General features: G+C 40.0%; 5 protein-coding genes across 8 annotated transcripts; 3 read left to right on the top strand and 2 right to left on the bottom strand.

The window, feature by feature from the left end:
• Positions 1-2,701: 2,701 nt before the first annotated feature.
• On the top strand, positions 2,702-6,160 carry LOC130999619 (probable glycosyltransferase At5g03795). Of its 2 annotated transcripts, XM_057925206.1 has the most exons (4): positions 2,702-3,415; positions 4,051-4,606; positions 4,955-5,330; positions 6,000-6,160. In XM_057925206.1, the coding sequence occupies exons 1-4, from the start codon at positions 3,073-3,075 to the stop codon at positions 6,021-6,023; spliced, it is 1,299 nt and encodes a 432-aa protein (XP_057781189.1). In that variant the 5' UTR covers positions 2,702-3,072; the 3' UTR covers positions 6,024-6,160. The 2 variants fall into 2 exon arrangements, with proteins under 2 accessions (XP_057781189.1, XP_057781188.1); XM_057925205.1 differs by lacking the exon at positions 6,000-6,160 and having other exon boundaries at positions 2,703-3,415; positions 4,955-5,666.
• LOC130999620 (syntaxin-132-like) lies at positions 5,902-9,770 on the bottom strand. Its single transcript, XM_057925208.1, has 13 exons — positions 9,467-9,770; positions 8,507-8,608; positions 8,299-8,355; positions 7,887-7,935; positions 7,621-7,709; positions 7,458-7,531; positions 7,199-7,241; positions 7,041-7,101; positions 6,903-6,928; positions 6,742-6,819; positions 6,553-6,633; positions 6,421-6,486; positions 5,902-6,320 (listed from the first exon to the last, which is right to left on the bottom strand). Exons 1-13 carry the CDS (start codon positions 9,479-9,481, stop codon positions 6,147-6,149), a joined length of 915 nt encoding a protein of 304 aa, XP_057781191.1. The 5' UTR covers positions 9,482-9,770; the 3' UTR covers positions 5,902-6,146.
• An 8,858-nt stretch (positions 9,771-18,628) lies between these two features.
• Positions 18,629-19,487, top strand: LOC130998518 (uncharacterized). The gene is made up of 2 exons (XM_057923934.1): positions 18,629-18,720; positions 18,833-19,487. Exons 1-2 carry the CDS (start codon positions 18,629-18,631, stop codon positions 19,485-19,487), a joined length of 747 nt encoding a protein of 248 aa, XP_057779917.1.
• A 25,224-nt stretch (positions 19,488-44,711) lies between these two features.
• On the top strand, positions 44,712-47,131 carry LOC130997152 (uncharacterized). 3 transcript variants are annotated; one of them, XM_057922411.1, is made up of 2 exons: positions 44,712-44,997; positions 45,728-47,131. In XM_057922411.1, the coding sequence occupies exon 2, from the start codon at positions 45,771-45,773 to the stop codon at positions 46,695-46,697; it is 927 nt and encodes a 308-aa protein (XP_057778394.1). In that variant the 5' UTR covers positions 44,712-44,997; positions 45,728-45,770; the 3' UTR covers positions 46,698-47,131. The 3 variants fall into 3 exon arrangements, with proteins under 3 accessions (XP_057778394.1, XP_057778393.1, XP_057778395.1); XM_057922410.1 differs by having other exon boundaries at positions 44,843-45,051; XM_057922412.1 differs by lacking the exon at positions 44,712-44,997 and adding an exon at positions 45,022-45,445.
• A 9,353-nt stretch (positions 47,132-56,484) lies between these two features.
• On the bottom strand, positions 56,485-60,332 carry LOC130997154 (uncharacterized). The gene is made up of 8 exons (XM_057922413.1): positions 60,183-60,332; positions 59,505-60,014; positions 59,284-59,429; positions 57,880-58,123; positions 57,698-57,802; positions 57,443-57,625; positions 57,158-57,359; positions 56,485-57,075 (listed from the first exon to the last, which is right to left on the bottom strand). The coding sequence occupies exons 2-8, from the start codon at positions 60,006-60,008 to the stop codon at positions 56,588-56,590; spliced, it is 1,872 nt and encodes a 623-aa protein (XP_057778396.1). The 5' UTR covers positions 60,009-60,014; positions 60,183-60,332; the 3' UTR covers positions 56,485-56,587.
• Between the last annotated feature and the right edge of the window lie 10,876 nt (positions 60,333-71,208).

Genomic DNA, 71,208 nt, shown 5'->3' on the forward strand with positions numbered 1-71,208 from the left:
AACCATGTTGGATGAATTCGTAACCCTGTTGGATAAAATTCGTACATTAAAAAACGTTTATATTTATATTTTAAGAAGTGTTTTTTAATATACGAATTTTATCCAACATGGTTACGAATTCATCCAACAGGGTTACGAATCAACCGTAGATCTTGATGATCTAATGGCTGAAAATCATTTATATTTTATACACTTAAGTGTGTTTTTATTCTAGCCCTCCCATATATATATATATATACTCCCTCCGTCTCCCAAATAACTTTCTAAATTTTCTTTTTGGGACGTCCCTCAAATAACTTCCTATCTATTTTGGGACATTACCCACCATTAATAATACTTTATTTATTCTTACTTTTCAACATTTAATCAATCCCAATATTATAACACCTTTTCTCCATTATCAATACACATAACAACTTTTTCTTAAAACTCGTGCCGTCTCATACTAGGAAATTATTTGGGAAACGAAGGAAGTATATTTTTTCATCTTTTTTATCCATCATTTTTCAATAAAAATTTTACAACTAAATTAAACACACCCTTAGTTGTAGACTATACGAACACCAAAAACTTGTTCGCTATTATTTTTAACTATGCCACAAGTAGTTGTAATAAGTGGAAGTAAGGTCGTATCCCACAAGGATTAAAGTTAATTCTAGTGATTTACCCTAATTCATTAAGCTTTGACTATTTAGACTAAATAGAGAAGTGGGTGTTGTGATTATCTAATTGATTACCTAATAAATTCAAAGACAATTAAAAAAAATAAGTAAAGTGAATTACTCAAGTGACAAATGTGATTTGGGGACTAGGCATCGAAGGATTAGCTATTGACTTTAACTTAACTCAATATTAATCTTGATATTACTTAATTATCTAGAGTGATCTTCCATCTAGTTCTAGCCCTCTCCCGGACGACTAAAACGGTGGATTACGGGTCATAATTGTCGTCTCCGATCAATTTCTAACCTATAACTCTCATAGCACAAATGATCGATAAACTATCACCCAACTCTCAACCTCCTAGTTTATTGAGTCGATATATTTCAAGCTCGTAATCTATTGTAATCATCATTTTCCGATTCAAATTACAAATGAGAAATGCATAAAAAGTGGACAACAATTCATGCAAGAGATAAAACTAGAGCTTAAAAAGATAATAATGATAGGAACAATCAAGATATATGTTGAGCAAAACAATAAATTCATTACATAATCTTTCTATCCCAATCCCCAAATCAATGGGGATTTTAGCCTAACATGCTTACAAACAAAAATACTCAAATCAAAATAAAACATACAATAAAAAAGGAAGAAATATAAATGATAAATCTTATTTAGGTCTTGCACTCTTCAATCCTCTTCTCACACTCCTCTTTGATGCTCTTCAATTGGTAGATGGGTGCATTAATGGAGGGTATGGTTAGGTTTTGGAGGATTGGGGGTGTTGGAATTGGGTGTGTGTGTTGAATGATATGTGAAATGAAGGTGAAAGAAGTGTTTTTGACTAAAAATAGCGACTGGGGCCCACATGGGAGAAATCCAGCTTTATCTCCACGGTCACGTAGTGGTTGCGATAGGGACTCTATGCAAAAATGGGGAAGGCCCGCCGCCCAAACTGCGGTGGCTTTCTGATCGGCGAGCTTGTGAACTGCGGCCGCGGTTAGGACCACGATTTGCTGCCTCTTTGTCGCGGTTGTGGGGCCTTGGGCAGCCGGCTTTGTCGACTCCGTTCTCCTTCGTCGGAGCTCCGATTCCATCGCCGTTTGTGCTTATGGATTCTTCTCGAGGTGTACTTCAGTTTCATGTCCTCACAATCCTCCAATTGATCCTTGATTTTCTTTGAAATCAATCCAAAACTACAACAATGCATCAAATCTAAATAAAGCATGACAATGAGATACAAACAATTATTCACAAACAAATCATGGGGGAAAATGACAATAATTCATGCGAAAGTGAGGTACGAAAACCATGTTTGTCAGCACTACTTGTAATTGGACGTCAATGTGTAAATGGGTTGTTCTGCTACGTTCAAATTCCTTGTCCATAATCTTGTGTTTTATCATCTTCGATTATTTAATTTTATTATTTTAATATTATACTCCCTCCATCCTCATAAAATTTATTCAATTTGTCATTTTCGTCCGTCCTCATAAAATGTATTCAGTCTACTTTTGATAAAATTTTCACTCATAATAAAGTGGAATCCATACTCCATTCACGATACGTTCAACTATTTTATAAAACCCGTGTCATTTAAAAATGAATATTTTATAAGGACGAAGATAGTATATTATAAAAGTAAAAATTATTGTTACACAATGAACATTTATTATACTAAAATCGAATTTAAAAAAATAAATAAATAAGTATACCCTATTATTATATAATCAACCCCCAAGATTCAATTGTTAACTAGATTTTATCAAAATAAAGAGATGAAACATTTAGTAATTTTCTATATCACATTTTGTAATTTTGTTAAAACATACTCTATACATGCTTCCAAGTAATTCTACTATTTACATTACCCAAATCATTGACCAGTTTAAATGTGGTAAAAATCTGTCGAAAGATTCGAGAATCTGCCCCATCGAGCCAAGTAGTTTGAATCTATACTTCATAAGTTTCTTCTCTCTTTTTTTGTTTTCAATATTTAAATCCTGAGATCGTCAATTTGCAGTTTTATGTAAAACTCCGTCGAAAAGTTGTCAATTTCTGGACTGTTTATTTGTAATAAAACGTTAATATCAATAAGCTGCATCCAAAATTGCCATTCTTTGGGGAGTCATAACTTGGTTAATTATCCATCAAATCTAAAGTTTCTAATCTTGATTTCCTATTACAGAAGGAGTTTCACAAAATTTAGTAATTAGTCGGCAAGAAAACATTTAATTTATTTAGATATTAAAGTAAAATCGCAGGAGATATTTTTAATAAGGTATAAAGTAATTGAGAAAAGAAATCAATCATCATATTCATGTATTGTGTTTGTGTCCTCACTCATTTAATGCTCCAACTTCCAATTCTCTCACAGTTAGTTTCTGCGCATCGTCGCCACCACCACCTATGGCGGCGGCGTCTTCACTCTACGTGCTCCACAGTCTCCTCACGCGCCGCCGCGACTCGGCCCATCCAGTCCCCGCTCTCAAATCCTTCTTCTTTTACATGCCCACAACCTTAGCTCTCGCCACCTCTCTGCTCATTCTGCTCTACATCTCCTCCACTTCTAATCTCTTCTTCATTCACCCCCACCATATCCCCTTAGCCCACCCCAAAATTGGGGCTTCACTTAATTTTTCCCAATTTCCTCCTCTCAAATTTGCTGATTTTGCCGAAATTCAGACACCGGATGGAGCTATTCGAGAGGCTGAGGATCGGATTGATTTCAGACTCCAAATGGGCCTTCATGGTTAGTGTAAATTTCCAATCTTTAGCTCATGAGCTATATTTTTTAATCTTTTGCTGAATTCTTGAGTTTGCTTACTTCAAATTTTAGTTCTCGGTTGTGCAGCCGAATTGCTATATTCTTCAAACCTTTTTATATCCTCTTAATTTGGGAACATTTATAATGGAATTGGAATTGGAATTGGAAGAAAGTTTCCATTTTTCATATTGTCTGTCCTTGAGATATTATATTTCAAGAATTTCATCTGCTTATGATGACTTTAATGGAGCCAGAGTTTCATCTGCAAATATGTGGGAGACTTATTCCTGGTGTTTAATTGAGCCCTTGGCATATTTTTCATCTGTCAAGGTTTCATTGTGTGTTTAAGCTTGTAATTGTGTGCATCACTTTACAGTTTAGACAATCTTATGAAGTGATTAAGAGGAGAATTGCTAATTAGATATATTAGGTTGGAACAAAGGAAATAGTATTTTTTTTGGTTTTACTGAGGTTATGTTGTTCAAAATTCAAGAATATGAGCTGCTGCCTTGAAACTGGAATTCCTGTTGGATGGTGACAATCTAAATCCGATGCATTTAACACGAATTCCTCTGAATTTTCATGCATTTACATTTGAACTCTTAAATGATTGGTTATAGGTAATGACAAAGAGCTGTTCCATGACAGAGATGTCTTCCTTGCAAACTACAAGGAGATGAATAGAAGCTTTAAGATTTATATCTATCCACACAGGCAAGAAGATCCATTCGCTAATGTGCTCTTGCCCGTGGGTTCCGAACCTGGTGGTAACTATGCCAGTGAAAGCTACTTCAAGAAGGCTCTTTTGAGTAGCCATTTCATCACGGAGGACCCTTCTGAAGCAGATTTGTTCTTTTTACCCTTTTCTATTGCGAGGTTGAGGCACGATCCGCGTGTGGGTATTAATGGAATTCAAGACTTCATCAGAGATTATGTTTTCAACATTAGTCATGAGTATTCTTATTGGAATCATAGTGGGGGTGCCGATCATTTTTATGTTGCTTGCCACTCGATTGGTCGTTCTGCCATGGAAAAAGCTGAAGCGGTCAAGTTTAATGCCATCCAAATTGTGTGCTCGTCAAGCTACTATGTGTTTTCCTATGTTGCTCACAAAGATGCATCACTGCCACAAATTTGGCCTAGACAAGGCGATCCTCCAAATCTTACACGTGAAAGGTGTGCTGTTAGGTCTACGTTGTTTGATCTTGCTATTACTAACATAAATTTCTTTAGTCGAAATGCATTGAACTATTTGCATGTCTATAGATCTATATATGGGAATGAACTCATGAACCCGATATGTTTTATGGCCCTTTTTGAGATAGACATTGTCATACAATACAGGCATAGATTTTACTTTTGTTGGAGCTATAAAATTTCATCAACAAATAGTCTGATTTGACGAGAAACTTTAGATTAAGGATGAAGCAATTTCTTGTTTTAGCAAAAATTGATTGCATTGGATCTGCCTTACTTGATTTGCTTGAGATCTTCACATATTTATCTTAATTTGGATAATTTCAGGTCAAAATTAGCATTTTTCGCTGGATCAATAAACTCGCCAGTGCGCGAGAAGCTGCTTCAAGTGTGGCAAAATGATTCGGATATATTAGTCCACTTTGGTCGGCTCAACACGTCCTACTCAGACGAGCTTCTAGGAAGCAAATTTTGCCTTCATGTGAAAGGATTCGAGGTCAACACAGCGCGCATTGGTGATGCACTATACTACGGTTGCGTCCCTGTAATAATCGCCAATCACTATGATCTACCTTTTCAGGATATACTCAACTGGAAAAGTTTTTCAATCATTGTTGCAACGTTAGATATCCCTCTTTTGAAGAAAATCCTCAAAGCTGTAAGCGTCCAAGAGTATTCGATTCTACGAAACAATGTGTTGAAGGTAAGGAAACAATTTCAGTGGAATGTTTCTCCTGTTGATTGTGATGCTTTTTACTTGGTTATGTATGAATTATGGCTTCGGCGAAGTTCCTTAAGAGTTAAATCCTAGTTGTTTTTTTTTTTTTTTTTTGTAGATTAAGTTCCACATGCATGTAGTATAGTTGCCATTTATAGAAAGTTTTATGCTATGTATAGCTTTTCAATTTACCATTACAGTAGCTTTAAGCTGCGTCTGAATCCTATTTAAAGGAAAATCCATAATTAGGAATTTCTACTTGTAGAAAGTGTTTATGGATCGTTCGAATTTCATCAAGTTATAATTATGTTTGACCTTTCACGAGTTGACTTGATGCTCATTGATTGATGGTATGTTGGACCGTTAAGATTGTTTTCAAAATTACTAATTTCTCCCCAGATCTTCTTTGAGATTATGGTAAAAATTCTGGTTAATTAATATGTTCATTATTAATTAATACTAATAAAGATTTAGTAGTTACATAGGATTTTTAATTTCATAATAAATCATTATTGGAATTAACGAGTGCGCCCTGACATAGTTTCTTTCAAGACTGTTAAAAAGAAATTGATATGATTTTTTCTTTTTCTGAGTCTTATAAATAACTTGGTTAGCTTACAAGACCTAACAACTAAGAGTATTCTGATATGGTAGATTACAAGACGTCGTGCAGACTAAAATGCACGAAGAAAAAGAAAAATGATGGAAAGAATGTTAGAAGAAGCTAAGGCAGAAGCATTGTGCAGACTACAAAAACTGCTTTGCCTTCCTACACTGTGTAATCACTCTAGCCTAGAGCTGCTATGCACCGTTCTTGATACGAAAGGGCTTCAGCACGCTAATGAGGATGATCGCCACCACCATCAAAAAAATCAAGATTGCAATGCACGTCCATTTTCTAGAGCTCTTCTTCAAACTCTTCGCCCTCTGCAGGGCTGTATTTCCTGACTGCACGTGGTCTACAGCGCAATGAACCTGCCAAATCCCAACGATGAGGATGACATTATGTCATCTGTCGCGTTTGATGAGGAAACCTTAGCCAATAAAATGAGTATAGTGAAGTTGAGTTGGGTACCTGTGATTCTATGTTGTTAAGCATGTCCCCTTGAGCATCCACAAGTACTGCCATATCCAAGAATATCTGTACACAAGCTTCGTGTTCAAATGAGAGAGAGAGAGAGAGAGAGATAATTGGTCTATATTATACCTGATGCAAATCCATAAGCTTTTTTTCTATATCTCTAACGGCATCCTGCCGTTCTTGAATTTCTGCTAGAGTGTCCACTATCTGAAATGAGAAAATGAAGATCATTTTCCAAATTAAATTCGATGACGAAAAATGCAGCCAAGGGCCAAGAGGAGGAAAAGAAGACAAGCAGTTGAAATTAGACTATACCTGGCCTCGGCCTTGTTCACAGATTGCTTTTTGAAAGATCTGCTCACTGTCCCCGGTCTCTATTAATTTATCAATTATCTGAAATGAAATGGTTTATACTTAGTTGGAGGATATGTAAAAAAAAAATATCAAGTTTTAAACAACTAGTAAAGAACATCTACCTCATTGCTAGGTCTTGTACCCGTGACTAGGAAAACATGCGAAATAGAAAACCATTAAATGATCTGAAGAAAGAGAGAGAGAGAGTTCTGTTGTAAAAGTAACCAGAAGTGTTCACATCTCAGAACAAGTATTCTCACCTGTGAATATTCGTCTCTCAACAACTTCGCGATGCTCTTGGTGTATATTCTCCTTCAAAATCTACAGAAGTACATTTCAAGAGATATTTTAAGAAAAGAAAGTAAATTGGAAGAAATCAAACCCACTTCCATTTTTTAAGCATGCATTTACCCTATACCTGAAATTCAAGCATCCTATCTTTGAACTTCTTCTTCAAAGCCCTGTATGCAGATAATGTTGAGATGGGAATTTAAGTGTTTTATCATCAAAGAATCATCTGGTCCCATGCTTTCATTAGAGCATGTCAATGATGAAGTTCAATTTTCAACCAGCTAAATGATCAAACATTGATGGCAAAAGGCTACTTACGAATATCGTGCTAATATCAAAACATGCAAATGTAACATCAGGATATAAGAAAGAAAGTTCGATTTTACACTGTTGTCACTGTTCTTGTTCTGTCTACTCCTGATCCTTGTCCACATCCAGGCTTTTTTCTAATGGCCAAGTTCTGTTCAATAGAAAAACAAAAGAAATGTCACTCTAAGAGGAATCTGAAAATGCTTAGACTTCAATATGACATGTGGTATGTTGTCTCACATCTCTGTCAAGCTCCTCGATTTTTGATTTAATAAAACGGGCAGTTCTTCCAACTTCATCAACATCCTTCGCCATTCGATGCTTGATTGCTGCAGATCGCATAAAATGAGGTGAGAAAAACATAATTAGATAATCATGATTCAGTGAGACGGAAAATCACTTGCTGATCAACTAGCTTCAATTGCTTATTTTTGTGAATAATTTCTTGTGTTTTGTCTCCCTTGCAAAAAGATAGACAATACAGCTTTGTATCATGCGTATGATACCTTTCATATCCGAAGCCCTTGTAACAACCTTCGACTCTTCATGAGCATCCTGCAGAAAATTGAGACAGAGTTAGATGCTACCTAGAGAATCTTTTTATTTACAACTTAAGAAATTAAGTAATCACAAAATAATTCCAAAACAGAGTTACTGATGCCATAAACATTTACGAGGTGCTTAATGAAGGAAAAAAGGAGCTCCCACAAATCGGTCTTAAGTGATAAATGCCACATGTTCATCTAAAATATAGATTATCATGTAAATAATTAAATAAAAAATTGAGAATGGATTGGGAGAACAGTGCTAAATACAATTGCCAACAACGGTAACAGAAGGAATGACTCCAAACTCCAGAGAAACATATTAATTTAAGAAGGAATAGATAACTGGAGTACAAGAGACCAAATTTCATACCTGAAGATTTTTCAGCAGTGTAGAGAGTTTTTCATATGGCTCATCGATCTCTTTAACCTGGAAAATGCAGAATATGATGCAAATCGAAGCCTCGACTTGAGTAACACAAGATAAGCATTAACTCTTTGGAAAGCTTTAGGAGCCAATGAAGTAACTATTCTTGTTCATAATCGCTACAGAGACACATGTTATGCTGTGTCATATTCACCTTTTCAAAGAAGAATTTCAACCCTAATTCTCCCGATCTCTGAGGTCCTTTTTCAATGTCGTCCTGTCTCCTTGACAGACCCCGAGGGAGCGAAAGAGAATCCTGCACAAAGAGAGAGGGAGAGAAATAGCAGGTATGAGTTCTTGCTAGCAGCAAACTAATAATATTAGCAAAACCTTTGGAAAATCCTTATAAAGTTATACCCAACATCTTCAAAATTTGGGAAATTAGACAGAGTATTTGATAAACCTTATTACTTCTACAGATGCTAGAATCAAATCTGAGGATTGTACTGTGATCACTAAGCAACGCAAGCGCATAAATCTCATAGTGTCTCATAGTTTATTGAGGAGTTCCCTCACAGTGACCCCCAAATTTTGAAGACCATCACCAAAACAGGAAAAAAAGTGTGAACATATGCTTTACATCAGGGGTGAAAAGATCAATATAAATGTTATCTAACCAATTACAACCTAAGGCATCGACAGAATTCATACCAACTTTTTAAATGTTTCATTACATAAGTCACCAAAATATTGAGCTCATATGGAATGGATTGTCAAGCAAAAAAGTAGATAAAACAAAAATGAAATTCCAGATTTTAAAGCACAAAATCCCCCAGCCATCGACGTGTCAATGCTTCATGCTTCACATTCAACGTTAAGTTCTTGTGCACCAATCCAAATTCATCATCAACAACAGAGAGATTCCCGCCAAATTGAAACAGACATATAACAGACCATTGATAGCCCTCTCAAAACATAATTTCAAAACATTCTCGTTCAATTTATGGTCATGCATTTATTCCAAGGAGCAAAATATATCTGGTACAATTTATTTAGCGGTTGAAACTCCATTTGCATGCGAGAATCTCCGAAACAAAACACGAACGAAAATGATGCCGCCATATTCCTAAAACATAAAATCAAAATACAAAACAAAATTGAAGAAGAAATTTACCCAAAGATCGTTCATCTTGGAAGCTCGGGGCAGCTTCCGAGAGATGAGACTAGATTGAGGAAGAGATCTTTCCTTTGGGGAAAAGATTACCCTCTCCTCTCTCTTTCTCTCTTCCTCTTCTGCCTCTCTCTATCTCTCTTCTCTTGTCTTCTTTATATATGGAAAACTATATGCACGCAGCATCATTTAGAGAGAGACAAATAAATGGAGAGGGAGGAGAGAGAAGAGAGATTGCAGAGGGCACAAGATTTGAACGCCTCTCTCTTTCGTTACTTTGATCTGCCAAACCTCTTCACTCAATATTTTCTGCTCAACTTGTGACATCTAATCTATTTCAAATACTAATATTTTATATACTACTGTTTAACCCATCGAAATTCGGTGAGCAATTATTTTAATTGTATTTATAATAATAAATAAAAAGATTAAATAATAAATACATTTCTAACATTTATAACAAATAAATAAATAAATTTTTAACATTATATTTTCTGCAACTAGATCCTTAACGTGCACAAATTATCACAGATATGTCCTTAACTAAACGTTTACAAATAAGTTCACGTTTGGTTGGGTGTTTTTAGATATTAGAAAGGGATTCAATTAATTGAATCTATTACTTGTTGTTTGGTTTGGATAATGACTTAACCATTACCCTTACTTGAGGGTAACTCAATCACTTAATTTGTTACCCTTCAAAATAGAGGGGAAACAAAAGAAAGATGATCACTTATCAATGATTCATTTCCATTGTTAAACCAAACACTCAATAAAAGTAATGTTTATTGTTACCATTCCATTCTTTTATTTGATTTCATTCCCTTTTCATTCCTCTACTTGAACCAAACGAACACTAAGTTACTCTCAACAGTGAATGTTAGGGACCTATTTGATTTTCAATGTAAATATTAGGGGTTTGTTTTTGTTAACTAATCATTTTTTTTCTAAATTCTTAATTTATGTCTTTTAATTCAATATATATAATATTACATAAAGAAATTTGTTATATGTATTTGTATCGATTTAAATAAATACTGAAATTATACAATTTTCCTAATCAATATTTTGATTTAAATATAAAAATATAAAGAGATTAAATTGAGAATTTAGATAAATAAGAATATAAAAAATATGGGGACATTTGATAACACTTACTTTTCTATTGTTTTTAATGTTTTTGTGATGTCAATTTTATAGGAAATTGGGTGTTTGATGATTGTTTTGTTCTTAAATTACTTTATCTTGTAAATATGATACTTGCTCGTATTTTGATGAATTTTACAGAAATATTGAGTTTGAATTTGGACGAGTGGTCTTAACAAAAGTTGTAGATCATCTCGATACGAGTTCGTGGGCGTAAACGGATCGCAAATTATAGCTCGTACGAAAGAGTTATGGCCGAAACAAGGAGGTCGCGCGCAACAGCAGAATGGCGACGACCCAGACATCAACGTGTAAATTTGATTAACAAAATTATATCCCTAGGGTCAGTATTTTATTTATCTGAGTTATTTATTTATTTTATTATTTTATTTGAGCATAGTTTTTTTATTCTCCATCTTAGATTTTTTATTTTGCCTGAATATTACTTGAGAATTATTAGGATTATTTAGAGTATTTTTGTCTATCAGTATCTGTAGATACGATACTCGATCGTTATATATATGCTACAATTGCAGCGTGTTAGTTGCGGCCAGGTCTCCAGATACGATGTTTTGTTCTCGTTTTTGTGAATTTTTATCAGTGTTTTCGAGTTTTGTACTGTATTTATCCCATGTGTCTATATATAGGTCATTTTCTTGACCTATTAGAAATCTCTCTTCACCTCTATACACCTCTCTTCACCTCTTTTCATATTTTTTTAGTTTTAGATTAGAATTTATAGCTTTCATAGATTAAATTTCTTTTTTTTGCAAGATTTTAAGATTCAAGCTGTCATTCAGATTTCTTTTCGGATTTTATCTATTTCAATTATTTTTATTGCTTTCTTCTTTATTATGTTTTTGATTTATTTCCTGATTTCTAGTAAAAATTATCGGCAAAACCGTGATGTATCATAACACGCTGCCACAACATTTGAAATAATTAACAAAAGTAAAAACTATCGATAAAACAATCGATGGTGATTCTAGGGCATCCCTGCCTTCGACACGATCTATGCACACAATGTTTATAATCGTGGGGAGCTATTGTACTCACAATTCTTGACATGATATGCCCACGATTCATGCCCACAGTGTTGCCATTCGTGTGCAATAAAACATGATCGTATTTAAAAAAAAATCAGTGTAAAAAAGATTTTTAGAGGTTAAAATTCAGCTACATACCTTTTATATTAACCCATAAACATGAACGCATTTCAACTTCAACCCTTACTATTTCAAATTCTCGTGGGATTTTTGAAGACCCATTTGAGTTTTGAGATTTTACAATCTCAGATTCTTTTCTCTTATGTTTGTTACAAGGTGTAGTTAATTTTAGTTGTTGTAGGATATTAATGAGAGCAAACAACTTGTTTTACAAAAACTTGAATAAAGTAGCTTGACACAAAAGAATAAAATAAAAAATTGAATGCATGAGATTTGATTTTGATTTCAAATCTTTACCATTTAATTTATTTATTTTCTGTACTTTCAAAAAAAAATTATTTATTTTCTGTTGTTTATTTTGGACGAAAAAAAAAAGAAATGAGTTAACATCACCAACTTTATAGGGTATTTTAATATTTTATATCAAAACGGTACCGAAAACAATTTTTTTTTTATTTTTTTTTAATAAAGAGACTATATAACTTATGTATTTTATGATTTGGTATTTAAAAATTGATTCTCATATGATTTTTCGCAACCATAATGAAAGTTTGTTGCTTTCACAAACTCAGATATGTTGGATAAATTGATAGAACAATTTACCCAACAATATGTAGAAAAGCATAAATGCAGCGAAAATGTAAAGTACGCACAATGAATTAATTTTATGCTACAATGTTAATTAATTGCAGTTGTGTGTTTAGATAAAAATCCCAGATACGTGTATCCACTCAATAGAATCTATCTTATATTGAATGGAATTGATAACAAAAAAAAAATCCCTTCTAATCCTATCAACAATGTTAGCAACAACTAGACTTGTAACGAAGCTAATCTATGAATCACAAACATACAAACCTACTAACTCTAACATACGAGTATACCACTCAAGTTATGTTAGACACACGAGTCTCCCACTCAACGTGTGATTAAACTAGATGTCGAGGTAAATGTTGAAACAATAGCTTTGATCTCCTGCACTTGTGTTTCTTCGTGATTGAACTGTGCCCAATGTAGAATGCTTAACTCCTATTTATAGATACAATCTATGCTCGGTGGACAAGTCATTAGATATGGACCGGCATCTAGGTTTTACTTGGAACCAAAGTTTGTTTGTTGGTTAAATAAATGTGTCAATAAGGGAATCTACCCACCCTTATAATGTGTCTATGAAAAATACTCACCCTCTTGTAAAAGTACCGGAAATCAATATTGATGGTGATGGCTTGCTTGGTTTTTTGTGTAAAAGTTGATGGTGATCATGGCAATTGTGTAAGATGGGTAGTTAAAATTGGTACAAAATGTGAGAAAGAGACAATAAATGCCAACTCACGTCACTTTCCTGCATTATAAGGGTGGGTAGGTTTGAAAATTTTGAATAAATTAGAGAACGTTTGTGTGTTAAAAACATTAATACGAAGGCCACAAAATTCACGATTATGTGTACTATTAAGCAATTTGTTTTTGAAACAAATGACCCACGTAGCCGCCAGAAATTCCTAGCCGGCAGCAGTAGCCGCTTACATTTTTGACCGGCGGCTACTGTTCGCCGGCTACGAATTTCTAGCGGCTACTAGGGTTATTCGCTCCTTAATTATTTTTTTGTTCATAATTAACATAATTGTGAATTTGTATCCTTCGTGAATTTTTATTATAACATATGTACCGTATTTTTAGATTTCTATTTAATTTTAAATTTAATTTTTTTACAGTACAAGAAGTACACATGGATGAGAAATATGAGAGATAGTGAATCTGGCAAATGTGGATTATAGTGGGGGGGGGGGTAATAACACTCACTTTATGCATGATTTGATTGCACATAAAATAATAGACTTGCACATAAAATAATAAGAAATTATCGATTAACAATTTGGAAATTCATATATTCGGAAATGAAATAATATTCTATAGCTAAAAAGTAAAGTAGCCGCCAGAAAACTGTTTTTCGGCATCAGTAGCCGCGTGAAAAAAAAAAGAGGGCGGCTAGTGGATCGTTGAACGTTTTTCTGGCGGCTATTGGGTCTGTTAGGCAGGAAATATTGTTTTGTGTCAAAATATGTATAATTTTTTAATTTTTCGGCTTGTTATGAATGTTTCAATGTAACATACACATCCTTATTTTGTATTTGTTATTTTTTTGTTAATTTTTTAGTAAAAAAAGTACATACTGAGAAGGTGACTCTGCAAAAATTTTGGTTATACTGAGGCATTAATACTCATTTTATGCATGCATTCATTACACATGAAATAATGGATTGAATTGAATTGTACTGAATGAACAATACACTTCACGTGAACTTGTACTAAGGAATCAAGTTTAGTCCTTATAAGGCTGCATTTGTGAATGAGCAAAACACAAATTGAAATACTCAGCCTGAATTTCAGAAAAGAAATTTAAGAATAGATACCCTAAAGATTTGAGTGGTTTTGTGCGAGAGCATGCAATTTGTGTTGAATTTCAGTCTGAAAAGGTGATTCTCCTGTATTCTTCGTATAAATTATAGTTTGCATGTTTAATCGTATGTTGTTTTTAACATTGAGAGCATGTTTTACGTTATTTTAATGAATTTAGTTATTATCTGAAATTTACAAGCATTTTAGGAAGATATTAGACTTGTTTCTAATCGAATTGAATGTTTTGAACACAAAAAATGAAGTAGCCGTCAGAATCTCGTTAGCCGACGACACTAGCCGCCGACCCCACAAGGTCAGCGGCTAATGCCAACGGCTAACGAGATTCTGGCGGCTACTTCATTTTTCGTGCTTATTGTGATGTTTTTACTTTTTTAAGCGTATTTTAATACTATATTTTATGTGGTTTTACAGATGGAATTCGTGAGATACATATATGTGAGATACAACGGAGTCGTCGATGGTATATACTATGTTGGCGGGGCTACGGAGGTCCTTCCCCTCGCCAATGAAACTGTTGCGAGCTTGATATACAACATCAACAATATTATGGCGACCAATCGATTTGGAAGGGAGACGAAATGTGGCTTGACTGACGACGATGATGTACAAGGCTTGTTGGCAACTGCCGAATATCCTATGGTGTACATTGAGCACAACAACGACCCGGTCGAAGAAGCGTACATCCCTACTTTTGATTTTGCCCAGGCTTCGGGATACGGAGATAAAGTACAATCTAGTCAGTATGAGACGACGTATCATGGTCGCGAGAGCGCGCCTCCAACACAATACTTTTCATGGGATGGGCAACCGTTGGACGAATCCGCATGGAATCAAACGGAAAGCCTGAATGAAATATGCGGGAGATTCAACCAGGTGCGGACGAATGAAGCCTGTACAACCTGAAGACGAGCTGAAGAACCTGATGACGATTCTGATAAAGAAGACGAATAATACGATCCAACGAACGAGTCGGGTACAGATTCTGTCGTCTCTGAGGATTTATTAGACGATAATCTGATAGAGTTCACGGCGACCGAGCGAGCAGGTTGGATCCGACAAAGTAGAACCCGTCACGGAAATCCGACAGACTCGACCGCTGATCTATCTAATTGGATAGTTCAGTTGATTCCAGTGGATGCCACGGCTTCGCTCGTTGCTCGCGAGAGTGACCTGTCCAGAGTTGCTGATCCGGGGAAGAATTATTTTTACAACAGTAAAGAAGAATTGGTCCTTGCTGTTGGCTTGTGGAATATGAAGCAAGGGCTGAGGCAAAAGTTGGTCGCTCAGATCAGGGACACCACTATTACAAGTGCAAGTACTCTGATAAGTGCAAGTTCGATGTGCGTGCATCTTGTCACGGCAGAGGGATGTGGGGAGTGCATAAGTTTAAAGAGCATTCTTGCGAAGGGAAATTAGGGCATTTTGAAACGAATAAAGGTACACACGAATGTGGTTGCAGCTTATGTGGAAAAAAGAATACGCGATGATGGAGAGGTCATTAAGCCGAAATCTATTATGGCGGAGTTGTTACGTGTTGGTGTCAGAATCAAATATGATGTCAGCGCTGCGTGTAAGAAATCTCATCTTAGAGAAGATATACGATCGAATTGATGATTCGTTCATTCTTCTGCCAAAATATTTGTATGCCCTAAGGGACGCCTCTATTACAAGTGCAAGCATTCTGATAAGTGCAATGTTCGATGTGCGTGCATCTTGTCACGGCGGAGGGATGTGGGGAGTGCATAAGTTTAAAGAGCATTCTTGCGAAGAGGGAATTGGGCATTTTGAAACGAATAAAGGTACACACGAATGTGGTTGCAGCTTATGTGGAAAAAAGAATACGCGATGATGGAGAGGTCATTAAGCCGAAATCTATTATGGCGGAGTTGTTACGTGTTGGTGTCAGAATCAAATATGATGTCGCGCTGCGTGTAAGAAATCTCAGCTTAGAGAATATATACGGTCGAATTGATGATTCGTTCCTTCTTCTGCCAAAATATTTGTATGCCCTAAGGCAAGCGAATCCAGGCACCTTGATGGGTTTGGAAGTAGACGAAAACAACCGGTTCAAACATCTATTTGTTGCTTTTGCGGCTTCCATCTCACCTTTCTACTTTTCTCTTCGACCAGTGATTGTGGTCGACGGTACACACTTGAAGGGGAAGAACAATGGTATTTTGTTCGTCGCCGTGATAAAAGACGGAAACGAGCAAGTTTTTCTGTTGGCATTTGGTGTCGGGCCTATCGAGAATGATGAGTCATGGAAGTGGTTTCTGTCACATGTGAGACAAGCTGTCGGTCAGCCCGCCAACTTACTAGTTGTCTCTGATGCGCATGTTTCCATTGCAAATGCTGTGAAGAGCGAGTTACCAAATGCTACTCACGGTCTTTGCTGCTACCACTTGGAGAACAAAATTAAGGGTCTGCGGGCAAGCTTGTTGCTGAGCTTTTTCGCTAGGCTGCATACGGCCTACGAGCACTCAGAATTTTCACGTGCAATGTCGGCTATGGCTCAATTGAAGCCAGCGGCGTACGGGAAGTTGATGCGCGTTGGCCCTGAGAAGTGGGCACGATCACAATGTCCGGTGACCCGTTATAGTTTTCTTACATCTAATGCTACTGAGGCTTTGAATGCCCGTTTGTTGTGGGCCAGACGCCTTCCTATATGCTCCATGCTGGAGGCAATCAGGATTGATGAGGAGTAATATATGCAGAGCAGAGGAATGACCTTTATCAAGGAAACGGACATCACCAGAGGAACGGATGCCGTCAGAGAAACGGTCTTGGTCAGAGGAACGGGCCTTGTCAGAGGAACAGTCTTCACCAGAGAAATGGTTTATGTCAGAGAAATCACCAAAAGAGCGGAGAAGTCTCTCGCTTGGGGGCAAATTTACTACTATGCCCTCGACCATGCGAGACGCATGTTTTAGCATTGAATTTACTATTTTGCCCTTAGCGTGTAATCTATAAATAGCCATGAGCATGTACCCTGTAGACTTACGCTTACTTCACTTGCACTACAACAGCAACCGGATTCTAGTGCTCTCAACTTTGCTTTTCTCTCTCGTTTTTCCAAACAACACTAGGTATAATTCGAAATCCAACAATAAATCATCCGATTAAATCCATATCCGTTCGAATCTAATTCACCAGCTGGCGCCGTCTATGGGAAAATCTAGGGCTAGGACGTGAGTTTCGACCGCCTGCGCATGCAGATCCGTAATTATGACCGAATTTGCGTGCGCAGGCCCCTAATTGAGCCAATAATTCAAATACCCAAGTGAATTTGAACTGATAATCGTGGTGTTCATGTTGATCTATCTACGAATATTTAAGATCTGCGATTTTTTACATTTTTCCTTACTTCTGCATGTCGGAAAGGTGGCGAAATTAAGGATTGGGTGTTCATTTGTGATTATCTTACTGTAATCATGATATTTGCGTATGGTGATAATGTTTTCTCGCATAATTTACATTTTTCTTACGAATCTAATGTATTTCTCTAACGATCTGTTGATTGGTGCTCTGTTTTTGTGTTTTTTGGGCTTTCACGATTATTTTGCCGGATAATGCGTTCCCTCTCACGAGTTTGACTCCGAATCTATGGGAAATCTCCATCGTTCTCTCTGCTTACGTTTTAAACCGTGTCCTGGGTTTATTTCCCAGTACACGGGGGTGTTTCTCATGGGATCTTCTTATGGCTTTCGTGCCAGTGATCAGGGCATTCTATATTCCGTGTTTCTCTCATAACGAACGGTCTGATCTGTTTCTCTTTCTCGAAATATTTTCTCACATTTTTTCTGTGTAGGTACTATGGGTTCTTCGGATGCTCACCGCACTCTTGAGAAGGAGTTTGACAACGTTATCCTTAGCTCCGCTGCTCATACCACTGAGGTTCCTACCTCGCTGTTTAACGGTCTGCAAGCTAGCACCGTCTTCACCGCGCCGTCGAGTTTTCACGCCGTCTCCGCTACCCCGCTGACGAGTCAGAATGTTAACACCGAGAAATCTGCTCTGGTGACCCCGGGTTCCGACATGCCAAGCTTGGTCCCCACATCTGGTGGTGTACCGCTGAACTTCGTATTGATAGAGCAGATGATGGCTCTGCTCAACTACGCTGCTGTGCGATAGGCGATGGGGACTCCCCTGTTGTCCACCGTTCCCGCTACAACTCCCCCAATAGGTATGATCAACCCACAGGGCACTGAAGCCCCGCCTCCCACTGCTCTGGAGGTGAACGATCCACTCGTCAACAAGCAGGCTATGCTGCCTAAAGAAACACCAAAGGGCCCCGCTGAGAGGGAACTGGAGAGAAGGCCAGAGGAGAGCCGAGTCCAGCTCAATAGCATCGTCAGAAGGGAGAGGGGTCGATGAATCTGACAGCCACTCTATCACTCCTATGTTTGAGGAGGAAAGACCAAGGGAGACCGCAAAAATGAAGAATCAAGTGTCACAGCTGAAACATCAACTCAGAAATCTGGAGGACAGTTTGAGGGAGAAATCTCAGAGGAATGACAGGGTACAGAGGTCAGAGAGATCGCACCGGTCAGAGAAGTCGCACCGGTCAGAGAAGTCGCTTCAAACCCGAAAGGCCAGAGGGACGAGACTAGGAGTACTCCTCTGAGAGGCAAGACCACAGGGTCCACAAGCGCCACGCTCATGACTCACCAAAGGACAGAAGGGAGCATGGAAGGAACAAGGACGATAAGCGGGCCAGAACGTCGAAGGTCCCCACTACTGTCAGCCGGAGCCCCTTTTCCGCGGACATTTTAGCGGATACTCTGTCAAGGAGTTACAAACCTATCTCTTTGGATTACGATGGTACCACCGACGCAGAGGTACACCTCAACCGGTTTGAGGGATTGGTTACTCTCCACATGTACTCGGAGGGCATCAAATGCCGAATATTTTCCACCACATTAACTGGACCTGCCCAGCTGTGGTTTGGGACACTCGCCCCAAATACTATTCACTCTTTTGAGGATTTACAGACGCGTTTCTTAAGGCAGTTCGCGAGCTCGCGGAGGGTTGGGAAGTCAGCTCTTTCTTTGATGGACATAAAGCAAGATCAAAATGAAACATTACGGGAGTATACTGCCAGGTTCAACCTCGCTGCTCTGGAAGTGTCAGAGGCGGAGTCACAGATTAAAAATTGTGCTTATGTTAGAGGGTTAAAACCGGGACTCTTCTTTGATGAGTTACAAATCAGACCGGCAAGGGATTTTGACGATATCATGGCTAGACTGCCGGGATATTTGCAGTTGGAGGATGCCAGGATGGACACGAAAAGCTGAAAATGACAAGCATAAGGCCAAGAGGACCGAGGAAGCACCAGAGCGGAACAACGGGCACCAAGACCGGGCGCCCTTCAGAGGATTGCCTCCAAGGGTACCTCCTCCCCAAGCAGAGGGACCACCGCGCCAATAGCGCACTGTGAATGAGGTCAACCGTTTTGACGAGTATACCCCATTGAACAAACTGCAAGAAGAGATCTTTCACCTTATCAAAAATCAGCCATTCTTTAGAGCGCCGGGGACTTACAAGGGATGGGCAGCCACAGTAGGGCCCTAATAATAAATTGTGTGAGTACCACAATTCTTATGGACACTTCACTAAGCACTATGGACACCTTAAGCATCAACTGGAGCTCTTGGTACGCCAGGGGAATCTGGATCAGTTCATAGCCCGGGGGAATGAGGGCCAGGGTCCGAGGCCAGAGTAGAGAAATGAGCCCCGACAGGACCAGGGGAATAACCGGGACCGAAGGCCAGAGGAAAATTGGGATAACCGTAGAGGAGGAGCAGAGGGTTGGGTACCTCCCTTCCCGTACCGAAGAGAAGTACACATGATCTTTGGGGAAAATGGGACACCCACATCCAACAGGGCCAAGAAACAGATTGTACGAGCAGCGAAATCAGGGTATTATTCCAAGCAAGTGATGGAGATTACGGGCGCGGCGGAGGAACCGGTCATCAAGCTTCGGGGCAGAGGACCTGAGAACGCTTATGTATCCGCATGACGATGCGCTGGTTATCACGGCAGACATAGCCGGTTACATTGTTCATCGCATCTTCGTAGACTCGGGCAGTGCAGTGAATATTTTATATCTAGAGTGCCTCTAGAACATGGGAGTCGAAGCCCACATTGAACCAACAAATGCCCCATTATTCGGGTTTGGGGGAGAAATGGTCATGCCAATAGGTTTTGTGGAGTTGTTGTTAAGTCTTGGCAATGCGGATGCCAGCAAGACCAGGGTAATACAATTCCTGGTAGTGGACATGCCGAAACCATCCTACAATGTGATACTTGGCCGTCCTGCCTTAACGATGTTCAGAGCAATCATTTCCATGTTCCATCTAAAAATGAAATTCCCCATCGGAGGGGGAAGAGTGGGAGAAGTATGGGGCGACCAGAAAATGTCGAAAGCATGCCATGTGCAGATGCTTACACACTCTTCAGGGCAGAAAAGGGAAAGAATAACAGAAGGGCTGAATACCCGAAAGAGAAAGGTGGGCGAAATCACTGCTCCGGTAGAGGAGCGACAAGAGTTGGCAGAATTGTTAGAGGATCGGGATAGTACAGATAAGGCCGCCCTGGTCTCTACCAGCGATGTATGTAACATGATAGAATTATTTCCTGGGCGGGAAGGTTTTCAGACCAAGATTGGGTCTTCCATAAACGACCAAGTCAGAGAGGAGCTAGGTCAGATGCCTCCGCAGAAATGCGGACGTATTTGCCTTCAGCACGGCCGATCTGAAGGGAATAGACAGAAGGTTGGCGGAACATTGCCTCAACGTGGATCCTAAGATCAAACCAGTGAAGCAAAGAACAAGGCCTTTCGGTGCTGAGAAAGATGCCACGATCAGGGAACAAGTCCAAGGGCTGCTGGATGCGGGCCATATCGAAGAAGTACAGTATCCAGAATGGATATCGAATGTCGTGATGGTGGCAAAGAAAACAAATACCTGGCGTATGTGTGTAGATTACAGGGATCTCAACGCAGCCTTCCCCAAGGACCACTATCCTCTGTCGAGGATTGACCAGCTTGTAGATTCTACATCGGGTTGTGCGTTATTATCCATGATGGATGCGTACCAGGGATATCACCAGGTGAAAATGAACAAAGGGGACATTGCTAAAACAGCTTTTGCCTTTTGCTGTGGGGTTTTCGGTTGGAGGAGCATGCCGTTCGGTTTGAAAAATGCGGGGGCAACGTACCAACGGATGATGGACAAAATTTTCAAGAAACAACTCTCCAAAAACATATCGGTATATGTTGATGATATGCTCGTGCGCAGCGTCAAAGCGGAGGACCATGTCTCTGACCTGGAAGAGGTTTTTACGGTGATCAGGAATCACCGGCTCATGCTCAACCCAGTGAAATGTACCTTCGGGGTCACTACGGGAAAATTCCTGGGATACAAAGTCACTCCCGCGGGAATCGAAGTCAACACAGATAAGGTCAAAGCCATCATGGATATGACACCACCCAGAGAATCAGGGAAGTACTGACTCTGAACGGGCGAATCACTGCTCTGAGCAGGTTCATCTCACGGTCAGCGGAACGGAGTTTACCATTTTTCAAAATCTTAAGGAAGGGGACTAAACTTTAGTGGACGGCGGAATGTCGAACAGCTTTTGAAGATCTCAAGGCTTACTTGGCGGAGCTCCCAACTCTGACCAAGCCAGTCCCGGGAGAGACATTGTACTTATACATAGCGGTGGGAGAGGAGTCAGTCAGCTCAGTACTTTATCAGGGAATGAGGGGAGTCACCAAGGCCAATTTACTTCGTCAGCAGGTTCATTCAGGGCCCTGAGTTGAATTATTCAGAAATTGAGAAGGCTGCTCTCGGCAGTCATGGTCACGGCACGGAAGCTGAGACCTTACTTTCTATCACATCGGGTTGTGGTGCGCACTGCTTTGCCCTTTAGACAGGTGCTAGGGAGACCGGATTTATCAGGGAGAATGGTCAAGTGGGCCGTGGAACTAGGGGAGTATGATGTGGAGTATGAACCAAGAATGGCCATAAAAGCACAAGCTCTGGCAGACTTCATTCAAGAAACTACTCGCCACCCGGTGTAAGAATTTTGGATTGCTTTCGTGGATGGGTCAGTCACAAAAGAAGGGTGCAGGAATTGGGGTGTACATCGTCTCTCCAAGCTCTGGGGTATATCAGTTTGCTATCAAATTCACTTGCCGAATGTCCAACAATGAGGCCGAATACGTGGCCGTGGTCAGAGGAGCTCACATCTTGTCAGAATTGCGGGCTGAGTGTGTTATCATCAGAACAGATTCTCAATTGGTAGCTCAACAATTCTCAGGGGGTTATCACATTAAAGAACACCGGATGAAAGCATACCACTGCAAGATCAATGAAATGAAACAAAAGTTCTTGGAGTTCAAAATCGAACAGATTTCCCGGGAAGAAAATACAAAGGCAGATTTACTAGCGCGAATGGCCAGCGCAGTGGAACAGACTTGGAATGATGAGATTACGCTGCTCTGCGATACCAGAGAAATGGGGACTTCACAGGTTTTCTCAGTAGAAATTCAGGATGATTGACGGGCCCCAATTATACATTTCCTCAAGACAGGGGAGCGGCTGAATAAAGAATCCAATCAGAGGGCTCGATACGAGAATTATTGCTTAATCAATGACCAACTCTACAAGCGGTCTTTTACCCACCCCTTATTAAAATGCTTATCTCCTGATGAAGCTGACTTTGCTCTAAAAGAAATTCATGCAGGTTGCTGTGGTGCGCACACGGGATTCAGGGATCTTGTACGAAAAATCATTCGGGTAGGGTTTTATTGGCCAAACGTCAACAAGGACGCCAGGGAATTCGTCCGCAAATGCGAGGCTTGTCAGAGACATGCTGGGAGAATCCACGTCCCAGGAGAAACCATGGGGGTCATGTACGCTGCATGCCCATTCGATAAATGAGGCGTAGACATCGTTGGGAAGTTGCCGACAGCACCCGGAGGCAAGTGTTTTCTCATTGTAGCAGTGGACTACTTTTTGAAGTGGGTGGAAGCTGAGGCTGTTGCAAAGATCGACGAGGTCACAGTGGAGCGGTTTATCTGGCGAAACATCTGCTGCCGATATGGAGTCCCCAGAATCATCGTCTCAGACAACGGAACCCAGTTCACCGGGCAGAGGATTGCTGATTTTTGTGACCGAATGGACATCACCCAGCGCTTCGTGTCTGTGGCCCACCCGCAGGTGAATGGGCAGGTGGAGTTGGCAAACAGATCAATCTGCGACGGAATCAAGAAGCGGCTAAATCAGAGTAAAGGGAAGTGGGTCGAGGAGCTGGATACTGTCCTTTGGGCCTACCGAACTAGCCCAAAGACAGCCACCAGAGAGGCGCCTTTTACTCTGGTATACGGATCCAATGCAGTCATACCAGCAGAGGCCAGATTGGAGTCACATCGCATCACGACCTACAACACAGAGCAAAACTGTGAACTCCGCAGAACAGAGCTCGACTTGGTGGAAGCACAGAGGGATGAGGCTCAAGTCAGAGCAGCGAAGTATAAAAGCATCATCAAGGCGGGATACGACAAGAGGATCAGAGCAAGGAAGCTAGCCAAGGGCGACCTAGTCCTCAAGAGGGCTGATGCATTGAAGCCAGTAGGGAAATTTGAACCCAATTGGGAGGGTCCCTTCATCATCACCGAGGTTCAGGGAGGAGGAGCGTACACTTTGTCGGATCCAGACGGCAGAGCTCTCCCCAGACCATGGAACATGAACACCTTGAAAAAGTTCTATGTATAATGTTATTTGATGACAGAACAAATTGTAGACCGAATACTCTTTTTCCCCACAGGGGTTTTAACGAGGTTCGGGGCCATGATATCAATAAAATCGGATACGTGGTTCTAGGGAATTCCCTGATGTTGACTCATTTACTTTAATTTATAGCTTTACAAGTTACATGTTGGGAACCTTGTGGAATATTCTAACCCTTGTTTTGATGATACCAAAATTCATAGGACTTAGATGTAATAGACTAGAATCGTTTTGAACTCAAGTGTTAGAGTTCGTTTCTAGTTTAGCTGCGGTGTCAAAGACTGAAGACTGAAGACTGAAGACTGAAGACTGGAGTTACCAACTGAAGTATCAGTTGAAGAATCAGTTGAAGACTGATTATTTAATGCGCGCCATAGACTGATACTAAAGTCAAGTATCAGTTGAACATTCCTCCTAGGACTGATCTTCCAACGTTCAGAGGAAGCCACGTACGCTCAAGTACAGCCGCATTAAATGCAGAGATATCTCAATATCTTATCTCTGCAGAGGTCATTCCTATCTGGTGGTTACTTTTCAGAGATGTCACATCTCCTGTCGATCAAAGAGAGCCGTTTCCACACAGACAAGGAACCTCGAAGATTGAAGCCTCAGCCCAAATTCGAATTGCTCTCCAACGGAAGAAATCTTGAGGACGATTTACGCCAACGGATCTATTCAAGAATTCTCCTACAAATAGCGTTCGAGGATCACTTCAAATCTTCACCGATTCAACAACATAAGCTGAAGCTCTGTCGAAATAGCTACTCAGCCCAAAGCTTAAACCGCTCAAAGCTTGAATCGAAGAAGAGAATTCCAAAGCCAAAATCAGTCACTGCTGATTACATACATTCTCTTAGACCCTAGGCATATATTCTGTGTACTCAGAAGCCAAAGGTCAAACTTGCTTCAAAGAACTTGTTCTTTGTAAGTACAGTTGGCACTCGTTTAAACCTCTCCCCCATAAGAGTGTTTGAGTGATTCGGAGATTCAGGAAGGTACTCTGAACTCTGAAAGAGAAGTCTGAGCACGAGGTGTGCTTAGCAGGGAAATCCTACGCGAGTTGTGTAGGTGTTGAAATATACGAGGTGTGTAGGTGGAGAAATCCTACGCGAGGTGTGTAGGTGCTGAAGAGAGTTTATCTTCAGTTCACGGTTTGCAGTGCACCAGGCAAGCACTTGCGGAGTGGATTGTTGGTCTGATCAACCAGCCGTGGATGTAGGAAAGAGTTTTTCCGAACCACGTAAAAGTCTTTGTGTTATTTACAGCTTTCAGTTTTACATTCTTAACTGTGCTATTTCTATTGATAAAACTGAACACTGACTAACTGCTAGAGAAACCTTAATCCAACTATCTGCTCCACCGAGGCTATTCGAAACTAAGTTTAATTTCCGCTGCGTGTGATATCAATCTGACTGAACTATCCTCTGATAGTAAGGAAGAGTGATATCATCTCTATCTTTGCAAACACGACTGAAGCCCTTACGTGGATCAGTTAAGTTCTTGTGACTTAACTGATAACTCTTTACTGAAGAGCTTTCAGTATCAGTCGTCAACCCTGTTGGTCAAAACTAATTTCGGTTAAACAGGTGTCTGGTTTGCTTGTAAAGTTTCTTTTCTATCTCTGACTGAGATCCCTCTGATTGAGGTTGGTAGATAGACCAAAAATAGCCTATAGGTGTATTCCCCCCCCATACACCTATTCGAGACCCCCCCGGACCTAACAATTGGTATCAGAGCAGGTTGTTCGCAAGAACTATCTGTATCTGACTAGTTTCTACTTGAACTAGATCCTTTATTAAAGGTCTCGAAGAAGTTTTACTCTTTCTTATTTTTGTGCTTGCTATTTGCTCTATCTGCTGTTATATGTTCTCTTTTTTTTGATGGAGACTAACCACAGCAGATTATCTTCTCTACCTATGTTTAGTATTGAAAAATACGACATATGGAAGTTTCGGCTTGAAACCTTCCTCACCGCCCAACATTGCAGAATGTGGGAAGTCATCACCAGCGGTCCGATCATCATCACCGAAACTGTAAAAAGGGTTCCTACTGACATCCATCAGGAACCTTACGATGAGGACCAGCCCAAGTCTAAGGCAGACTTCACCACAGAAGAAAGGAAGCAAGATGAGTTAGACAACCTCGCCAAAAGCATCATCTCCGGCACCGTTCCTGACAAGTATGTCATGAAGATTATCAAGTGCAGAACAGCAAAGGAGATGTGGGACATTCTGGAAAGAATGTGCGTAGGTTCTGAGGAAATCAAGGAGAATAAGCTATCCATAGATTCAATCTTATATGGAATGAAGTTCAATCCATTTCCAAAGACAAATACACTCAACGAGAAATCAATCTGAAGATTCTTCGAGCACTGCCACGAGGAGAATGGCAGATCTACTCAGTCGCTCATCAGCATAAGCCAGGATTCAGTCAGCTCCCGACAAACAAGCTTTTCTCCGATCTCATGGCAAATGAGTTCGACCTTATGAGAAATCTTGGTAACAAGAAGGCTGGAGGATCAGACGAAGATGGTCCATCAACCTCAAGAGGAGTTGCACTGAAGGCCTCGATCAGAGAAGGCAAGAAGCAGATCAAGGAGCCAACGGAACTCAATCCTGAGGACTTCTTCAGTCAATATGCCCTATTGACTGGCAGATTCAACAAGATGGAGTCCAAGTTCCGGAAGTACAGAAGGTTCCACAAGCAGCACTACAAGGGAAAAGAAAGAGAAGGGGACTCCAGACATTCCACAGATCGAAGCGAAGAAAGGAAGTCAGCCGCTTACGACATCAAAGAATTGGAATGCTTTGGATGTAGAAAGAAAGGGCACTTTCGAAATGAATGCCCTGAATTGACTCCAGCTGAGCGCAGGGAACTGAAAGCAAAGAAAGATCGCAGATCTTTGAAGAAGAAAGCTATGGTTGCTGATGATGCTGATTCATCCGACGACACATCAGAATCATCCAACTTCGACAGTTCCAGCTCAGATGATGAGAGCCGAGCCCTGATGGCCAATGAATCAGAAAGTGTAGCCGACAACAGCTATGACAATGGAATGAATGGCCCAGAGGTAAAATCTCTCACAAAAACTCCATATACTGATAACTTCCTGATGCTTTCAGGAGACCACTCAGAATCTGGAGATAGCTCATCCGTTGAAAATGACGAGTTTGATCAGCTCCTGACTGATCACTGTCAACTGAGGAAAATGTTCGAAGATCTCCTCAAGCAGAATCAGAAAATGGATAAGGAGATCAATGATGAACGAGCTAAACATCTGACAATCATCTACTTTCCGGATGAAACTTGTCTTGATCAGCTAATCATGGAAAACAGCCGACTGGAAGAAGAGCTCAGAGTCTCCAACTCAGAATGTGAAAGAGCATCTCATGAAATCAAGAGGCTCAATCACAAGCTGGAAGAAACAGTCAAGAGCTGCATGATGCAGTCTCCCATGATGAGCAACTTTCCATCGAAAAGATTGGTCAACAGCATCGGAGGAAAGGTTGCAGCTGCCAAAGGAAAGAAAATCATGATCATCTCTAAGAATGATCCTTCTGAAATCACAACCTCAGAAGAATCAAGAGACCATGATGTGGATGAATTTCACAAGCGCAGACTGATGGCCAGATCAAATGTTCCACCTCCACGAAGCTACAGACGAGCTAAGGAGGCTCCCAACCAGATCATCTTATTGAAAAGGCTGGAAAGCAGATTTCAGTCAAAGATCCGGGAAGGAACATCAGGAGTCAAAAAGAATCTTCCTCATCAATCCAGGGGAAAGAAAGGCCACATCAGTCAGAAACTGACATCCTCAGTTCAGTTTCAGAAGGAACAACATCCATGGAGATCAAGCATTGCTGAGTCCAGACGAGCTATGCCAATTCATCAACGACAAGTCACTGGACGACAGACAAATCTCCATAAGTCTGTAAAGACTAAAGTATCTCAAGTAAGATACTTCACCGAGCAAAGAAGACCTCAACCACTCATCAGACAGAACTGCTACAAGAGTGAGGCCTTCAAAAAGTTTTCTCAACAGAAGAATGCTCAAGTGCCACCTGAAGCGCCAACGACATCGATCAGACATCCAACAAAGCGCAAAAGATCAGCCAGACCAATTCTGAAGCAGATTTGGGTTCCAAAGGGAACTCGAACTAACAATGAAGGACCCAAAGTTTGATTGGGTGCCTGAAGCAACTCTTCCTTGCAGGTCAATGTCAGGAAACATAAAAAGAAGGAAGAGGCCAAAGCTTCAATCAGAACGTGGTATCTGGATAGTGGCTGTTCGAAGCATATGACGGGCTACAAAGAATATCTATCCCAGTATGTCGAGAAAGCTGGATCCAAAGTTGCATTCGGAGACAACTCGATTGGAGAAACAAAAGGCTACGGTGTGCTCAACATGGGTAACGCCAGTATCAGTAATGTTAGCTTTGTTTCTGGTCTTAAACATAATCTGTTGTCTGTGAGTCAATTTTGTGACAGTGGTTTCACAGTGAAAATCAAAAAGGATGAATTCACTGTTAGAAACAATCAGAAAAAGGTGGTACTGAAGGGATTCAGACAAGGAAGTCTCTACGTCGTTTCTTGGGAAGACAGCCCACCAGAAATGTGCCTCATCAGCAAGAGCAGCTCGGAGCTCAATTGGCTCTGGCACAAGAGACTCAACCATCTCAATTTCAAGACGATCAACAAACTTGCTAAACATCAACTGGTAGAAGGTCTTCCTTCTATTGTATTCCAGAAGAAGCAAGAATGTGAAGCATGCCTCAGAGGAAAGCAGACGCGGACGTCATTCAAGTCAAAGACAGGACACTCCTCTGAAAGAATTCTGCATCTACTTCACATGGATCTGTTTGGCCCGATCACTCCAGGAAGCTACAACGGTAGAAAGTACACCTTGGTAGTTGTGGATGATTACTCACAATATACTTGGGTTATCTTTCTCTTCAAAAAGAAGGAGACACTGGAGGAACTGCCAAAGCTGCTGAGAAGACTGAGCGTTGAAAAGGAAGTCAACATCATCAGCATCAGATCAGATCGTGGGACTGAGTTCCTCAATACTGTCATTCGTGAGTATTGTGATGAACAAGGAATCAGTCATCAAACTTCTGCAGCAAGAACTCCCCAGCAGAATGGAGTTGCAGAAAGAAGAAACCGGTCTCTAAAGGAAGCAGCCAGGACGATGCTAGCCGAGTCAAAACTTCCCTTAAAGTTTTGGGCCGAAGCAGTCAACAACGCATGCTACACGCAGAATCGCTCCTTCCTCACTCAGAGACATGGAAGAACTCCATACGAGTTATGGAAGAACAGAAAGCCTTCGATTGCCTACTTTCATGCTTTCGGTTCTAAGTGTTTCATACACAACAATGATAAGAAGAGGTTGAACACCTTCGATAGCAAGGCTGATCCAGGAGTCTTTCTTGGATACTCTGGAACAGAACGTTCAAGCAAAGCCTATCGAGTGTTCAATACTCAAACTCTCTGTGTAGAAGAAACACCTCATGTGATCTTTGATGAGTCTACAGATGGTTTCAGGGAACAAGATGCTGAAAGGGTTGTTCAGATCGCTGAAGGTTCCAAAGCTGAAATTCACACTGTCGAGCCCTCTACTGTCTTGGTGTGGGGACCTGGCAAAGATGAAGATACTGAGATGCTTCAGTATCAGAAGATCAACCAACGGTCTGAAGTTCAGACTGGAGTAAATGCAGATGGCATCAGTCAAGGGGGAACTCCATTTGCCGAAGTTCAAGTTGAACGCGCAGAAGCCGCCCCAGCTCAACTCACCCCTGCTCCAAAAAGTGCTCAACATCCCAGAGCTATTCTGACCGAAGAAACTCCACCATCCCCTGAAGAGATCAAGAAGTATCGAAGATGGTTTGAACTCCACTCTAAGGAGAACATCATTGGAGAACCATCAGATGGCGTCAAGACTCGGAGATCAATGTGCAACCTCGTCTTCGACATCAACCAGAACTGCATCAACGAAGATAAGAATTTCAGCTGTTTCTTATCAACTACAGAGCCCAAGGATATTGAAGAAGCTCTGAAGTCCACTGAATGGGTCATCGCAATGCTAGAGGAACTCAATGAATTCAACCGGAATTCAGTTTGGGAGCTTGTGGATCGACCAGATGATGCAAAGGTGATTGGCTTGAAATGGATTTTCAAGAACAAGGAAGACAAAGAAGGAAACGTTGTGAGAAACAAAGCAAGGCTTGTGGCTAAAGGATACAGTCAAGAAGAAGGAATCGACTACGACGAGACATTCGCCCCAGTTGCCAGATTGGAAGCAGTCAGACTCTTCTTAGCCTTCGCAGCTCACAAAGGTTTCAAGGTACACCAAATGGATGTCAAGTGTGCATTTCTTAATGGAGTGCTCACAGATGAAGTCTATGTAGAACAACCTCCCGGATTTGAGGTTGCTGGACCAGAAAAGGTGTACAAGCTGAAGAAAGCGCTCTATGGATTGAAGCAAGCACCAAGAGCGTGGTATGATACTCTCTCTGAGTATCTGATTGAACAAAGCTTCAAAAAGGGATCTGTGGACAGGACCTTGTTCACTCTCAAAGAAGGAGAAGATCTCTTGCTTGTTCAAATTTATGTCGATGACATAATCTTCGGATCCAAATCCGAACGCATGTGCAATAAGTTTGCTGACATCATGACGAACAAATTCCAAATGTCCATGATGGGATAAATGAATTTCTTTCTCGGATTGCAAGTCAAGCAGACCAAAGAAGGAATACTGATCAGTCAGTCCAAGTATGCCAAGGAGCTGATAGCTAAGTTCGGTATTCAGCACATGAAATCAGTCAAGATCCCAATGAACACAAACTGGAAGGTTGATCCAGGTTCAGAAGGAAGCTCTGTCTCTTCGAAGAAGTACAGAGAAATCATTGGATCTTTGCTGTATTTGACTGCGAGCAGACCAGATATCGCATTTGCAGTCGGGGTTTGTGCAAGATATCAATCAGATCCTAAGGAAGCTCATTTGGATGCAGCTAAGCGGATTCTGAGATATCTCAAGGGCACACCCAATTTAGGATTGTGGTACCCAGCAGACGACGACATCAAGCTTACCAGATTTTCAGACTCTGACTTCGGTGGATGCAAGCTTGATCGCAAGTCAACCTCCGGAACTTGTCAATTCCTAGGCAACAAGCTCATCTCTTGGTTTTCAAAGAAGCAGACTTCAGTCGCCACCTCTACAACTGAAGCTGAATATGTTGCTGCCGGAAGCTGCTGCTCACAAATCCTGTGGTTAGTCCATCAACTAAAGGACTATGGGATCGAGGAAAAGGAAGTTCCTATCTATTGCGACAGCTCCAGTGCTATTGCAATCTCCCAGAATCCAGTTCATCACACCAGAGTTAAACACATTGAGATTCGACATCACTTCATTCGTGATCATGTCGAAAAGAAGAATATCTCTGTGGAATGGATTCCCACTGCTATTCAGAGAGCGGACCTGCTGACCAAGGCTCTTCCAGAAGAGAGGTTCAATGATCTATGTGCAAAGATCGGCCTCATCAACCCTGAAGAGTAATGTTGTGTTTGAAGATTTTCTCAAATAGTCTTGCTGACTAGTGGTCAACCAACTGCTGCTTCTACGATCGCCGACGTGGAATGCAATGAAGTCCGAATACTCATCTGAAGAAGAAGTCATCCTGATGATTCAACCAGGATCACGTGGTATCAACTGACTGCAATGTTCAGTTGATCAGTAAGTATTTTAAATGCTTACCTTTTCAAAAATCAGTTATTTCAGTTTAGAGCTTTAAGTGTTTCGTTCAAAACCCTTTATCTAACTTATCAGTTTTCTTCAAAAACTTTAACTGATTGTTGGAATTGTTGGAAAAAGGAATATCCGAAAAGGACAAGATTTTTATAAAGAGAAAATCTGTTTTGATTGAACTTGTCCTGATCTTTTTTGCCAAAAATCCTTCCAACCTTTTTGCCTCTGCAATAAAATTTCTTGAAATACTCATTGACATGACATATGTAATGATGCTTTTCAAAGTCCCTCGCAGTGACGGCGGACGCGAAATTTTTCTTCAATTGCAATTTAGGCACAGTTTTCGAAAAACCTTTTCATCTTCTACATGGTTCACATCTTGTCAATTTATACACCATGCTGTCTTCACGATTTTTCTGCATCAACTAACAACTCTCCACAGCCTTCACTGTGAGAAAATTTTTCGATTGTTTCAAAAGTTGCAGAGAAAATTTGTTCCGACTAAAGGAGAAATCTATGACTGCAAAGTCATGGAGTGGAAGAATGACACTCATAGTCTTGGTCTTCGCCGGACCCTTCCACTGGATCACAACGTCTCTTCGACGTCAAAGTTTGCTCTACCCTCACTTGTATCCAGCGAAGCGAGTGTCTTCCATCCTCATGCCCGGCACATGGATTGGAAGTTCCTGTCTAGAATATGGACAGACTTTACCTGTTTCTCAGGAAGCTTCTCACCTTTTGGTAAAGCCTCCATGTGGTGCAACAGCAATGTGCAGAAGCTCATTGCCATCCGGCACAAAATCGACAGTGCTAGTCCTCACGACTGCCACTGCTTCGATTCTCCATCTTCACATCTTCTTCTCCCCCATGTATGACGAAGGCGTGTTCTGATTCAATGCCTTCATGAACGCCTCGCCATACATTTCCTTCGTTTCTCCTCCCACCTTCTCGCACTTCTAATTCCTTTCTTCTCGTCTGTCTCCTCGCTCTTTGGATAGTATGTATAGTTGCATCTCATGATTATCTCTAACGATGCTATGCATACTTTCCTTTCCTTCACACTGCTTTTCATCATTCCTCTGTCTCTCCGCCTTCTCCGTCATCTCTCCTCCACCCACTCCTGACGTCCTCTCCTTCTGCATTCTCGGGACCTCTCCTATTTTCACAACTTGAGAATTGGAGTTGTTGTCTCATTTGATTTCAGCTTCCATGGTCATCTCTCTCTTTTTGATGTTGCCAAAAAGGGGGAAAGTTGGGAAAGTAAGTCAGTGAGTAATCTCTTTGAAAAGGTTACTCCTGTCCCTATTTCTTGACTGTAGATGGGATAGCTATGGATCACCAGAAGGATGACATTTCAGAAGAGACCTCAATTCAACGGAAAACAAGTGAGAGTGGAACAAGCTTAGGAACATGAAGACATGAAGACAGAAGATGAAGATCAAGAAGTTCAAGGGCGCAGCCAAGCAGACTGCTGGAGTCCATGGTTTAACCATGATGTTTTTTTGTTGTTTATCGTTTTACTCCAATGTAAGTCTTGCTCTGTACCTCGACTGATGGCTTATCAGTCCTATTAATAAAATGAACTTCTTATTGACCTCACCCTGAAGACAATAACTCTTTGTCCAGGCTCTGATTTATGGTTTTTCTGTCTTCTTTAAGTTTTCTGTTTAGAACTGTTTTCGTTCTTGCTCTAAGTATAAGTTGTTTAGGTTCTATTGTTAAGGGGGAACTGTTTTCACCCCTCGTCTAGAACTTATACTGAGAGCTCAGTCTTTTTTATTGTCTAGAACTGCTGTGTGGTTTTGGCATCATCAAAAAGGGGGAAATTGTTGGGAACCTTGTGGAATATCCTAACCCTTGTTTTGAGGATACCAAAATTCATAGGACTTAGATGTAATAGACTAGAATCGTTTTGAACTCAAGTGTTAGAGTTCGTTTCTAGTTTAGCTGCGGTGTCAAAGACTGAAGACTGAAGACTGAAGAATGAAGACTGAAGACTGAAGACTGGAGTTACCAACTGAAGTATCAGTTGAAGAATCAGTTGAAGACTGATTATTTAATGCGCGCCATAGACTGATACTAAAGTCAAGTATCAGTTGAACATTCCTCCTAGGACTGATCTTCCAACGTTCAGAGGAAGCCACGTACGCTCAAGTACAGCCGCATTAAATGCAGAGATATCTCAATATCTTATCTCTGCAGAGGTCATTCCTATCTGGTGGTTACTTTTCAGAGATGTCACATCTCTTGTCGATCAAAGAGAGCCGTTTCCACACAGACAAGGAACCTCGAAGATTGAAGCCTCAGCCCAAATTCGAATTGCTCTCCAACGGAAGAAATCTTGAGGACGATTTACACCAACGGATCTATTCAAGAATTCTCCTACAAATAGCGTTCGAGGATCACTTCAAATCTTCACCGATTCAACAACATAAGCTGAAGCTCTGTCGAAATAGCTACTCAGCCCAAAGCTTAAACCGCTCAAAGCTTGAATCGAAGAAGAGAATTCCAAAGCCAAAATCAGTCACTGCTGATTACATACATTCTCTTAGACCCTAGGCATATATTCTGTGTACTCAGAAGCCAAAGGTCAAACTTACTTCAAAGAACTTGTTCTTTGTAAGTACAGTTGGCACTCGTTTAAACCTCTCCCCCATAAGAGTGTTTGAGTGATTCGGAGATTCAGGAAGGTACTCTGAACTCTGAAAGAGAAGTCTGAGCACGAGGTGTGCTTAGCAGGGAAATCCTACGCGAGTTGTGTAGGTGCTGAAATCCTATACGAGGTGTGTAGGTGGAGAAATCCTACGCGAGGTGTGTAGGTGCTGAAGAGAGTTTATCTTCAGTTCACGGTTTGCAGTGCACCAGGCAAGCACTTGCGGAGTGGATTGTTGGTCTGATCAACCAGCCGTGGATGTAGGAAAGAGTTTTTCCGAACCACGTAAAAGTCTCTGTGTTATTTACAGCTTTCAGTTTTACATTCTTAACTGTGCTATTTCTATTGATAAAACTGAACACTGACTAACTGCTAGAGAAACCTTAATCCAACTATCTGCTCCACCGAGGCTATTCGAAACTAAGTTTAATTTCCGCTGCGTGTGATATCAATCTGACTGAACTATCCTCTGATAGTAAGGAAGAGTGATATCATCTCTATCTTTGCAAACACGACTGAAGCCCTTACGTGGATCAGTTAAGTTCTTGTGACTTAACTGATAACTCTTTACTGAAGAGCTTTCAGTATCAGTCGTCAACCCTGTTGGTCAAAACTAATTTCGGTTAAACAGGTGTCTGGTTTGCTTGTAAAGTTTCTTTTCTATCTCTGACTGAGATCCCTCTGATTGAGGTTGGTAGATAGACCAAAAATAGCCTATAGGTGTATTTCCCCCCCCCCCCATACACCTATTCGAGACCCCCCCGGACCTAACATTACATATTTTACTTAACATGTTCATGCAGAGCATTGCACATGTCACCAGAGGGGGGAGTAGGGTATATACCCACAATCAACAATTCACAAATTTAAATTGCTACTTAGCAAGATAAGGGAAAAACAAACACCAAAGGCAGGGCCGAGGGCAGAGCAGAGGAATCACTTGAATCGTAAGCCGCAAAAGTTGGTTGCACCCCCCGGGTCATCCATGCTCCGCGCAGAGGGTTACTACTTAACCGTAAGCCACGAAAGTTGGTTGCGCTCCCCGGGTCTTCCATGCTCCGTGCAGGGTGTTCTCTTAACCGTAAGCCACAAAAGTTGGTTGCGCCCCCCGGGCCTTCCATGCTCCGTGCAGGGTGTTCTCTTAACCGTAAGCCACGAAAGTTGGTTGCGCCCCCCAGGCTTTCCATGCTCCGTGCAGGGTGTTCTCTTAACCGTAAGCCACGAAAGTTGGTTGCGCCCCCGGGCCTTCCATGCTCCGTGCAGGGTGTTCTCTTAACCGTAAGCCACGAAAGTTGGTTGCGCCCCCGGGCCTTCCATGCTCCGTGCAGGGTGTTCTCTTAACCGTAAGCCACGAAAGTTGGTTGTGCCCCCGGGCCTTCCATGCTCCGTGCAGGGTGTTCTCTTAATCGTAAGCCGCGAAAGTTGGTTGCACCCCCCGGGTCTTCCATGCTCCGCGCAGAGGGTTACTATTTAATCATAAGCCGCAAAAGTTGGTCGCACCCCCCGGGTCTTCCATGCTCCGCGCAGAGGATTACTATTTAATCGTAAGCCGCGAAAGTTGGTTGCACCCCCCGGGTCTTCCATGCTCCGCGCAGAGTGTTCCAGTCAGCAAGGAGGGAAGCAGCAGAGGAAAGCAGTAGAGGAATGCAGCAGAGGGAGGACTCAAAGGGAGGCAACAAAGAAATCTCCGAAGGAGAAATCAGAGAAATCTCCGAAGGAGGAGTCAAAGAAATCTCCGAAGGAGAATTCAGAGAAAACTCCGAAGGAGAAGTCAGAGAAATCTTCGAAAGAAGAGTCAGAGAAATCCCCGAGGGAAAAGTCAGAGAAATCCCCGAATGAGAAGTCGGAGAAATCCCCGTGGGAAGAGCCAGAGAAACCATTAAGGGAAAGAGTCAGAGAAATCACGAACATTCCAGCAAAACAGAGCTACTAGCTTAGTCAGAGGCAGAAGAACCACTCAGAGGAATCATCAACACTTCAACAAAAATAAAAATTCTACTCTACCCGATAAAAAACATTGGTCACATCGCGAGGTTCCGGAATGTAAGGCCACAACAACAACAATAACAGCAACACAACATGAAAGATAAACAGACATGCAGCTGAAACAGAAATTAAAAGGAGACAGAAGTTATGAAGAAAGTTCATTGATAACGCCAAAGCGGAAAAAATTGTACATCGAGATCAAAATAATACCAAGTATTTACAAATCCGAAATTCCAAAAATTTTGATAAGGCAAGGGAATAGATAGCAGGGCAGTCAGGAGGAGGGAGCAAGGACAGCAGATTCGGGAGCAGCAGCGGTAGGAGGAGGCACATCAACAGGAGCAGCGGCATCAGAGGCTTCACCAGAGGGCCCCCCTGCCTCAAACACTGGCAACGTGCCAGAGTCCTTCACCACGGGGAGACGAGCTTCCACGTCTAACAACTTCAATGCCTCATGTGCATATTTTGTTTCATCCTTGTACATGGCATAGAGTTGATCTACCGCAGCAGATAGGGAGGCCGGATCTTCAAAGGTTGTGGCCTGGAAGCCGGAGGGAAAAGGAGGCTCCATGCTGAATTACGAGAACCCCAAGGAGCTGTCACCAGCCTGACCCCTCAGCTGGTTCACGAACTTCACCAGAGAGGCGCAGAAGGGAGGCCGGTATACGGGAGCAGCAGGCGCCGGTTCAGAGCAGACCCCAAAAGCAAATTGGGGGAGGGCCTTTTCCAAGACCGGGTACCACCACTCAGGCTTCTTTGGGGACTCAACAGTGATCCCCAACAGCCTATTCAGATCCTCATCCTTGATGTTGTCCATCAAGGCCTCCATATCCAGAGCAGCAACCTGCTCCGCTGATGCACCCACCATCTCCGCCGCCTTCGTCGCTGTCTGCTTTATCACATGGGCGAAGATGGGGGAGAATCCCTCCAGATAATCCGGAGTCCGCTGAAAGGTCGCCAGGGTACCTTCCAACATCATACCCAGGAATTGCTGACCCTGGGGAGAGAGGAAAAACTCCAGGCGTTGGTCCCGGGCCCCCAGCGCGTAACCCCGGTTCTGAGCACCCTCGCAAGCTCTTCTCCAGCCGCGTTTGGCTTCTTTATATTCCGCATCATATCGCGTCCGGAACTTGGCGAGGTTATCGTAGCCCTCCCTTTTAGCCCTCTCCAGCTCAGAAGCTAGAGAGGATTTCTCCACCTCCGCCTGGGCAAATTGGGCTTGCAGCTCGGCCACGTCAGCCTCGGCCTTGCTGTATCGCTCCACTGTGCCTGCGACCTCCTCGTCGCGCTAAGCGGTCCGCTCTCTTTCCTTTTCAAGGTCCTTCTCCAGTGCATCATAGTCATCGATGCACCGGATGGCCTCCCCCACCCGGGACTCCAGCTGCAGAGAAATGAAGGGAAAATGTCAGGGCAGAGAAAACGAGAGGTTAGTAATAAAATCATTTAAACATGATAACAAATGCAGGGTACCTGAAGAGCCAACTGGCTGAGCTGGTTAGCTAACACCGCCCGTTTTAGCTTGCCCGTTGCCTCCTTATCCTTAGAGTGGATATGGGAAAGCAAGGCATGGGCGAAATCTCGCCCCTTCAGAGCCGAGATTGGCTTGGAGCCAGAAGCCTCTGACTCCCCTGCGGGCAAAGCCAACGCCTTACCCCCTTCAGTACCAACGGAAACTGCCTCCGCTTCACCTACTGGCCCGCCCTCCGGGTCCACAAATTTGCCAGCCTTTTGCAGGCTTTCCTTGCGCCTCTTCTCTGCAAGGGCCAGCGTGGCAGCCTTCTTCTTCTTTTTTTGGATTTGTTGGGAGGCAGGAGTCGGGATGTCCCGAGCCAAGGCGGAGATGGGAATATCATCCTCGATATCCACCATGGGAATGGTGGATCCTCCCTCGGCTCTGCCGATACTAGAGCCACCAGCCCCCTGGCTGTCGGGGCTGAACATGCTCAAAACCTCCATATTCTTCCCCTTGCCAAGGGGGAAGCGCTGCGCGGGAGTAACCTCATCGGGAGTATCAATCACCATCTGGGAGATGTCTAGCCCAGGATCTGCGGGTCGCTCAGAGCCTTGCCCTCATCGCCAGAGGGACGATCAGACAGGAGCGTGGCTCGGCACTTCGATCTCCACGACATCCCTGCGAACAAAGACAACTTTATCAACAAAGTCAAGGTAATAAGTCATTTACGCATATCTACTAACATTTGATTTTACCTATAGATCCGCGGGGATATAAAGGAAATAAGCCGGTGGCAGCTAGGGCCTGATTATTCTCAGCTATCTCTTTACAAGAAAAGGGATCTTCTCTATTCATAGTATTAAGGGAACTTATTATCCCTAAGTCAAAATTGCTGGGCTTTCCTGGAGCAGGGGGCTTATAACTAGTCCGAGATTCATGCCACTGCAGTTCGTGGGCACCATACTGGCGCCAGGTGCCCTTATTGGTCTTTACAAAACAATAAAAGGACATAAAGCCCATATCATGGGAGTTGAGGGAATTAAGGAAGGATGTAGGATAGGTCTTACGGGCAGCAAAACTATACAAGGGGTTGCCTTGCCATCTAAGGGTTTGAGTCTGGAGGAATAGTTGGGTGGTGTCTTGGACACCGTGGGCTGTGCAAAGAATGTGGAAGGCAAATAGCCTCCGAAGAGCGGAAGGGGCCACCTGGAAGAAGGGTATGTGGAAATGGTTGCAAACATCCACCAGAAGAGCAGGGGGGAAGCCTTAAACCAGCTTCTATTTGGGCTCGGAAGAGGGAAATTTTATTCATGTGAAGTTTGGTGAAAGGCTCGGAGGCCTTGGAATAAGGCTCAAAGGTTAAGCCTTCCGGACGTCTACATTTCTCGAACATCCGTTCCATCTCCGCAAAACCTAATCGGGATTCGGGAATGGTCTTGGGCGATTTGGGAGTAGGGGGGGAGATTCGGAGGAGGCCGGAGGATCCTAGGGACTGGAAGGATTAGTTGGGGTCGAAAGTGTTGGAGGGTTTTGAGAGTGGAGAGAAGAAGGCGGAGTGACCTGAGGAGAGGGGGAAGGAGAAGGAGAGGGAGAGAAAGCAGGTTGGACACCGGAGGAGGCCATGATCGGAAAAATTTAAAAATTTTAGGGTTTCACGGTCAGTCAGAGCACCAACACAGTAAATACCAATCTACGCTAAATCAAGAAAACTAGGAGAAGGGAATACGCGATTTACCTAAGTCGGACACTCTTTAGGGTCGACGGAAGGGACTGAAGCGGAAAGGTCGCAAGGAATACGCCGAAACAGGGAGAAGATCGCCGGAAATTGAGAGAAAATTACGCGGGATGCAAATGAAGAAGATGAATAGTGAGAATTCAAACCGCCCAAGTATAATGTACGCGGGTAATCACCAACTAGCGGGATGAACGACACGTGACACTGGGGGGATAATCAACGGTAAAGGATTTTTACGGGGAGGCGAAAGGACGCGAGGATTAAAAAATAACCTCGAAGTATGGAAAAGCATACTGTGAAGGGACAGGGCATTTAATGTGGATGACGTCAGCCACGCGGGCGAACACTCTGACTAGATCACTCTGCTCCAGAGCGAACTAGTCAGACCAGAGGAGGGAAGTAGCTAATGAGGAGTAATATATGCAGAGCAGAGGAATGACCTTTATCAAGGAAACGGACATCGCCAGAGGAACGGATGCCGTTAGAGAAACGGTCTTGGTCAGAGGAACGGTCTTCACCAGAGAAATGGTTTTTGTCAGAGAAATCACCAAAAGAGCGGAGAAGTCTCTCGCTTGGGAGCAAATTTACTACTATGCCCTCGACCATGCGAGGCACATGTTTTAGCATTGACTTTACTATTTTGCCCTTAGCGTGTAATCTATAAATAGCCATGAGCATGTACCCTGTAGACTTACGCTTACTTCACTTGCAATACAACAGCAACCCAATTCTCGTGCTCTCAACTTTGCTTTTCTCTCTCGTTTTTCCAAACAACACTAGGTATAATTCGAAATCCAATAATAAATCACCGATTAAATCCATATCCGTTCGAATCTAATTCACCAAGGATGGTTCTGGAGCAGTGGTTCAATGACAGACTTGCGTCTGCGGAAGAGAGCGAGGATCTTCTTACTCCGGAGGCAACACAGAAGATAAGTGCAGAGATTTCAAAGAGTCGTCGTTACACTGCGAAGGGGACCTCCGAAAGAAAATACAGGGTTCGTGCTGGTGATCGTCGTTACATGGTTGACCTTCAAGTGCGAAGCTGTGAATGCAATGAATTCAACCTGGACGGCATGCCGTGTTCTCATGCGATCGCAGCCATTACGTATGCTAAATCTATTTTATTATAAAATTACAGTTATGCCTACTAAATATAATCATTCTTTTCTCAGTGAGACAAACGAGCCAGTGGAAGATTACGTGGAAGATTACTACAAGCGGAGTTCACTGGTTCAAACATACTCCGGTTCAGTAAATCACTTGCCTCCCTTAGAGAATTGGGAAATTCCTTTTGAAATTGCAACTGATATTGTTTTGCCAAATCTTTCTTGGCGACAAGCTGGTCGACCAAGAGAATCTAGAATTCCTTCAGCTGGTGAGAGGCCGACTCAGAGGACTACTAGAAGCACATGTCCTCATCCGTGTCGTCGGCGCTAATCTTAAGATGACGAGAGACAATATGGTGCAATGCAATGTTGCACTTGTGGCCCGACGCCCAATCCAACAACATACCAAAGCACCCCTGCCTGAACGTATTCTCCAAGTGCAACACCCCCAATGTCCTGTAGTCTCCCCGCTACTATCGACAGGTACTTAATATTGTAGTACGTACTGATATGAGTAGTTGGACGATTGATCGTCTCGGGCCTCGAATAAGGGACCTATTCAATACAAAAAATAACTCAATTTACAAAACATAATGAATTAACAAACATCAACTAATAATAATTCATAATTAACTATTAAATCACTAGAAACATAATTAAAAAATTATAGAACCAAAATTAACCAAGTACCCGCCAGTAATTAATTGTTTTAAGCAGTAGCCGCCGGGCGGCTACTGCTTAAAACAATTAATTACTGGCGGGTACATGGTTAATTATGATTTAATAATTTTTATTAATATGTAATAAATTTTTAAATTCTGAATAACCTAAAAAACGTTATTATTTTATGCGTAAAACAGTAATAACCACCTAATGATCTAAATAGACGATTAAATATATCTAAATATGCTTCAACTAAATAAAACATCTAACAACACTCAAACTATACTCAACTTCTAACAACACTCAACTACACTATATCTAACATATACGAAACATATAAATAAATCTAACATATACGAAATAAAAATTAAATACTATATATCTAAATCAAAATTCAATATTATACAAAACATATAAAAATTCGAAACATATAAAAACACATTATAAGGGTGGGTAGATTCCCCTATTAACACTAAATAAATCTAACATATACGAAATAAAAAATAAATACTATATATCTAAATCAAAATTCAATACTATACAAAACATATAAAAATTCGATACTATGTCTAAATCAAAATCTAACATATACAAAACAAATAACAAATAAACCCATCTAACATATACACCAATGTATTCACCAAACATATACCAAATAATACTTAAAAATGTAGTATACTTATTTGGTTTGAAGAAGAAGCCATGGCGTGAATGGATTTGAAGAAGAACAAACAATAACCGTGAATTGTCCCAAAAACACTTCAAATTTCATAACACAATATTACAAGTTAGAACATGACTATTGTTTTCGACAAAAAATTGCATAGAAAAATACGAGACCTTACCTTGTCGGCTAAAATGACGTTTATTCCTTCATCTCTCAATTGCCGTCTATTCCTTCCCTCTCTCTCTCTCTCTCTCAAATTGTAGCTGAAACATTTGATAGTGCGGCTGCATGAGACCCCAACACCCTAATTTAACATAAAATATGGTGTTAATAGGGCCCTACCCAATTTAGGTCTTATCAAATATTCATTGTGGTCAAAGAAATCCCACAAAAGTCGTGCCCGCTCAATTCCAATACCCGTGAGTGAATTTGCTGCAAAGCCTATAGATTTCCCACCCTATAAAGCTTTCCCCTAGCCGTTTGAATTGTCCAATCACGCTTGACTTAGACTTAGGTCTTCAAATTTGAAAAAAATACAACAAACATTAATATGAAGTCTAATAAATAAAATTTATGTATATTGTGATATAAAAACCAATTATGAATGAAATGGTATACGAAGCCGCTGGCTGTAGCCGCTACGGGTTTCTTACACGCGGCTACGCCTTTCGGATACTAAATACTGGCGGCTACGTATGTGGTAAGCTCTATAATGTTTTATTGTTTCATAATATATGAGTTTAGATTTTTTTTATCCAACATTTTCTATTATTTTATGTGTTACGCTATATTAATTCATGTTAAATCAAATCAAATCAAAAAATTGAAACTTATTACCCCACTATAATCCAAATTTGTCAATCTCCTTCTCTATTATGTATTTCTACTTCAGAAAATATATTTTAAAAAAAGAAATACAAATTGAGGATACGTTTGTGTATAATAAAATAGTAATACGAGGGCTGAAAAATTCAAATTTTAAGTATATTGTGAATAAAAAAAAAATGCACCTAATGGATAAAATAGCCTCCAGTAAAACATAGCCGCTCCCAATAGCCGTCGGGATAAAACACCCACGGCTATTGTGAGCGGCTATGGTTTACTGGAGGCTATTTTATGAATTAGGTTCAGAATTTTTTTGTGATTCCAAATATACTTAAATTACAATTTTTACGTCCTTGTATTACTGTTTTATTATACACAAACTTATCTTCATTATTTTCAAACTTAGGGCATTTTAGACTTATAAGGTCACGTGGCTTTACAATAATTGCACATTTATCATATTTTGTGCACTTTTAACTACATATCTTACACATTTTCTTACACAATTGTACTCCCTCCGTCCCATGAAGCGTGACCCATTTCTTTTCGGCACGGGAATTAAGAAATTGATATTTTGTGTGTTAAGTGTGGTAGGTGAAAAAGTGAAAAGGTGAATAAAGTGTAAATTTTTTGCTATTTTTAGAAACAGGTCAAGCTTCGTGGGACAACCCAAAAAGAAAAGTGGGTCACGCTTCGCGGAACGGAGGGAGTACTTGTGTAAGAACTTTTACAAAAACTCATGCAACCTATCAACATCAATTGTGTTTTGTACGGTACATTATATGAATGGGTATTTTTCATAGACATCTTATAAAAGTGGGTACTTTAAATTCCAACCCAAAATACCCAACATCCTAAAATAAAAAAGACCAAGTCTTCACAAGCTTAAGTCTTTTCCTTTCTTGTCTTGTGACATTCGAAAATATCTCAACCAAATCAAGGTAGTTTTAATACATTCTTCTCCATACTTTGTGGTAGTCGGATATATATAAATAAAGATATTGATTCTCTTAAAATATTTAACGAAGAAGATAAAATAAAAAAATTATTCAACTTATGAATAAATACAATTATAATTTTAAAATTAAAACTACTCATTTAACCTAATAGGCCTCCTGCGCTTCATCTTCACTCTTCCTCCTCCTTCAATGGCGCCGCAACCGCAACCTCTAGGTAATTTTCATTTTTTTTAATTAATTTCCTACGTATGTACTACACGCAATGGGGAAAAAAGCATATGAGCCTTACTCATATTATCGAGTAAGGCTCGAGTAAGCCCCATCCCACATCGACTTACTCATCGCCGAGCTTACTCAAGTAAAGCCACTTCAAGTAAGTTGATGTGGATGCTCTTACATGTATCAATTATTTTTGGAGTTGTACATTTTTATTAATTAATCATTAATTTCTAGTTGGGAGTGAAACTTTGAAGAACATTAATGTCATTGTTAGATAAGAGGGGTATTTACAAAATTACTCAATAGATATGATCAAATTCATATACAACATGATGGTTTTTCAGTAAATAGACAAAAGAAAGTTAGCTTGTCGTATTAAAGAGCTTCGTCTGCCCCGAATGTTACTGCACCAACAAAGTCAACATATTTTACTTCGAATTAAGTAACCATAACTTTGTGTTAAGCTATCTCTATTCCAACTAATAGGAAAGTATTTGACTGGTGCCGCTCAAATCTTTTCCTTTTTCTTTTTCAAAGTCGAATATAAAAATATACTCATATTAAGCCCTTTAATTCAGGTTTGAAAAGAATAGCCATAATATTATGTGTTAATATATCAAAATACCCACTTTCTTATAACAAAAATAAATTTTACCCACTCAAAATAAAACTTAAAATTTTACCCACTTTTTTATTGAATGGACTAAATTACCCTTATATCCTGTAAAATACATTTAATAATTTTTTACATAAAAGAATGTAACGTTTGTGTTAATAGTAGGCTGATAAGATTTGAAATAATAGTAGTAATATATTAATATTAATTTGTAGAATCTAGATGGATGTGGAAGTGTCGAATGTATAGAATCCCAGTTGTAAATAGTACTAGCTCTTAATTTCGATTTTGCTTCGCCGCAAAGGAAAAGCCGTGTCATCATCCCGTGTTAGCGTTTCTCACACGGATCGATTCGATCCAGCTCTACAAAATCAGCTATAAAAGGTGACTCCAAATCTATCAATCTCTACGCCTTTCTTGGGAAATAATTCGTATGAGGTACTGCTATATGGTTTTCTCATGCATTTATTCTGCAACTAATCTGCGCCTAATTTTTATGCCATGAATCTTTCTGCATTGCGATTGTCAGTGCTTCAATATCCATTTTTGTATTGTGCTGCTTTTCCGCCTGTTTATTTTTGTTTAATCTTGTTCGAGAAGGTGGGGATTTTCGGTATTTGTTGGGATTCATTGTCTGGTGTGGAAGTTTAACAATTAATATTTAGGATCTGATTGAGCCTTAATTGATAATGGCTAAGGAGATGACGAGTTAAAAAAAAAAATTGTTTGTACTTTCTTAGGGATTTGAACGTAATAAGCTCTGTTTTTTCATGTTATCTCTTCTTTATTCAGGAAGATATGCTCAATTTTTATGGTGTTTACAGTGATCAAGGTATTCATGGTATTCATGCCTTTATATACTCTCTTCTCTACATTCGTTTGAGATAATTTTTTTTGTCAATGCGTAAAACACAGGATACAGAACATTTTTGAGGGAACTAGAATCTGTGATGTGTGTGTTTTTTTGGGTATTGATTCATAGCTAAGCTTCAGTTGTCATGAATATTGTTCTTTCATTTTGAAACACTATTCTCACTTCTCAGGTAATTGTTTTGACATTACAGTCATGTTTGTGGTTATGATTTTGAATTTGGCGCTTTCTCTCTCTTCGCAGATACTAAGACATAAACAAGAAAGAGAGATTTATTGATTGGAAAATGGGGGGCGGATCTGAAACATTTCATATTGAAGAGGAGAAGCTGGAGAAGGAAAAGATTCATTTTAGGGCTGAGAGCAAAATTGAAAAGCATGGTGAAGCAGAAGAAAAGACTAAGGTGGAGGTTGAAGTTGAAGCTAAATCAGTGGTGACAGACAAGCCAACACATGTAACGGAGAAGAAAGAAGATGAGCAGGATAAGAAGAAAGATGAGAAGGATAAAGAGAAGAAGAAGAAGAAGAAGAAGAAAGAGAAGAAATCTGGAGAAGAATCCAATGAGGAGGTGGAGAAAGAGAAAAGTGAAGTAGAAGAAGGCGACGAGGGGAAGAAAAAGAAGAAAGATAAAGACAAGAAACACAAGAAGGATAAAGAGGAGGAAGATGAAGAGAAAAAGAAAGACAAAGAAGTGAAGAAGAAAGACAAATCATCCAAAGATGTGGAAGGTTCTGCAGGAGAATCGAATGAAGAAAATGAGGGTGAAGGTTGTGAAAAAGAGAAGAAGAAGAAGAAAGATAAGAAAAAGAAACACAAGGAGGGAGACAGAGAAGCCGAGATTCAAGGGGAAAAAGAGTTGGAAGGAGAATCCGAGAAAGAGAAGAAGAAAGGGAAGGGCAAAAATGAGGATGAGAAGAAGAAAAAAGATAAGATGACTGAAGGGAAGGGATCAGAAGGGCAAGTTAGTGAAGAAATCTCAGATGAAAAAGGAAAGGAGGCAAAGAAGAAGAAATGTGGTAAGGGCAAGGAAGAGGAGAAAGGGAAGAAAAAGAAATCCAAAGGAAAAGAAGGAAAATCTGATCAAGAAACAGAGGAGAAGGCGGGGGTCGAATCTGAAATTGCCACCAGGGATGTTCACATAGAAGGAAACGGAGAAGAGATGACCAACAATGAATCTGGGCACAAAAAGAGAGAGAAGACAAGAAGAAAATGAAGAATGAGAAGAAACAAAGATTTGAAGAGAAGTACAATGCGAGGGACCTTGATAAGCTGAAAACAAAACTTGACAAGATAAACTTTAAGATTGAGAGTCTTCTTGAGAAAAAAGCCGACATCATGAGACTGATAAAGGAAGCTGAGGATAAAAAAACTGTCAGTGGTAAGGATGCAGCAGGAGATGAAGGCAAAGAAAAACTAACTACAGTTGAGGTAGCTTAGACAATAGTGTGTTTTTGTAAACTATACTATCGTATCTGTATTACTTTTAAAGCTTTACATACTTATTGTCATTACGTGTGATTTTGGTGTGTTTGAATATAAGCTAGAGAGAGATTTTGTGTATCATATTGAGAGATATTTGTGTAAAGGAAGATCAAAGCTTCCATAGACCTTCTTCATATATTTATACACTGATAGGGTTACATCGGCTGTTGCATGTACGTGATAATTACTTCTATAACAGCTTACTAACAGAAAGTGAAAACTAACTGACTGCTATACAAAGCTAACTAACTGTTTCATTCAATACAACCCCATCAGAAAGTAGACTACCCTTTTTCAATAGGAAAATGTGAAGCAAGCTCATGGAATCTGGAAATAGAAAGCGGTTTTGGTGAAGATATCCTGCAACTTGGCTATAAGTGGAAACATATCGCACATCCAGTACTTGTTGAAGAACTTTATCTCGAACAAAATGGGCGTCTATCTCTATGTGTTTAGTTCGTGCATGCAGAACTGGATTGGCTGCAATAGCGGCGGACATTCTTGTTATCGCACCAAATGAGAGGAAGAGAGACAATAGGAACACCAAGCTCCTTAAGTAGTGACTTTATCCATATAAGTTCAATTGCAGTATCAGCTAGTGCCCTATATTCTGACTCGGTAGAGCTGCGTGCAACAACGTTTTGCTTTTTAGAACTCCATGAGAGCAAGTTAAGACCCAAGGAAAATACAGAATCCTCCAGTAGATTTCCTGTCATCTACTGATCCAGGCCCAGTCGGCATCTGCAAAAGCTCGAAGATTGAGATAAGATGAAGGAGTGAAAACAAGACTTTGAGTAATAGTTCCTTTGAGATAACGCAACAATCTTTTGCAAGCTTTCCATTGAAGCTCTGTAGGAGCTTGCATAAACTGGCTCAATTTATTTACCATGAATGCAATATCAGGTCGTGATAAGGTCAAATATTGAAGAGCCCCAACCACACTTCGAAACAAAGTAGCATCAGTAAAGGGGGAGCTATCATTGAGATGCAATTTGGAACCACTATCATATGGAGTAGGCTGTGGATTGCTGTTCAAACGATTGGTTTTTGCCAACAGATCTCTTATGTATTTAGACTGAGAAAGGTGATAAATGTGAGTGGGAGAGCGAGTGACCTGTATTCCCAGAAAATAATTCACTGAGCCCAAACTTTTGAGTGCAAACTCGCTGGATAAATGAGTGATCAGTGCAGATACCATAGCTGGATCTTCACCTGTAAGTAGAATATCATCTACATACACTAAAACCAGTAGGAGTTTACCATCTTTTCTCATAAAGAAGAGAAAAGGATCGGAGGCAGAAAATTTGAAACCATATTGAAGTAGATAGTCTTTTAACCTATCATACCAAGCTCTAGGCGCTTGCTTAAGACCATAGAGTGATTTTGTCAACTTACAGACATGAGTGGGATATATAGGATCAACAAATCCCTCGGGTTGATGCATATACACAGGCTGGTCAAGATTTCCATTTAGAAATGCGTTGTTGATATCAATATGTTGCATATCCCAGTGAAAACTTGATGCAAGAGAGAACATAAGCCTTATAGAAACAGGCTTTACGACCGGACTGAAAGTTTCTTTAAAATCTACTCCTGCCCTTTGCTGAAAACCTTTGGCCACTAAACGAGCTTTCAATCTATTCAGTGAGCCATCTGCATTTTTCTTGACTCTAAATACCTACTTGCATTGTATGACATTCATGTCATCTGAGTAAGGGACAAGTTCCCAAGTAGATTTATCAATTATTGCTTGAAACTCTTGTTCCATAGCTTTTAGCCAAAGAGGCTCCTTTATAGCAGCAGAGGCAGAGATTGGTTCTATAGTTACAACAGTGTCACCAGTAACTTTGTCAGTGTGAGCAGTGAATGCTTTAGGCTTATGAATGCCTTGTTTTGATCTGGTTTGCATATGATGTCTGTTAATAGGAGGAGGTTTTTGTATAGTAGAAGGAGGAGATGGTGAAGGTGGATTTATGTTAGAGGTTGTGGTTGATCTAGAAGAGTCAGATTATATTGGTGGCTGTATTTGAGAGTTTGATGGAGATTGTGCTGGTGTAGTGGTTGAGCTAGAAGAGTCAGATTGTATTGGTGACTGTATTGGAGAGTTTGCTGGAGATTGTGCTGGTGTAGGAGCTAGAATAGAGTGAGATAGAAAACCAGGGGCAGGAATTGAAAATGAGGTAATAGGAGAAGTGATTGGATTTTGAGATGAAGATGGAAAAAGTTGTTCAAATGGAAATTCTGTTTCATTGAACAAAACCGTCCTAGCTATGTAAATTCTACCAGATGGATGGAGGCATCTATAGCTGTTTCGTCGTGTTTGCGCCATTGTCTATTATTAGTTTAGTCATATTTTATTGTAAAAGTTGTGTAGAGTAGTGGTGATTTTGTGTTAATTTGAGCTTAATGGTTAACTGTGATGTTTTAGGTATTAAATGAAGAATGTCGATGTTAAAGCATTTGAAGATTGTGAAGAAAGCTCATAACGACGCAAAAGAGAGTGTTTAAGACATGCTAACTGTTGGGAACCGTGTGGAATATCCTAACCTTTTGTTTTGATGATACCAAAATTCATAGGTCGTAATTGTAATAGACTAGAATTATTTTTCAACTCAAGTGTTAGAGTTCAGTTCTAGTTTAGCTTGCGGTGTCGAAGACTGAAGACTGAAGAACGAAGGACTGAAGACTGAAGACTGCAGATACCAACTGAAGTATCAGTTGAAGAATCAGTTGAGAACTGATTACTTAATGCGCGCAATGGACTGATACTAAAGACAAGTATCAGTTGAACATTCCTCCTCGGACTGATCTTCCAACGTTCAGAGGAAGCCACGTACTCACGAAGTACAACTGCATTAAATGCAGAGATCTCAGGATATCCTTATCTCTGCAGAGGTCATTCCTATCTGGTGGTTACTTTTCAGAGACGTCACATCTCCTGTCCATCAAGAGAGCCGTTTCCACCCAGACAAGGAACCTCGAAGATTGAAACCTTGAGAACCTCATTGACATGACAGAATGCAATGATGTCTCTCACCTTTTTGAAGTTTCAGTACCCTGCAGTGACGGCGAACGTGAATTTTTTTCTTCAAAAACATTTTAGGCACAGTTTTTGAAAAACTTTTCATCTTCTTACGTGGTACACATCTTGTCTATTTATACCATGTTGTCTTCACTATTTTTCTGCATCAACTAACAAATCTCCACAGCCTTCACTGTGAGAAAATCTTTCAAAATTTCCAAAGTTGCAGAGAAAATTTGTTCCGACTAAGGAGAAATCTATGACTGCAAAGTCATGGAGTGGGAGAATGATGCTCACATACCTGGTCTTCACCGGACTCTTCCACTGGATCTCAACGTCTCTCCGACATCAAAGTTTGCTCTACCCTCAGTTGTATCCAGCGAAGCGCGTGTCTTCTATCTTCATGCACGGTGCATCGGTTTGAAGTACTTGTCTGAAATAGGACAGACTTCATCGACTTCTCCGAAAGGCCTCCCGCCTTTTGTGAAGCTTCGATGTGGAGCAACAACAATGAGCAGGAGCTCGTTGTCAACCGGCGCAACATCGACAGTGTCTATCCTCATGATAGTCACTGATTCGATTTTCCTTTCCTACACACTTCTCCTCTGATGCCTCTTTCTCTTCACCATCAACCCTCTCCTCAACCTCCTTTAGTTTGCATGATTGTTGCTCTCTTCTTCCCAGTCTCGAGAGCCATGCAAACCTGCCCCTGCCCCTTTCTTCGTCTCTTTCATCCCTATCCTCCCCTCACCTTTCATTTTTTCTTTTCTAAACCCTCCACGTTCTCCATCTACCTCTGACCCTCAACATCTTTCTCTGGACCATTCTGCGATTTTGTTTCCACGCAGTGGTCTTAGCTTCATCCTTCAGTCAATCCCACCTTTTTGATGTTGCCAAAAGGGGAAAAGTTCTTAAGAGACTTATTCTCAAAAGACTGAAGACGATCAAGCAAAATGATCATCCTATTTCATCCGATGATCATGAGGAAGATTAGCCAAGAGGATAAGACCTCAAATCAACGGAAAACAAGTGAGAGTGGAACAAGCTTAGGAACATGAAGATACGAAGACAGAAGATGAAGATCAAGAAGTTCAAGGCGCAGCCAAGCAGACTGCTGGAGTCCATGGGTTTCCCATGTTGTTTTGTTTTTCTTTTTACTCCAATGTAAGTCTTGCTCTGTACCTCGACTGATGGCTTATCAGTCTTTTATTAATGAAAAGAACTTCTGATTGATCTCAACCTGAAGACAATGACTCTTTGTCCAGGCTCTGATTATGTTTTGCTGTCTTCTCCTTGTTCTATTTTTAGAACTGTTTCGTTCTTAACTCTAAGTACAAGTTTTTAGGTTCTATTGTTAAGGGGGAACTATTTTAACCCCAGTTTTAGAACATGTACTGTGAGTTCAGTCTTTTTGTTGTCTAGAACTGCTGTGTGGTTTTGGCATCATCAAAAAGGGGGAAATCGTTGGGAACCGTGTGGAATATCCTAACCCTTGTTTTGATGATACCAAAATTCATAGGTCGTAATTGTAATAGACTAGAATTGTTTTTGAATGCAGAGATCTCAGGATCTTATCTCTGCAGAGGTCATTCCTATCTGGTGGTTACTTTTCAGAGACGTCACATCTCCTGTCCATCAAAGAGAGCCGTTTCCACCCAGACAAGGAACCTCGAAGATTGAAGCCTCAGCCCAAATTCGAATTGCTCTCCAACGGAAGAAATTTTGAGGACGATCTATGCCAACGGATCTATTCAAGAGTTCTCCTACAAATAGCGCTCGAGGATCACTTCAACCTTCACCGATTTAACGACATAAGCTGAAGCTCTGCCGAAATTGCTACTCAGCCTAAAGCTTAACCTCCCCAAAGCTTGAATCGAAGAAGAGAATTCCAAAGCCAAAATCAGTCACTGCTGATTACATATATTTTCTTAGACATTAGGCAAACCTCTATTTACCCAGAAGCCAAAGGTCAAACTTGCTTCAAAGAACTTGTTCTTTGTAGTATAGTTGGCACTCGTTCAAACCTCCCCCCCAAAAGAGTGTTTGAGTGATTCGGAGTTCAGGAAGGTACTCTGACTCTGAGTGAGAAGTCTTAGCACGGGTTGTGCTGAGCAAGAGAAATCCGACGCGAGTGAAGCGTGGGTACTGAAGAAGGGTTTTCTTCAGTGGTACGGTTGTGTGCACCCGGCAAGCACATAGTTTGGTTTGCAGTGCACCTGTTAAGCACTTGCGGAGTGGATTGTTAGTCTGATCAACCAACCCTGGATGTAGGAAAGGGTTTTTTCGAACCACGTAAAACTCTCTGTGTTGTTTACAGCTTTCAGTTTTATATTCTTACTTGTGTTATTTCAATTGATAAACTGAACACTGATTAACTGCAAAGAGAAACCTAAAAACCAACAACGTGCTCCACCGAGGCTATTGCGAAACTAAGTTTAATTTCCGCTGCGTATGATATCAGTCTGATTGATCTATCTTCTGATAGTCAGGAAGAGTGTTATCATCTCTGTTTTAGCAAACCCGACTGAAGCCCTTACTTGCATCAGTTAAGTTCCAGCAACTTAACTGATAACTCTTTACTGAAGAGCTTTCAGTATCAGTCGTCAATCCTGTTTGGTCAAAACTGTTTTCAGTAAAACAGGAGTCTGTGTTTGCGTGTAAAGTTTCGTTTTGATCTCTATCTGAGATCCCTCTGATTGAGGAGTTTGAAAAATAGCCCATAGGTGTATTCTCCCCCCCCCATACACCTATTCGAGACCCTCTGGACCTAACACTACCATGGCTCACAATGAATCGGGGGTGATTAGAAGAAGATTGAGAAGAGAAGGCAGTGAGCCGCGACGCACTAGCTAACCGGTTGACTGCTTGAAGGAAAATAGGTATAATGTGAAGTGAGCCGCGGCGCACTAGTCAACCGGGCTGACCCTGACAGTTTTCTGACGGGAATTCTCATAAGAAGGGCGGTTTTTAGAGATTCAAATACACTTTTTTCACTTAGAACTTCCATCATTTCCCCTTTTTGAAGCAAGAACAATAGGAGAACTTTAGTTTATCATTTTATTTCACTTTCTTTACTCATTGGAACGGATTTGTACTTTGAATTTCGCAATTATTTCTTTATCTTTCTTCTTTGTTTTAATTCCATGGTTTACCTTTTCTCCTACTTTGAATTCTACAGCATGATAAACTAATTTCCATAATCTAGGGTTGGAGATTCAATTGGGTTTAATTGATTTGCCTGTGATGTATTGATGCACTTTATCCGATTCAATTGTTTGATTTTCGATTTTGCAATTGATCACTGCTTGATTGTGTTTGCAACGTGTGAGATCGAGAGAAGAACTCGTTGCTTGACCGTGGTTGAATTGGAATTAGACTTAATCGGAAACGTGTAGTCTAATAATTGATGAATTCGTGTGATTTAATTAGCGTAGACTCATACTTGAATGTGAAAACTATGGTTTGAGCACCTATGTTAGGAGAATTTTGTGAGTTTATTAATTGTGCATGATCTTCACTTGTTTATTGATTTCCCGAGAAGATGATCCGTCGCCCTAAAATCTTTAATCCTTGAATTTCTGTTTGTTTTATTACTTTGAATTTATTTCTCGTTGTTTTAAATACATTACTTGATCACTTGAAAATTGGTTAGAATGTTTAGGTGTTTTTATTTTTTTACGTGTTTAACACATAGATAATTAGCCCTGCTAAGTCTTTTTCGTGGAATACGACTTTGGTCAACTTGTCACTCTACGATTGACCTCGTTCTCTTGCGAGCAATCTAGAAAGTATACTTTAGGTTGAACAATAGCCTTTGTGAGAAAGACTATATCCTAGAAAAACACACTTAGAGGACCTGAATTGGAGTTTAGAGGAGTTATAGGGCCTAAGAAATGGAAAACAAGTGCAACCAAAAGTTCTTAACATGATATAGTCAGGTAGAGTGTGGAATAGAGACTGAAAATGAGATTTATTGTTGAGTGTTGGTGTGGGGAGACGATTTATAAGGAACACAGCTGTAGCAAAGGCATCCCACCAGTATGTGTAGGGTAATTTGGCAGAAGCAAGAAGGATAAGGCCTAACTCAGTGATGTGCCTATGTTTCCTTTCAGATTTGCCATTTTGCTGGTGAGTATGTGAACATGGATGCCTAAACTTAATACCTAAGTTATCTAAGATAGATTGTAGTGGTCTAAACTCCCCACCCCAGTCACATTGTATACATTTTATCTTGGTATTAAACTGCCTCTCAATGAATGTGTTAAACTTAACAAATATTGTGGAGACTTCTGATTTTATATGTAGAGGGTAGATCCAAGTAAATCTGGTAAAATCATCAATGAAGTGGATATAATACTTGAAATTTTCATGAGAAGCAGTTGAACTAGGACCCCAGACATCAGTGTGTACTAAGTGGAACAGTGCTGTAGTTTTTATAGCTATAGAAGGAAAGTTCATACAATGTATTTTGCCGACTGCACAATCATTACAAAATGAAGGTTTGGAATTAGGCAACTGCATTATTTTGAAGGCAGAATGTAAAACAGAAGTACATGGGTGGCCTAATCTATGATGCCACAAACTGACATTATTTTCTTTATTGGCTAAGTAGCAGGAGGAAGATGATGAGGACCTGATTGAGGAGTTGAAATCCAACTGGTACAGTCCTTCTTTAAGTTTGCCTTCCAGCAGGATATGATGAGTTTGTTTGTCCTTAACACAACAGTAGGAAGAGTGAAATTCAAGATATACATTGTTATCAGTGGTAAACTTAGAAATACTCAACAAGCTCTTGGTAATGTCAGGAACATAAAGCACATCACTGAGAATTAGATCTTTGGAAAGATGTGGAAAAGAGAAATGACTAGAACCTATGTGAGTGATTTGAAGTTGAGAGCCATTACCTACTGTGAGTGTTTCATTTCCATGATATGGAGAACTGATTTGAAGATTGTTGAAGTCAGAAGTAGCATGAGCAGATGCTCCAGTGAGGTACCATTCATTGTTGACATTTGAGTTCTATGATGGGGAGGTTAGAGTATAGGCAGTAGGTGAGGTTGTTTGAGCTATGTTGTTTGAGGATTGTTGTGGAGAGGAATATGAGTTTTCAGTAGTAGACATGTGAGCTTGTGGAGATGAAGATGAGTTCATATCTGGACCAGTAAAACTAACATCAAAACGCCTAAAGCATTTCAAGGTTGATTTGTTTTACCACATAACTGACAAGCTGGTTTGTTGTTGTAGTTACCAATGGACCTACCACCACCTCTGCCACCTCGGTTGCCATATCCATTTCCAGATCCTCTACCACCACGACCACGACCTCTGTTACCTTGATTCTGTGCATAATTGGCAGAGTAAACATGATTAGTTTGAGCAGTAAAGGCAGTAGGAGGGAGATTGCCACTTGCAATAGCTTGATTATGAATACGAATTTCATGAGTTTGCAATGCAAATTGAAGTTCATGTAATGTCAGTTCTTCACATCTGGATTGAAGAAAGACACTAATACTTTCAAATTCTGGACCAAGTCCTGGCAAGACGTGAGTAACAAGATCAGATTCAGATATTTGTTGACCAACACTGTATAGTTGATCCGAGATATCTCTGAATTTCAGTATATACTCATCAATTGATGAGTTTCCTTTCTTCAGCGTTTGGAGTTGAAAGCGAAGTTGCATAGCACGCGCTTTTGATTACGATTGAAACAGCTTTTCAAAAGCAATCCAAATTTCTGCAGAAGTAGTGCATCTCCCTACATATCCAATCATGGATGGAGAAATAGAGGCTTGTATCCAACTAAAAACAAACTGATCTCGCCTAAGCCAAGCGAGATATTCAGGATTTTGAACAGCAGCATCAGATGTGGATTCAAGGTGTTTTGGATGGAGCAGATTTACTGTGTAACACATCGTCGAATCCAAATGCACGAGCTGTCGCTGCGACCTGTGCTTTCCAAAAATTGTAGTTGCTTCTATCCAATTTTACGCTGATTGGATGAAGTTGAGGAAGAGTTGGATTTGTAGTTTCTGTAGAATTAGCCATAGATGTGAAGGATCTATGGAAGGAGATGTGAAAAAAGGCAGATGAGAGAAGATCTATGGAAGAAGAAAGCGAGAGATTTGTGAAGCGGAAGAGTAGAAGGATCGAGAAAATTAGAAGCTCGATACCATGTTTGAATATAAGCTAGAGAAAGATTTTGTGTATCATATTGAGAGATATTTGTGTAAAGGAAGATCAAAGCTTCCATAGACCTTTTTCATATATTTATTATACACTGATAGGGTTACATCGGCTGTTGCATACACTTGCATGTACATGATAATTACTTCTATAACAGCTTACTAACAGAACTAACTGTTTCATTCAATATGGTGTAATTCCGATATCATAATCATAATATAAAACCCGTACGTTTGAGTAGCATTTATGTCTCGATTTCTTCCATCTCCATTGATCTTGTGCTTGTTTTCCACATTAGCAGTTGAAGTTTGAATTGAAAGACAAAAATCAAGGCAATCTTTATTTATTTTTATCCATTTCATCACTACTGGATAAAAATGGAAGTGGGCAACAAAATCTACATGTTCTCACAGAGTTTATTTAGCCTTTGCAGGATGTGTGGTGAGTCCATACCCAAAAGGGAACAACGGATCGTAATGGCGGTCACCGACATTCATCGGAAGCTGATCGACAGTCTTGAACCACGTACGAGAGAGCTTGCCGGAGAAACCATAGTCCCCAAACAGAACATCTGCAACACCTTGGCCCTCCGTTCCGGGAAGCCAAGCGGCCACAAGAGCATCCATATGATCAAGATACGGCTGGATCACGACGGGGCGCCCGGTCACCAGAACCACGACGCATCTCACGGAGGCGCACACGTTCATGATGATACTCGGCCCCGGATCAGGAAGAGTCAGATTGGTGCTGTCTCCAAATGTCTCTGCATACGGTGGCTCCCCAACTACAACAATGGCGTACGAGAACTTGTTCGCCTTCACATATGCAGAATCCGGATTCTCTTTAAACACAACTCTTGTTTTGGGGCTCACTGTGTTCTTGATTGCAGACAAGATCGTGGTGCCTGATGTTTACTAGAGTCAGATTCGCTTCAAGAAGGGAAATGCAATTAAGTAAGAGATGGAATGATTGCGGGGAGGTTTTACCGGCTGTGATGTTGCCAGAGAGGCCCTGCCACTCGATCGTCCAGCCACCACACTGATAGCCGATGTTATCGGCGTGGGTCCCGGCTACAAGGATCTTTGCTGCCTTCTTAGGAAGTGGGATCAATGGCTCATCTGCAGACTCACCATTCTTGAGAAGGACGAGAGATTTTCTTACAGCTTCCCTTGCCAGCTCCCTATGTTCCTGTTGGAATCTTGCAATGTGACGGGCGAAACACATTTCTCGATCACTATAAGAACAGATTTTGTCGAAATTTCTTAACTAACCTGACTCCCCAGGTACTTGGCCATGCTGTAATCGGCCAAAGGGTGTTCAAACAGGCCCATGGTGAACTTAACTCTTAGAATCCTCGCCACTGCATCGTCGATCCGGCTCATGGGTATGAATTTCCTTTTCACCAAGGAGGTAAGGCCATCGATGAATTCTTTGTAATCGTATGGAACCATGATCTGCAGGTTTTGTAGTATCTTATTAAATATTGTTTATAACTTGCATAACATTGGTCCAAGTTTGATACCAACCATGTCGATTCCAGCGCCAACACCGGCCAAGATGGAATACGTGTAGTTGAGATGCGGCGGCGAAGTGATTCTGTCGATTCCTTGCCAGTCCGAGATGACAAATCCCTGCAGTGAATGATGAGGATCCGTAGAGAGGTTATGTATGAAAGGTGTATGGAGTTGGGAGGGAGTAGAGTTCTCACTCTAAAACGCAGAGTGTTTTTGAGGAAGCCGGTGATGAGATCGCGGTTGGCATGCATCTTGACGCCATTCCAGCTGGTGTAGGAGATCATGATGGAGCCGACGCCTTTGATGACGGCGCTGTAGTAGGGAGCCATGTGAATGCTCAGTAGGTCGTGCCTGCTCGCCACCGTGTTGTTCTCGTTTATCCCCCTCGTCGTTCCACCGTCGCCGACGTAGTGCTTTGCACAAGCCACCACTTTCTGCCTGCCAAGATTACGACCAACTCCAGCTGAGAATATTTGGTTTAATCTAGGGTAACTTGATGGTAATTTCATTGAGGATGTTGTACTAGTAAAATTTTAAATGTAGCCTTTGTTTTCAATGTTTTGAAAATAGTGTGAAACCAACATTCTTGGGGTAAAAGTTACTCCCCGTCCACGAAATGAGTACTCATATTTAATTTTTCGTCCGTCCACAAAATGAGTATCCATTTCCCTTTTTGGCAAATGTACTCCACATATCTCTTTAATTAATACACTAAAAAAAAGGATCCTTAAACTATTTACACTACATTTATATATTTTTTAAAATTCGTGCCGTTCATAAATGGGTACTCATTTCGTGGACGGAGGGAGTATATCATGTGAGATAATTGATCCTCTGATTGATTTACAACGAAGTGGAGCCATAAATAATGTGTCCCATCATTTAGTTTCTGTGGAGCCATAAATAATGTGTTCCATCATTTAGTTTCTGTTTCCTTCTCCGGAGATCAGATTCTTTATCTCATAATTTTCGATATCTCACTTTCAAAGTTGATATTCATTATTAATTAAAAATTAGTTAAATTATTGTTGTTTTTATATGTTTCATTTGTTCCAAAAAAGTGGCTCGTTTTTTATTTTAATTTGTCCCGTTAAAAATAACCTAATTTATAAATAGTGATTAACTTTCGAAGAGTGAGTATTTTACTTTAATTCAATTTATATTTTCTCCATGTTAGAAAAAAAGGGACATAAGGAGTAATATTTATTGACTGAGAATTGAAATAAAAATATAGAAATCATTATGAAATAATCAACTTGCAAAACAATTACCAACTAAATTTTGAAAACAAAAAAATAAGAAACAATAACTTAGTGATATATGTTCTTCTTTTGTATAAATAAATATGTAAATAAATAACAAGTTTCTCATCCCCCAACTCAAAAGGTATGAAAATCGAACTACGATATCAAAATTAAAATTAAAGAAAAGTTAAAAGAAGAAGACAAAATTGAGGTAGAGTAGTGAAAATTTCAAGCTAAAATGGTCCAATCCTATGTCAAGTTGGAAAGTGGAAAAACAGTTAGTCTTCTCTTATCCTCTTGACATTTGGAAGAAAAAAAAGAAAAAGAAAAATGAATGTGGGTAGATCTACTTACTGCCCAGCGACAAAGGGAACACCCTTAGGAGAATTGGGAGGTATCTGTCCTTGCAATCCAGGAATGATCTGTGTCATCTCTCGAACTACCTTGGGATCTTCACTGTAACTCTCGAAACATCGTCCCCATCTCGGATCTCTGCAAACCTACCACACAATTGAAAACCCATCTTATCTTCTTCTCCGGCAATTCATTCAAATAATACACTGGTAATTAAGTACCGCAACGCATGGTGCAAAAACATAAGGAATGCCGGTAGCTCTGACTTCGAGGGCCGTCGCCGCTCCAATCCTCTTCACCAGTTGTGGATCACTCGTAGCTCCAATGCCGACGTTATGGGGGAAAACGGTGGCTCTGTAAACGGCGTTGTGGCCGTGCACGGCGTCGATCCCATAAATCATGGGTATCTTGAGACGAGTCGAGAGCGAGCCCTTCTGGAAGGCGTTGACCATGTCCACCCAAGTCTCCGGCGACGCCGTGCGCGACGGAACGCTGCCTCCGCCGCTCAACACGCTGCCTATGTAGTACTTGTTGAGAACATGGGCGGATGCTACGAGGCGGTCGATTTGCGTCATTTGGCCGATCTTTTCTTGGAGACTCATCCTGCTTAAGAGGTCCTTCACTCTCCTCCCAACTGCCTGCTTCGGATCTTGGTATATTGTGTAATCTGCATTTGCTGCCCAAATCCACCACCACAGCAACACAACCACAGCTCTACCCATCATTATACCCTTCACATTCAACAAGATAAACCCAAGTGAAAAATCATTGATTAGTTTCCTCGGTGTTGATGCAGCATGCAAGAACGCATATGATTCTTGCTATAGATGTCTTGGATAGTTTGATCATTTCAAAGTAATGCAGAGATGAGTATATATGAAGTGGAAAAAGACACTTACGGTGAGGACACTCAAGTGAAGTCGGTGGTCACTGCTAGAGAGAGAAAGAGAGAGGAAAATTTCCCCTCTCAAGTCTCAAGTTGGGATCAATGACATGAGACAGTGGGTTTATTATGTATACGGACAAGTTTGTTTGTTTGTTGAATTTTGGACAAACTTGCATACTTTTCTTGCCATGGTTTGTTTGCTTTAATTTTTTTGGGAAAAAATTAATTTTAATTTCCTATTTATGGGAGAGACGAATTACTACTTGGCAAGCTTGTGATATTAAACGTCAAACGTCTTATTTATTAATGGGATGAAATCTAGTGATAATCATATTATTGGTGAGAACTCAAAATTATACATAAATACATAAAATACATGAATATGAGAGGATCAGATTGTCAACAATATTATAACACTGTGTACAAAATGGAAAATCAACTAATATAAGTGTGTGTTTATTACTATATATTTTCGTCCGTCTACAAATTAATAGTGTGTGTTTTCCTTTTCTAAAAATTCTCCCTTATATTTTAAACAACATTCATACCCAGTATTTACAAAATACTCACCCCTTATTTTTTACAATTTGGTGGGCCCAACCTCTAAATACTATCTCTTGTGGGACATTTTTAATATTAAAATCAAATCTTCCAATCATTTTATTAAAATTTGTTTCCTCCACTCCATCACACACTCTTTGTGGATTGAGGGAGTATTATATTTAGTTGTTCACACTAATTCTTTCTTGTTTATAGATTTTATGAGTTTGTAATATTTTCACATTTGTCACAAAAGATAGTCATCATTCTCTGATACTCAACCTTAATTATTAAAGCTCCTGTTCTTGTTTTGTTTGACATACTTGCACATCTTAGAACTATCTCAAAGGACTATACTTATTTTTTATAAGAAAATCTATGAACATAATTGGAGTAAAAATTATAATTATCATTATTTTAAAATGATCTCTTCATACTTAATTACTATTTGATGACTATGTTTGATAGTCCTGATAAGATACAGATAACAAACATATAAGAGTGAATTTTTTAAATGGCCACTTTCATATTGTAAAGATAAAAAATGTCCACTAAAATAAAAAACTTAAAAAATGTCCACTGTTACCAAACTACCCTTCACATTAAAAATTAAAAAAATGTCCACTTTACATCACCCCTTTAAAAAATCCCGCAATTCACAACCAATGTGAATTCACAACCAAAAGTTTTTGGTTGTGAATTCGATTGGTTGTGAATTGTGAATTCACAACCAGTGTGAATTCACAACCAGAATTTTTTGTTTGTGAATTCACAATCAGTCGAATTCACAATCAAAATTTAATTTACAACCAGATTTTTTTGGTTGTGAATTCACAACCTAAATTTAATTCACAATAAGAATTTTTTGGTTGTGAATTCAAAACCAGTCGAATTCACAATCAAAATAAATTCTAGTTTTAGTTGTGAATTCAAACTTTAAAAACTCAAATTCACAACTACTTGAATTCACAACCAAAATAAATTCTAGTTTTAGTTGTGAATTCAAGTAGTTGTGAATTTGAGTTTTTAAAGTTTGAATTCACAACTAAAACTAGAATTTATTTTGATTGTGAATTCGAGTTTTAATGAATCCACAACCAGAATTCAATTCACAATCAGAATTTATTTTGGTTGTGAAATCAAGTAGTTGTGAATTTGAGTTTATAAAGTTTGAATTCACAACTAAAATTAGAATTTATTTTGATTGTGAATTCGAATTTTAGTTGTGAATTTATAAATTTGGTTATGAATTCAAGAATATTAAATTGTGAATTTATCGAGCTGGTTGTGAATTCGAGAATATTAAATTGTGAATTCATAGATCTGGTTGTGAATTCGAGAATATTCAATTGTGAATTCATAAATGTGGTCGTGAATTCATAAATCTAATTATGAATTCATAAATCTAGTTGTGAATTTAAGAACATTAAAAATAAATATACAAAATCACTATCATATTATCTTTTTGCAAATTCCTAAAAAATATAGCTCAACAGAAAATTAATTGTATTTAAATCTACTATACATCAGTGAAAAAAATTTCCTCTGTTTTTTCACATCTATTTCTCATTCATCAAAGCTAAAACAAAAATCTCAACAGAAATAGATCGAAATTCTTCAATCTCGACAATATCACTACAGCTTTCATCACATTAGATCGAAATTCTTCAATCCTCCTCGGACGCTAGAAAATTCTTCGGTGAAGAAGAAACGATCTCTTATAGAGGAAGAGGACCAAACGAAACCCTAGAGAGAGAGATCGAAACTGCAGCACAGAGAAAAGAGGGAGAGCCAGAGAGGGAGAGGGAGAGAAGAGAAATAGACAGACCCAGAAGAAGAAAATTAGTATTAAAAAAGTAAGATCAGAGAAAACTTTACTTTTTGTTCTTTTATTATTTCCCACAAAGTGCAGAAGTAAAGGAGCTGCCGAAACCGTGAAAATCAGCTCATCCATACCCAAACTCTTAAGACTTTAGATCCACAAATCAAGCCACATTAACAATTTTGTAAAATGTGATGCCCGAATTCACGGAGAGAGAAAAACCAAACAAACACCTCCAATCCATTCCGTTATTCCAGATTCAGCATTTAAGCACAGCATATCACTCAATAAACTCACATAAATCTCACACAACCACATCCACAGCCAGCCAATCCAGATCTATTCACGTCTCTTCGGTAATCAGATCGGATCTGCTTTGACCGGATCTGCCCAGCTGCTGCAGCCACCCACCACCGTCCGACCCCACGCCACCCACTGCCGTCCGACCCCATCCTCTATTGCCCGCGCCAGATCTGCCGTTCAGTGGGCAGCTCACGGCCGCGCCAGATCTGCCCAGCCGCTGCAACGACTCCGGCGAGGCGAATTGGAATTCAGGGGTGGGGCGGACTCGAATTCAGGTGTACAGAGGAGGCGCTGATGTAGGCGATCGGAGGGGGAGGCTTCCGAGGGAGCGTCGAACCAGGGAGGCGGCGCGTCGGACCGAGGAAGGCGGAGCGTCGGACCGGGGGAGGCGGCGCGGCGGAGTCAAAGGTGCCGAGCCAGAAGAGCGTCTTCTTCCCCGGCGAGTCAGCAGTGGCAGAGCAACGCTGCCGCGTGCGCGGCTTCCTCCGTCTCAGAACAGCAGTGTAGCGGTGGTGGTGGGCCGCAACTGTGGAGCGGCGGCGAGGACGAGAAGGAGAGGAAGAGGGAGAGAGAGAGAGAGAGAGTGACGTGAACGTGAAGAGAGAGAGGAGAGAAAGAGAGAAATGAGTGGCCATTTTTTTAAAATTTAAAGTAAGGGGTATTTTTGTCTTTTCAATCAAAAAGTGGATAGTTTTTATTATTTTTATTTTAGTGGACAATTTTTATCTTTACAATATGAAAGTGGATAGTTTTATATATTAACTCAACATATAACCCGTAATTACTTGTTTTGTACCTTATATGAGTAAAGTAGAAGGCATGTATTTATCTAAAATACACACATATAAACATTGTTCCTCTTTTAATTTCATATCTCGCTCTACACTAAGATATGTATTCATTCTGTGAACAGTAGTACAAATTATTCTTGTAGAAGAAAAAATAACCCTCTTCTTCAATCTCCATAATCACGACCACATTCACAACACTTGCCACAACGCTCAACCTAATCGTGTTCATTTGTCTCGCAACCGGCGTGGAGCCTTCGCTCGGTGGTGTTGTCATCCAACAACAACAATACCACCAACACAGAGGTGCCACTGGCACCTTGCGTGCCCTCACCACCGATGCGGAGGTGCCGCCGATGAGATAGACATAATTGGTGTGCAATTGCATCTTTGATATAGTAGCATCAATTGTGTGTGCGCGTCTATTGTGATTCAATATATGTGTAGTGTGTGAATTGCGAGAGAAACGAGAGAGATAGAGTTAACAGAAAAGGAGAGAGTAAGAATTCTCGTTTTCAATTTTTCATAAGATTATATAATTGTAATTACTCATCTAATTTAAACTTTAATCTATAATATCAAACAACTAATTTATAGTAAGAGTAAAATTTTGAAGTAGCCAAAATAAATCATAAAACACAATTTATGGCCACACATTGAAAAAACACAAATTTTGGCCATTTTTATTGATTTGGACGTTTTTACCCTTAATGAGGCGGACCGGGTAGGATCAGGCACGCGGGTCGCGTGCCGGGTCGGGTTAGGCACTTATGGCACTATTAGTGCCATAAGTGCCAACGAAAATCCAAAATAAAACCAAAGTAAAATAATCATTTTGGGCACTTATGGCACTAATAGTGCCATAAGTGCCATACGTGCCGCACAAATACAGAAACAACAACATCATTTAAACCCTAAATGGAACATCTAAACCCTAAATGGATAATCTAAACCCTAAATGGAACATCTAAACCTCAAATGGATAATTTAAACCTTAAATGGCCGGAATATCTAAATCCTAGGGGGAAGAGTGCACTTATGGCACTTATGGCACTAATAGTGCCATAAGTGTCATACGTGCAGCACACAGATCAGATCAGATCAGATCTGCCATGGCTGAAATCGAAGGAGGCGGAGATCAGATCTGCCGATGGAGAAGGCGGCGCAACGATCAGATCAGATCCACCGCCGCCGCCTCATCAGACCAGATCTGCCGCCGCCGCGCGCTGGAGAGAGAGAGAAAGAGGGAGATGAGAAAGAGAGAGGAGAGAGCGACAGCCGCTGGAAAGAGAGAGAGAGGGAGGATCTCCTCCACCACCGCCGCGAGAGCTCCGACGAATTCTCCAAGCTCGGCGCCGCTGCCGCGCAGCCGCTGGAGAGAGAGAGAGAGAGGGAGATGAGAAAGAGAGAGGAGCCGCTGGAGAGAGAGAGGAAGATGAGAAAGAAAGAAGAGAGAGAGAATGGTAGAATAGTCATGACATACAAAAAATGGCCAAAATTTATATTTTTTTAAATGGTGGACAAAATTTGATTTTGTATGTTGAATAGGGCCATTCGGCCCTATTGTTTCTTATAGTAATATACATATTTCATATTTTAACTACCAAATATAAATACACAATACTAATATTTTTATTTTTATTTTTATCGACAATACATATTTTAATATAAATCACTTGTTATATCCTAACGTGCTTATGAACCAACTCTAAATAAATATACGTAGGTAGAAATCATCATCCGAACTAAGAAAGAAAATGCATGGATCCGGCGGTACCACTGTAGCTAGTGACTGGTGGGTTGTTAGCCCCACCAATGCGTTGATCATTAATTGCCGAGTGATCTCAAAGAAAGATAAGATAAAAAAATAAAATTATGCAACAAACCTGCCAAATAAATTATAGTAGTATAAAAAGTACTTACGTCTATGTTTTAAACATTACAGTACCGACAAATTTCATTAACAAAAGAATTGTCCTAAGTAGACTTAAAAACAATAAGATGCTCGATCAAACTTCTTTTCTCACAAAAAAAAAAGGATTCAAAGTTCCATTGTTAGACAATATATCTGATTAAGTAGCTATTCATATTTCCCTTTTAAGTCCAAACATGACACGAAATAGCCAAGGAGGTAAATGGATAGGCGAGGAAAAGCTTCCGACGTTTAGAGGGTATTTAGTTAAAGTTTATTTTAAAGAGTTTATAAGAGCATTCACAAGTAATCCTAATTTTAAATTTGAGCTAAAATAATAAAAAGTGAGATAAAATGATCATCCAATAGATCACCTATATTAAGTTGGGCCCACAAAAAAATTTACACCCCTTCAAATTTAATCCTAAATTTACACCCCCTTAAATCTAATCCTAAATTTATAAAATAGATAATGAAAAATAGGAGAGCTGCTGCGTGCAATTGTAAATTAAGGGTTAAAAATAATTTAGGGAAGACTTTAGGAATATTTTTAGGAGTAAAATTTTGAGAGATCTGTTGTGGATGCTCTAAGTTTTTAGAGCTTATAAGATGTTTTTAAGAGTTTATAAGATATAATTTTGTTAAAATTATATAAATTATCAAAGTATTTGGGTAATTGAGCTTATAAGTTAGAGACATAATTTTTAGTTAGAAAGAGAAAATCGAAGATAGATGATCTTGAGAAGGTATATGATGAAAATAAAAAATTATAATTGAAATTGTTACATATAAGATTATGAAAAAAAAAAAAGAAAAAAGAATTGAGATAGAGAAACTTATACTTGGGGAGCTTCTAGCCATTCAAGCTTAGTTTTAGAGCTTTATAAGCTATTTAGAAGTTTATTTTGGTGTTTTAAAGAGCTTATAAGCTCAACCAAAGACCCTCTTTTTTTTTTAATACTTTCCATTTTCCGAATCTTTTAGCATATTATCGAAGTAAACAATATGCCGAAGAAATATTTTAGGAATACATTTTGTTTTATATTTTAGAGTTATTAGCCTGTAAATACACAAACTTTGTTCACTGTCTGAAATTTAACATGACTTTTATTTTTTGCTCACAAATACATGAACTTAGTGTTTTTTCTAATTTTTAACACCGAGCTCAATTAATTTATTAATTAGACCTTATATTTTGGTTTGATTAATTAATTATTTTAAAGAATGATAGCATAATAATATCATTATTATTATTTGCATATATAAAGTTTAATTACTTATTATATGAGTTGAGCATGAAATGATTTGCATTAAATATTTTTGCAAATGAAAATATATATGATTTAATTAGTTTTATTTATAAATTCAATTATTTAAAAAAATTGAATAAGGATATTGTTGGTGTCCTTAGCTCAAGAAGTTTGATGGAGACGCATTCAAACTGGCCAAATACAAGATGGAGCCTTTAATTATTCCAAGTGGGCTAATCACAAGAGCTAGAGCTAAAAGAATAAATGAGTACATGTTGCTTTTAGTTTATGAAATTAAAGTCCAAGTCCAAGACAATTCTACATTTGCGCCAAATGGTGAATATTATTCAAGTGGATGGGCTTGATGCTACTTGAAGTTTGGGCTAATAACACATCATATTTTGGAGGCCTAAATTGAAGAATAAACACACCATTTTCCTCCAAATGGGTTTAGCCAACTAAAACCTCATTTTAAGTTATATTTTTTTGTGTTTAATAAGTGACTTTTGGTGTCCACGAGTCATACAAAATGTTTAGGAGTTACATTTGTGTTATTATGTTCCTTTTTAATGGTTTTAAGTAGTGGTAAGTGTGTGGGGTTCTTAAGAGACATTTTTGAGCCTATAATTAGGCACGTAATCACTTGTATTTCACACACCATTGATATAAACGAAAATTAGCATTTTTGCTTAGTGAGTTGAGTTCTCTTATGAGTTTTTCACTTGTTTAATTAGAACTTATCAAGACATTTGAACAATGTCTTGTGGCGTTCATCTATTCCGAGGTTCTTGGCTAATTCTATAGCCAACTAGTCGAGGTTTCTACGCTCTTAGGGGTTGATCAAACTAGATTCTCGATCTAGGGAGACCGTTTCCTACTCTTATATGTCGGGTTCTTGAATCATTATATCCAACGGGTCATTCGTCCATTTCTATCCATATCATTTGGTTATCAGAGCAATCTGGTATTGATCCAAACTCTATCTTTTATTTTCTTCATCTTTTCATATATCTTATATTCATTCTCGTTGTCAAACAAAAATAGTTTACAACAAAAAGCAAAAAAAAAAAAAAAATACAAAAGATCTGCAAAATTTCAATATCCTTTATTTTCCATTGTTGTTGCTTCATATGCATAAAAAAACAAAATAAAAGCAAAGAAAAGAAATATATATATATACTCAAGAAAAAAATCCAAAATTTCTATTTCACTTCTATTTTCCTTAGGAGATCCATACACTTGTTGCAAAATCCTAGTTCTTCTTGCATCCAAGGGCTGAAGTTTGGTGAATTTTACTTGTCTTGTTCTTTATTGATTTGTTTTAGTTCATTTGAAATTCTTATAAACGAGAATTGAATGGTAAAAGTCCTACGACTGATACACGAGTGTTTGTGTGAGAATAAATATTTTTGAGTGATACACGATTGAATTGTGAGGTCATGGAAAAAATAAATCATATTGAATTTACATTGCAAGCCATGCAACAACAATTTGCAAGGTTTGGAAATATTATGGAAAGTGTAACAGAACGCTTGGAATTGGAACTTGAAGCAACGCGAAGAAGTGAAGGGGAAGAGAGAGCGAAGGAAAAGATGATGTTGCATCTACGCATCGAAATGAAAGGCGAGGATGAGGTAGAAGAACACGTCAAAATGAAGTTGATGGAGACTTGGGAAGCATCAAATTGAAGATCCCAATATTCTAAGGAAGGAGTGATCCTGAAGCCTATTTGGAGTTGGAAAGAAAGGTGAACTCATCTTTGAGTGTCACAACTATTCCGAGGAGAAGAAGGTTAGACTTGCTGCAATTGAATTCACTGATTATGCTATAGTTTGGTGGGATGAATTGACAACAAATAGAAGGCGCTATCGAGAGAGGCCAGTTTCCACACGGGAGGAAATGAAAAGCATAATACGTAAGAGATTTGTACATTCTCATTATTTTTGTGAATTGTATCAAAAAATTACAATATATGAATCAAGGTACTAAATCTGTTGATGAGTACTACAAAGAGAAGGAGATTGCCATGTTTTAGGGCAAATGTTGATGAGGATAGAGAGGCAACCATGGCTCGATTCCTATGTGGGCTGAATAAGGAGATTGCAATGATCGTGGACCTAAAAAACACTATATGGAGCTGGAGGATATGGTTCACAGGCTATGGAAGTGGAGAGTCAATTGAAGAAGAAGGGAACCTTTCAAAGGAATTTTCCAACAAGTTCTCAATCTTCAAAGCCGAAGGAGTGAACTTCATCTAAGCCTAATATTGGGGCATCCTCCAAACCTCAAAATGAAGTGTCCAAATTCAAGTCCAATGAAGGCAAAAAGGGCAAATGTATCTCTAATTCTACATCTTCTACTAGAAATAGAGATATCAAATATTTTCGATATCAAGGTGTTGAACATATTGCATCCCAATGTCCGAACAAAAGGGTGATAGTCTTGAAGCCGAATGGAGAAATCAAATCTGAAAGAGGACATGATGATGATGATGATGAAGATGATGAACAATTGGAGGAGATTGTACCAGAACATGGTGAGCTTTTGATGATTCGAAGGGCTCTAAACGTACAAATCAAACATGAGGAAGAACAAAGGGAGAACATCTTCCACACAAGATGTATAATCCAAGATGAAGTTCTTTGTGATGTGGTGCCAATGCATGCTAGTCACATTTTGTTGGGGAGGCCATGTCAGTTTGATCGAAGGGTGACCTATAATGGATTCCACAATCACTACACCTTCAAGCACAACAACAAATTCACCATGCTTATTTCTTTGACACCTCAACAAGTTCAAGAGGATTAGCTGAAATTATCTCAAGTAAGGAGAGCTCGTGAGGTTGAGGAAAAAAAAAGTGAGGTAGTGGCTGATGATGAACATGCATTTTTTACCTCTTGGTATGTCATATTTGATGGTTAGTTATGAGGTTTTTGTGTGTTTGATGGTTTATTTTGAGCTTATATTGGTTTCTGGTCAAGAACTTGTCACTTGCTTGTGTTTGAACGTATTTTTCAGAAATAAATAAGCAGAATTTGGACGATTTTGCTGAAATACAAGTTGTAGTTCATCTCGCGAGGAGTTTGTGAGCGCAAACGGTTCATACATCGGAGTTCGGACGAGGGAGAACGAGCCAAAATAAAATCACTACGCAAGGCCGCGCGAGGTTGCGCGGCTGCGCGACGAAGGCAGAAACTCTAAACAGCGCGCGCGGGCTCGGCGCTCGAGCAGGCCGCGAGAGGTCATGCGGTCTCGGCGCGCAGCCGCGCGACCCGGCCGCGCGAGACGCCGTTTTCTCGCCCAATTTCCGGATTTTTCACTTAAAGCGCGATTTTTGAGTTTTTTTGGAGCTTGAAGACCTAGGGCATATAAATACCATCCAATAACTTAATACCCAATCATCTTTTATCATATTTTACATCTTTTGGAGAGCTTTGAGAAGACGGAGAACACCATTGGAGCAAGAACTGAAGATTCTCAATTTGACTACGGTTTTATTGTTGAATGTTTTATAGTTTTATTGAGATATTGATTTTTAGTCATATGTCTATGTGTGACTAGAATCCCTTTTTCCCAGGGTTTAGGGAGTAAACATGATTTGAATTTCTGACTGTTTGATTCAATTAATTGAGATTGTTATTCATTTTTATGTTCTTGTTATTATTGTTTGCTTTATTGATTGGCCACCAATTTAGCATAATCATAGGTTTTAATTTGAGATCGGGAGATGATAATTATTACCTGAACTAAGAACATAGAACACATATATTTAATTCTAAAGGGAATTGATATTTGTGAGGGCGTTAATCCTATGAGCTTTTAGGAGTTGCATGTTAGAAGTGCGATCCGGGGACGGTAGCCTTGCATGTAATCAACGGTTTGTATGCCACGGGAGTGGGTATAGACTAGTTTTGAGATTGCCTTAGGAATCATCTGATTAATTGAATTGAACATGTTAGTTAAGAGAATCTGTTGAAACCTTTACCTTGAGAAATCTTCTCTTATCTGTTTCTCTGTTTCACAGCTTGATTTATTTTGTTTCCAGTATTTATTTATTTTTTTAGTTTTAAAAACAAAACTCTCAATTTCGATTTTCCAGATAGAGGAATAATAATCTAGGATATGTATTGGTTCTAATCAGTCTCTGTGGATTCGACCTTGTTTGCCACTATACACAATTGCACCCGTACACTTGCGGCGTGTTAATAAAATAGCGAACAAGTTTTTGGCGCCGTTGCCGGGGACTGATTTTTATCAATACTATCTTTTAATTGTTTGAGACTAACCTGGATTTTATTTATGTTATTTTTTTTCTGTTCTTTGTTTTTCCTGTGGTTCTAATTCTTGTGTTTGGAGCTTTCCAGGTAGTGAATAAACACACGATCTCAGAATCTTCCTTGAAGATTTTGATCCAGAGATTGAAG

Source organism: Salvia miltiorrhiza, chromosome 8, assembly GCF_028751815.1.
Source record: "Salvia miltiorrhiza cultivar Shanhuang (shh) chromosome 8, IMPLAD_Smil_shh, whole genome shotgun sequence".
Classification (NCBI taxonomy): domain Eukaryota; kingdom Viridiplantae; phylum Streptophyta; class Magnoliopsida; order Lamiales; family Lamiaceae; genus Salvia; species Salvia miltiorrhiza.

Bases quoted from the DNA above. Each gene is read 5' to 3' on its own strand.
- LOC130999620 (XM_057925208.1), bottom strand. The intron at 7,710-7,886 runs GTATCATACGCA...TGCGATCTGCAG, and splicing joins AAGGGCTTCGGATATGAAAG to CAATCAAGCATCGAATGGCG. The intron at 6,929-7,040 runs GTGAGAATACTT...ATGTTTTCCTAG, and splicing joins TGAGAGACGAATATTCACAG to TCACGGGTACAAGACCTAGC.
- LOC130998518 (XM_057923934.1), top strand. From the start codon at position 18,629: ATGAAGAATCAAGTGTCACAGCTGAAACATCAACTCAGAAATCTGGAG. The intron at 18,721-18,832 runs GTCAGAGAGATC...GCAAGACCACAG, and splicing joins AGGAATGACAGGGTACAGAG to GGTCCACAAGCGCCACGCTC.
- LOC130997154 (XM_057922413.1), bottom strand. From the start codon at position 60,008: ATGATGGGTAGAGCTGTGGTTGTGTTGCTGTGGTGGTGGATTTGGGCA. The intron at 57,626-57,697 runs GTTGGTATCAAA...CAAAACCTGCAG, and splicing joins TTGGCGCTGGAATCGACATG to ATCATGGTTCCATACGATTA. The intron at 57,360-57,442 runs GTTAGTTAAGAA...AGATTCCAACAG, and splicing joins CCAAGTACCTGGGGAGTCAG to GAACATAGGGAGCTGGCAAG.
- LOC130997152 (XM_057922411.1), top strand. From the start codon at position 45,771: ATGGGGGGCGGATCTGAAACATTTCATATTGAAGAGGAGAAGCTGGAG.
- LOC130999619 (XM_057925205.1), top strand. From the start codon at position 3,073: ATGGCGGCGGCGTCTTCACTCTACGTGCTCCACAGTCTCCTCACGCGC. The intron at 3,416-4,050 runs GTTAGTGTAAAT...GATTGGTTATAG, and splicing joins ACTCCAAATGGGCCTTCATG to GTAATGACAAAGAGCTGTTC. The intron at 4,607-4,954 runs GTGTGCTGTTAG...GGATAATTTCAG, and splicing joins CCAAATCTTACACGTGAAAG to GTCAAAATTAGCATTTTTCG.